Consider the following 72,089-nt stretch of genomic DNA (forward strand, 5'->3'; position numbering starts at 1 on the left):
TAGCTATTTTTCTTGAAACACTTGGTATGTAGAAATACATTTGATGCTAAAATCATTTAACATAAGATATATCTCGGTTTTGAGGGGTTTTATGGCTAGATCCAACATTATAGCATACAAAAGCATACATGTAAGCATGGAAATCATACAAGGCATACAAAACACATATAGATCTACACTTTCACTTGTATTCCCCCCCCCCCCCCACAAAACTCATGAAAACAGAAAATAGGGGTATGAAGCTCACCTTGGGTGTGGGGGCTCGGTTTTGCAAAGAAAATGGAAGGAAAATGAAGTGATTTTCGGCCTTAGCACCCTTCCTTGGTAGATCTCGAGTTTGGTGACTTCTAAGGTGTATGATCACAATTTGGAATAGATTTAGAAGAGGTTTTTGATGGAATGAAATAGCTAGATCATATATATAAGTAAAAACTTACCTAAGATGATGAGTAACTTGCAAGATCCTCTTGAAAGCTCCTAATTTTCGAGATTTTTGGAGTGGGGAGGAAGGAGTGTTCTTGAGTGATCTAGAGAGAATTTGTGAGAGATTTGTGAATGTGTGTGTGTGTGTGTTTCGGCCGAGAGTGAGAGGGAGGAGAGAAGAGAAGTGATTTTGAAGTGATGTGCATGGAGATATGTGAGATATTTTGCATGGAAGTCCTTTGGATAACAATGATGTGGCACAACAAGTCAACTCTTCCATCCTCTTGGGCTTGTGCATTTGGGCCGAGAATTTGGAAAGAAAAGGAAAAATTTGGGCCTTTGCCCCTAAGCCCAACGTTAGTGTTAATCTTGAGTATGTTTTAAGTCTAAAGAAATGTGGTAGGATTTTCATATTTTTATTGGACTAGTTTAGGTTATTCATGTATCAAGGCTTTTAATTCTTTTCATTCTAGGTCCAACATAGCCCAAAATGTTGAAACAAATAGATGTGGGTCCAATTAGAGCCCATTTAAGAGTTCTAAACCCAAGATAGTCAAATTGGAAGTTTATTGGTCCATTAGGTCCAATAAGGAAGTTCTAGTCCAAAATGGACCTAAGTAAGAACTTCTAGGGTTTCTAATTGTTTGATGACTATTTGTAGTACTTGTATGATGTATTTGATTGAAGTTTTTGATTCACATTAGCTTGAATGTATAGTTTACAAGACACAAAATTTCCAGTTGTGACATCATCCCCCCGTTAGAGGGAATTTCGTCCCGAAATTCTGTTTGAAAGCTAGATTTGAGACTGCTAGAATAGGTGAGGGTACTTTTGCTTCATTTGGTCTTCGCGTTCCCAAGTGAATTCTGGCCCACGCTTCGCGTTCCACCGTACCTTCACGATTGGGATGCGGCTCTGTTTAGTACGCTTCACCTCCCTGTCCATGATTTCGACTGGTTCTTCGACGAACAGGAGATTCTCATTGATTTCGATTTTGTCAAGCGGAATGACAAGGGTTTCGTCTGATAGGCACTTCTTTAGGTTTGAGACATGGAACACGGGGTGTACACCGTTTAGCTCCGCGGGTAGTCGTAGTCTGTAGGCTACCGGACCTATTCGGGCGACGATTTCGAAAGGTCCAACGTATCGCGGGTTCAACTTTCCCCGTTTTCCGAAACGTATAACCCCTTTCCAGGGTGAGACCTTCAACAATACTCGATCACCGACCTGGAATTCTAAGGGCTTTCGCCGTTTGTCAGCGTAGCTCTTTTGTCGGTCGCGCGATGCTTGTAATCGAGCTTTGATCTGGACAATCTTTTCTGTGGTTTCGCGAATGATTTCCGGTCCCGTTAGCACCCTGTTTGACGTATGCGTTTTTGCTAGCTGGGTGTCACCTACTTCCGCCCAACATAACGGTGATCTACATTTACGCCCGTACAGTGCTTCGAAAGGAGCCACCTTGATGCTCGAATGGTAACTATTGTTATATGAAAACTCGATCAACGGTAGGTGGGTATCCCAAGACTTTCCAAAGTCTATCACACATGCACGAAGCATGTCTTCAAGCGTTTGAATGGTTCGTTCACTTTGACCGTCCGTTTGTGGGTGATATGCGGTGCTCATATCGAGATGAGTACCCATTGCCTTGTGGAGTGACTGCCAAAAGCGCGACGTGAATCTACTGTCCCTATCCGAGATGATAGATTTTGGCACTCCATGGAGCCTTACGATTTTGTCGTAGGTACAAACGCGTCAGTCTCTCCATCTTTTAGGACTCTTTGATTGGTAGGAAATGGGCGGATTTCGTCAGTCTGTCGATTATTACCCATATGGTGTCCAGTCCATCCGACGTCTTGGGCAGCTTGGTCACGAAGTCCATAGAAATTCCCTCCCATTTCCACTCAGGGATTGCCGGTTGCTGTAACAATCCTGAAGGTTTCTGGTACTCCACCTTTACTTTGGCGCACGTAAGGCACTTACCAACATAGGTCGCGATTTCCGCCTTCATGTTAGGCCACCAATAGTGTTGTTTAATGTCCAAATACATCTTGTCCGATCCAGGATGAATGGAGTATCGTGTCTTGTGGGCTTCCTTCATAACGGTCTCCCTAAATCCTCCGATTTTTGGGACCCAAATACGGTTCATGAAGTAGTATACCCCATTCTCTCTTGCCTCTAGGTTCTTTTCCATCCCGCGCAATGCCTCGCTAATTCTATTTTCCGCTTTCATAGCCTCCGGCTGGACTGATGCAATTTGAGTGGCCAGATGAGATTGAATGGTTATCGAGTGCGTTTTCGTACGGCGATTAGTGTACTCCTTCCGACTTAATGCATCAGCTACCACGTTGGCCTTACCTGGATGGTACTTGATCTCGCATTCGTAGTCGTTTAGCAATTCCACCCATCTTCGCTGTCTCATGTTCAGCTCCTTCTGATTCAAGATGTGCTAGAGGCTCTTGTGGTCTGTGAAGATGGTGCACTTTGTACCGTACAGGTAGTGCCTCCAAATTTTTAGAGCAAAGACCACGGCTCCCAGTTCTAGGTCATGGGTCGTGTAATTTACCTCGTGCGTCTTTAGTTGGCGGGACGCATATGCTATCACTCTTCCACGTTGCATGAGAATGCAACCTAAGCCCTGATTCGACGCGTCACAGTAGACTACAAAATCTTCCGTTCCTTCAGGTAGTGATAGTACAGGAGCGCTACAAAGAGCTTGCTTCAAGGTTCGAAACGCAATCTCTTGTCGGTCTGTCCACTTGAATGGCACGCCCTTTTGTGTAAGCAAGGTAAGCGGCTTGGCGATCTTAGAGAAGTTTTGGATGAATCTCCTATAGTAGCCTGCTAGGCCTAAGAACTGACGAATTTCTGTGGGCGTAGTCGGAGTTGCCCATCCTTCCACAGCTTTGACCTTAGAGGGGTCCACATGAATTCCGTCTTGGCTAACCACGTGGCCTAGGAACTTCACACTCCGAATCCAGAACTCACACTTGGAGAGTTTGGCGTAAAGCTTTTCCGATCGCAGAGTGTCTAGAATTTGCCGTAGATGTTGGCCATGCTCCTCTTTGCTTCGAGAATAGACGAGGATGTCATCGATAAATACAATGACAAAGTTGTCAAGGAACGGTCGACAGATTCGATTCATTAGGTCCATAAATGCGGCAGGTGCATTTGTTAGACCGAAAGGCATTACGACAAATTCATAATGTCCATAGCGGGTTCGGAAAGCGGTTTTGGGAATATCCTCTTCTCGGACCTTGAGTTGGTGGTATCCAGACCGTAGATCTATTTTGGAGAAATAACTAGCTCCTTGGAGCTGGTCGAATAGATCATCGATTCGTGGGAGTGGGTAGCGGTTTTTAACAGTGAGTTTATTCAACTCTCTGTAATCGATGCACATTCTGAAAGATCCGTCCTTCTTTTTGACAAAGAGCACCGGGGCTCCCCACGGCGAGTAGCTAGGTCGGATAAATCCCTTGCCCAGAAGCTCACTGAGTTGGCTGGACAATTCCTGCATTTTAGCAGGAGCCAACCGATATGGTGATTTAGCGAGAGGAGTCGCTCCTGGAACAAGGTCGATTCGGAACTCAACCTATCTCTCTGGGGGTACTCCTGGAAGATCTTCAGGAAACACGTCCGGGAATTCACACGCTACCGGAATATCTTGGATGTTAGTTTCTTCTTTGGTCGTGTCCACTATGTGAGCCAAGAACGCCAAATTGTTCTTTCGCAGATGTTTTTGTGCTTTGATGCACGAGATGAGGCGAAGATTCGTACTGGGTTTGTCTCCGTAAATCACTAGGGTTTCGTGATTCGGGAGACGAAGGAGAACGGCCTTCTCGCGGCACAAAATCTCAGCATGGTGGGGGCTTAACCAATCCATGCCGATAATTACATCGAAACTCCTAATTGATACTGGCATTAGGTTTATTCGAAAAACGTGCTGGTTAAGGGTTAGGATACATCCGGTGTAGATCTCCTCAGTGGATTCGGTTTTCCCATTGGCCATTTCCACCGTATATGTTTCATTTAGCTTCTGGGGTTGTTGTTTTAATAAATGTTTAAACTTCTCACTCACGAAACTTCGCTCCGCTCCGGTATCAAATAAGATGCATGCATAAGTGTGGTTTAGGAGGAACGTACCGGTCACAACTGCGGGATCCTGGACTGCATCACTCTGACCCATAGTCAGCATTCTTCCTGCTCCTCTGTTTCCTGAGTTGTTGTTAGGGCAATCTTGGCGGAAATGCCCCGTCCTTCCACACCCGAAGCAGGTGTGGCTAGGCCCTGCATTATTGCCGCCGGCATTGGTGTTGTTGTTATTGCGGTAGTTGTTGTTGTTGTTGTTGTTGTTGTTCTGGTTGTTTCCCTGACTCTGGTTCCTAGGAGGGTACGTCCTGCAGAACCTTGCAGTGTGTCCCCTTCGGTTGCAACTGGTGCAATGGAGTTCCCTGCATTCTCCGTGATGGTGGAGGCCGCACTTATTGCAACTCGGAAGATTACCGGAGTAGGGTCTTGAAGCATTTGAAGCAGCTGAGGCTGGAGCATGTGGTGTGGCTGGAACCGGTGCGGTGACAGCGTTAACTGCCACTGTTTGCTGCCTTTTAGAGGTCTCGGGGCCCTGACGCCCCTTCCTCTTGGGGTTCTTCCCTCTCCTGCCATCACCCTCCTTTTTCTTCTCAGTCTCTACTGGCTTCTCACCCCTTTTGTTGTTATGATCGTACAACCTCTTGGCCAATCTCTTCGCACTGTCAAACGTTTCAGGGTTCGCAGCTATCACATTTCCTTGAATGGGGGATGTCAGTCCCCAGATGAATCGTTCAACCTTCTTTCCTTCCGACGTGATCATACCCGGGCACAATAAAGATAATTCGCTGAATCTCGAGATGTAGGCGTCGATGTTCGCATTCTGCACCGTGAGGTTCCATAGTTCCTGCTCCATCCTTTGTATTTCGCCTCGAGGGCAGTACTCAGCCATTAACATTTCTTTCATTTCTGCCCAGGGGATAGAGTTGGCGACAGGGAGCGTCATAGCTTCCACGTGTCCGTTCCACCAAGTGAGTGCTTGGTCCACGAAAGTGCAGGCCGCGAACTTCACTTTCATCTGCTCGGGGCAATCGCATATCTCGAATACCGACTCTACCTTCTCGATCCATCGCTTCAGAGTGATCACTCCTCCAGTGCCGTTGAAAGTTCGTGGTTTGGCGTTTGTGAAGTCCTTGTAGGTACATGTTTTGGTAGGTCCTTGATTCATCCCGTTGTTCGAACTTCCTGCCCCTTGCCCGTTGCCTCCTCCATTATTCCCCTGATGGAGTTGTGCCATAGCTGCGGTGACCGCAGCAGACACGGCTGCCTGGAATGCTGTGGAGTCAACTTCGAGTGGAGTTGGTCCTGGGTTTCCGCGAGTAGGTCGGAGAGGCATCTTTCTGTCACGAAACGGAAAGATGTTGAGTGTACGTGGTCTCTGTGAGGTCGTGATCCTACTAACTAGATGTATGGTACGAACCTAAACATTACTACCATCGGGCATACAATCATAACGTCTCAACACATAACAACTGGTAGTATCATAGCAAGACACACAAAAGTTCATTAATATTATTCACATTTAATACAAGAAAATTTGCTCGTAAGAGCATACATAAGTGACACTAATCCGACAACATAACGGCTCCATGAGTAGTGTAGTCACTTAAACATAGAGCCGAAGTACATGATATAGTTCCTAATGTCCTACCATGATAAGTCCATCCCTAATCGCGATGTGCTGCGTCTGGAGGTGGTGCCGAAGTCATATGTCGAAATGTTGCGCCAGTAGCTGCGCCATCTCTGCCATGTCTCCAATAACCTCATCCCTCTCATGCTCGGCTCGCACTGCCCGAGCTTCCATAGCGTACAGCTGTTGTCGCAGTGCGGCGATCTCAGCTTCGAGGGAACGGTTCTCTCTTGGGGGGTTCACTGGTGGAGCGGGGTGATCTGGTTGTGTCTCGTTCTCGCATGACAGGACGGGGTCCTGGTCCCCGACTTGACCTTCCTCGTCGTCGTCGTCGATCTCTCCAAATTCGTAGTCAGTGTCTACATATTCGTCGGGTCCGACGTGGTGTGCTTCCTCCGGATTCTCTCCCGGTTCGTCCTCAAGCATCCCGTGAGCTGCTAGAGCCTGATGAAACTGGATACCCTGCTGCTCTTCCTCAGGCTCCTCCTCCTCCTCTAGCCACCCGTTGTTTCCCTGATTAGGGAAATAGGGGTCTCCAGGGTGATGAAAACCAGCCATGCTGTCTGCGCGAGTATGTAAATATGCTAACATTATTCCTAGGATGCTATGACTATTGTACAGACCAAGCAAACGTTCTCTTTTTGGTGATAAAGGGTTTAGTTTTAGGTTCCCTAGCTATCCCAATCTCATCAAGACGTGTGTTAGTTTTACTTTGGAGAGAATGTAGTTGATCAGGCTACATTCACTCCTTGGTATCACTAAGAACAGTCCCAAATTAACCGAGATACCAACATTATTGTGTTTGATTCGGCGTTAGGTTCTTATCCCTAATGCAAGCAAGCGTGTTTTATTTACTTGTTTTGTTCAGAGTTCTGTTAGTTCCTCTTTTTGGTTTATAGTTGCATATCAATGTGTGGCTCGACATGCTAGTTCACTATAAACAAAGCTCTGATACCAACCTGTCACACCCCCAAACCAGGCGGCGGAAACGTTTGGGGGCTGTCGTGACTCAATTGAATACCATAACATTGAATATATATGAAACGTAACAACATTCGTCACCATGCATTAATATAGTACAACCAGTAGAGTTTACATGAAGTACATTGTTTAAACATTACATTCCCAAAATAGATTGTTCGATTCGTACATAAATAAACTGCAAGCCATCACTGAATATGATTTCCTTTGATTCACTGGTTCCCTGAGAATACAAGTATTTTGAAAAACGTCAACATATGAAATGTTGGTGAGTTCATAAGTTGTATTTGAAAACAATGTTTCGTATCGTTTGAAAACCACCAGAAAATCCGATATTTTCTGAAAAGAGAAGTTTTTGAAAACGTTTGTGAAGATCCATAAGTATGCTTGTTTGTTTCTATACTTGTAAAAATTGTGCATTGAAGTTGTATGTATTTCGAATCTGTATGTATTGAAAAACCCTAGGAAAACCCGATGTTTTCCTAATTCTTTGAATTCCATGAATTTACATTGAAACCATTGCAACGCATGAAGTTATCATTACCAGACGACATTGGATTATGATTATCTGCTACAAACACGCGTTACACAAACGACTCGTCTATAGCAATACTAACGATCCCGTAGGCGTCGTCCGTACTAATCATGTTATCCAACCGCCCTGACTACGTGTAGTCCCACATCCGAAGAGAAAGAGGACACGAAGGCCTCGATGACTCCATTAGCCGGTTGGGGATAAAAAGGTACGAGGGGTCCCAGACCCGCCTCGCATAAAAGGCAGACTCTACTAGCGACACTAAAGGACCCTTGGGGACCAGTAGTCTACAAGCCATTGAAAGTCCGGTTACGTCGTGTCGGATCGGTAAAACCCAACACTTCGTAAGATTGAAGTCTTTGGGCCTTAAGATCAGGTCGTCGGGCTAGCTAGGCTCAACGAACAAGATTTTACACTTGTGGGGCCCAAAGATAGTGCGTAGACGTCTGTGCACATTCGCATGTATAATGAATTCCAAATCGTTAGTTGTATGAATCGTAGTGTTGTAGTATCGTAGTGTCGTCGTGTTAGTAGTTTCGGATTTTTATTGGTTCGAGACCGAACCAATTCGTTTAACAACGACTTTTGGTGTTGTAATGTATTGTATTTTGTCGATAGTCGTGGTACCATTATTTGGTCAAATTGCATGTATTGAATTAGTCTTGAAAATTTTCTGTTTTCAGCCCCTCCTTGTTTGTAAAATTTACTTTTTCAACCCTTTATTCAAATACTTTCCGGTTTGGTCCTTAAATCAATTTTCTTGACATTTTAACACCAAAAATTTTTGAAATAAATATTTTCCAGCATATTTTTCATAGAAAACAGCTTAAGTCCCTGAAATTTCAGTTTTCTCGGTTATAACCCTTCTTTTTCGCAAGTTTGACAATTTTGGCCGAAATTGTAAAATTTTTGCAACTTTGGTCCTTTTTAATTTAAAAAGCATTTTAAACCTTTGAAAAGGACTTGGATCACTTATGGTCCACTGTTTTACAGAAAATCACAGTTTTGGCCCTCCAAAACAGAAAAATTCGCATAATGGGCCTCATTGGGCCGAAATTGTCATTTTTAGCCCATTAAGCTTGAAATTTATATTTTTAATCCTCTAAATGAGTATATTTCCAGAAATTGTTTTATTGAAACTGTTTTGACACACTTCATCCCTCAGAATTCGTGATATGTCAATTTGGGCCCTTAATTTTGTATTTTTCACATTTTAGGCCCAAAATTTGTGTTTTTAGCCCAAAGAAAATTGTTACTAAACCACTTAGCTATTTTTCTTGAAACACTTGGTATGTAGAAATACATTTGATGCTAAAATCATTTAACATAAGATATATCTCGGTTTTGAGGGGTTTTATGGCTAGATCCAACATTATAGCATACAAAAGCATACATGTAAGCATGGAAATCATACAAGGCATACAAAACACATATAGATCTACACTTTCACTTGTATTCCCCCCCCCCCACAAAACTCATGAAAACAGAAAATAGGGGTATGAAGCTCACCTTGGGTGTGGGGGCTCGGTTTTGCAAAGAAAATGGAAGGAAAATGAAGTGATTTTCGGCCTTAGCACCCTTCCTTGGTAGATCTCGAGTTTGGTGACTTCTAAGGTGTATGATCACAATTTGGAATAGATTTAGAAGAGGTTTTTGATGGAATGAAATAGCTAGATCATATATATAAGTAAAAACTTACCTAAGATGATGAGTAACTTGCAAGATCCTCTTGAAAGCTCCTAATTTTCGAGATTTTTGGAGTGGGGAGGAAGGAGTGTTCTTGAGTGATCTAGAGAGAATTTGTGAGAGATTTGTGAATGTGTGTGTGTGTGTGTGTTTCGGCCGAGAGTGAGAGGGAGGAGAGAAGAGAAGTGATTTTGAAGTGATGTGCATGGAGATATGTGAGATATTTTGCATGGAAGTCCTTTGGATAACAATGATGTGGCACAACAAGTCAACTCTTCCATCCTCTTGGGCTTGTGCATTTGGGCCGAGAATTTGGAAAGAAAAGGAAAAATTTGGGCCTTTGCCCCTAAGCCCAACGTTAGTGTTAATCTTGAGTATGTTTTAAGTCTAAAGAAATGTGGTAGGATTTTCATATTTTTATTGGACTAGTTTAGGTTATTCATGTATCAAGGCTTTTAATTCTTTTCATTCTAGGTCCAACATAGCCCAAAATGTTGAAACAAATAGATGTGGGTCCAATTAGAGCCCATTTAAGAGTTCTAAACCCAAGATAGTCAAATTGGAAGTTTATTGGTCCATTAGGTCCAATAAGGAAGTTCTAGTCCAAAATGGACCTAAGTAAGAACTTCTAGGGTTTCTAATTGTTTGATGACTATTTGTAGTACTTGTATGATGTATTTGATTGAAGTTTTTGATTCACATTAGCTTGAATGTATAGTTTACAAGACACAAAATTTCCAGTTGTGACATCATCCCCCCGTTAGAGGGAATTTCGTCCCGAAATTCTGTTTGAAAGCTAGATTTGAGACTGCTAGAATAGGTGAGGGTACTTTTGCTTCATTTGGTCTTCGCGTTCCCAAGTGAATTCTGGCCCACGCTTCGCGTTCCACCGTACCTTCACGATTGGGATGCGGCTCTGTTTAGTACGCTTCACCTCCCTGTCCATGATTTCGACTGGTTCTTCGACGAACAGGAGATTCTCATTGATTTCGATTTTGTCAAGCGGAATGACAAGGGTTTCGTCTGATAGGCACTTCTTTAGGTTTGAGACATGGAACACGGGGTGTACACCGTTTAGCTCCGCGGGTAGTCGTAGTCTGTAGGCTACCGGACCTATTCGGGCGACGATTTCGAAAGGTCCAACGTATCGCGGGTTCAACTTTCCCCGTTTTCCGAAACGTATAACCCCTTTCCAGGGTGAGACCTTCAACAATACTCGATCACCGACCTGGAATTCTAAGGTTCTTTGGCTGTGACTACTCATTTTCAATACCGATAATTGTGCTCTACAATGATCACACAAATGGAATTATAAATAGAAGATATTGTATCTCTACTGATCAAAATTCATAGTTTAACCTTTTAAATTCGTAGTTGAACATTTTGAATTCATAGTCAAACAAGTTCATTTCATAGTCAAATTTCACTGACCGACATAACAATACTACAGAATGTACTTGTCTGCATTTCATAGTTGACCTTTTTGAATTCATAGTCAAACCAGTTCATTTCATAGTCAAATTTCACTGACCGACATGACAATACTACAGAATGTACTTGTCTGCATTTCATAGTTGACCTTTTTGAATTCATAGTCAAACCAGTTCATTTCATAGTCAAATTTCACTGACCGACATGACAATACTACAAAATGTACTTGTCTGCATTCCATAGTTGAACTTTTTGAATTCATAGTCAAACCAGTTTATTTCATAGTCAAAAAGAATTGTCCGTAATATGATTTATTCTATAAATGGGTGTCACTCATTATGAAAAAATTTAACTGAGAAAGTAACTCCGATTTAAAAGAATAAGAAGGCTAATGGCATACTGCAATTGTGGAGGAGAACGTATCGTTAGGATTTCGGGTACATCTAAAAACCTAGGAAGATTGTTCTACGCTTGCCCGTATTTGGTATCATGTTCTTACCGTCATTCAAATTTAAACCCTCGTGTTTACATCACACAAATTTATTTTCTTACTGTGGATATTAAATTTAACAGGGACCAAAATGCGGGTTTATCAGTTGGGTTGATGAAGAGAAGGACCAATCTTCTATGGTAATAGCTAAAGTAGCTAACTCTAATAAGCTCTTTCAATCAGAAAATAAGAAGTTAAAGATAGCGTTGGTTTGTAGTTGGGTGTTGTTCTTGGCAGTTCTTGTTTACAAGTTGTAAGCTTTTCAATATTGTTTTTATGGTTTTGAAGTTGTTAGGTCAATAAATTGTTGTATTTGTAACGTTAAAACAGATGTTGTGGTCGTTCTTATGTTGAATTTATTGATAAGTAATTAGTAGGTCATTAAATTGTTGTAATTGTCGTAACGTTATATTTTTTGTAAACTCTAAAGATAAACTAATAATGATAAACTAATAATGAAATCCAACATTAATTTGTATATACATTTATATAATCCAACTACAGAGGAGCAAGACTAGACCCCCAAATAATTTTTGCCATCCGGAGACGGAACTCTAAAGCTGCGTTCTTTGGGTCAATAAGAACACGTATTGGTTGACCTGAAACCAATTGCTCCATAAACATACAAAGAAAAACACCGCAATCTCCCAAATGACTACTTTGTTGGGGAACGTTTTCTTCATAAATGAATTGCATATTCAATGGAATCCTTGGGATGTTCCTCCGCGCCCAATACTTAATCTTGTCCAAATAATTTGCCACCCGACGTTCAAATTTGGAAAAGATTCCTTCGGATTGGAATTTTTCATAAGCACCTCTACCAAGACTGTCATAAATATGCACTTCCATTGACGCTAATCGTAGTTCCCCAAATAGCCAATGATTAGGGGATGAATGAATCGGCAATAAGACCTGTATAAGGATCAGAAAATAAAATTATGTTTATTTACATCACAATACAAAAACATAACAAAAAAACGATATTATTTTCAATATAAACTATTAAGTTTACCGTATCAACATCCCACCAAGCAACCATGAAGTTGGGGTATGTAGCAATACTAGCCATAAACGCCCTCCAGTCCTGTCCTTCTTCCAAAGCATGAGAAACAAAAAAATTTGGAGGCATTATTGTATGCCGGTCGCTCTCAAACCGTCTCTCCATCAAAAGTCGGTACCAAATGGTTATATGCTGCACACATGATACTTTTGTTATTGACTAAAAAACAATTAACTTTTAAAAGAATTAATTAATAATTTATTTACCGCTGACTCCAACCATCCGTCGTGTGTATGCCCAAACAATGAGCTCCAAAAATCTCTATCTAACACGAAATTAAACAAACGATGTTGCACATCGTATGAATGCAATACATAATTTTGGATGACATCCTCACCGCCTGCTACGTAAGGTTGCAGGCGCAACATGGAGAAGTCATGAGCAACACCAAAAACTGGAGGAGGAACGGGGCTTGTTGATTTCATACCAACCTTCTTTTTTGTTCTTCTTTTTTGTTTCGGTGTCGTGTGCAACTAAAAACAATATTCAAATGTTTAAATGTATATCTTTCAGATAATTCACATAAACATAAAATCATCAGTTTATAAATAAAACGAATACCTCGGTGTAAGGAGTGCATAAAAATTGTGATGGTTTTCGACTCCTAGGTTTATCGGGTGTAACTTCTTTGTCATCATCATCATCATGAAAATAATCTACATTTCCCATTATTATAAGTTCGTCTTCATCCGGCACATCATCATCAAATTTGTTCCCTGCATTGTCATTCCTCTCCTCCCACTCCTACATTAAAGATAATACTTTATACTTAATAACGAAATACACATAATTTAATAAGCAATAATATCTAAATAAACAAAATATTAATATTAATGTAACTATATAATAACCTCTTTAACTTCACTATAATCGTTTACATCACACACATCATCATCAAATTTGTTCCCCGCATACTGAGTACTCTCCTCCAACACCTACATTAAAAATATAATTTTTTACTTAATAACAAAATACACTTTATTAAAAAGTAATTATTAAAATCGTAAAGGTAACATCTATAACAACCTTGTCGTCTTGAGTATCACCAAAAACATTTTGAGTTGTATTGTTTTTATTCATCACTTCATCTTGCACAACCTATATTTTCAAATATAAAATATGAACACAGGTATTCATATATGTTAATAAAATTTAATAAATAATGTAGCGTGTAACTAACCTGTTCATCATAATTTCTTTGTGACACTGTCGGTTCCTCAAAAATAATGTCGTTCCAAAATTGTTCATTATTCACTTCTTCAAAAAAAACCTCTGTAGGTTGTCGGTTCATAAACACATGCTGCTCCAGTGCATGTAGCCGTTTCAACACCTCGTCTAGCTTGTGTTTCCCACTGCCCCGACCTCTACCATGAGAGCGACCACTGGACGACATACTAGACGAAGATTCGTCTTGTCTCCTAAAATGGTCCCGTACTGGGGATGGAACTGCTTTCCCTTCACCATATACATACTCTTGAAATGACATATAATAAAAAGATGTCATCTCACCATCACCCGGTAACATGTTTTGTCTTGGTGGTAGCCCCTCCTAAAAAATTAAACATATTAAAAATGCATATAAAACTATAATAATCAACTTTATTAATAATAAACGAAATATTTTTAAACCTGCATCTTTGACCAAATCTTGTCCACGTCAACCCATTTCAATTTTTTTGTTCCGCTCCATCTTTTCATCCGAGGCAAGTCTTTATTTTTTCTCAATGCAAATCCACATGCACGAACAGCCGGAATCATCTCATATATCCATATCTACAATTTTGTACAATTACAGTAATAAAAGTTAAAATTAAAATAAAAAAATATAACAATAAAACAATTTAAATATAAGAAAATTTTTATACCCTAATTGGAGCCATAAATTCTGAGACGGAATACTTTAAAGTTTGACCACGATCAGGAAGTGATAAATAATGATGTATCTTATTCCACGTATCCTCAAGGTCAACATAAGTAAAATCCCATAGATAGCTACCCCAAGCGAAGCTAACAAAACAAAAAAAAAAAAAATTGATTATTATATAAATTATAACTTTAATAAAATAGAACTTTTAACGTAAAGAAAATATACCTATTCTAGAGATCCAAATTCTCAGCCAAATAAAACCAATCTTGTGGCACCGGATCGTTAACTTCTTTGCCCAAAAAACCTTCACACAAAATGTATATCAAACATACTCTAACTGCATCAAGGTCGTCAAGTGCTAGGAATGTTTGATTTAAAATTAAACTTTTCAGGTCGCCGATTTTCACCGAACTATTAGTATGGTCCGGAAATAGCCGTTCACGCAGTAAACATCTTTTTTTACTGCTTATTAATTTTTCCGACCCTTTTCTCCCAATGTTTTTTGGATACTCCCCAAAATTGAAGCCAGTAATCAAACAAAACTCTTCCGGCCCATAAACCATTTTGGTATTGCCTACTCGAAAATATAAACGTTTTATTCCATCTGGAGATAAAACAGGGTCCGGCCGGATCTGATGAAGGAACATTTTATGAAACAATAAAGCGTCCCCTTGTAAACGAGGGACATCAATAAAATAGCCAAAGACGGTATTTCTGAAAATAGCACGTCGGGCATCATCTAAAACTTCAAAGACTTCCCATATGTTACCGCCAGAGCCTTTTAGGTTCGCAAAGGCTTTCGTATTCATTAAACTAAAATCATGCTGCAAAAAAAAAAACACAAAAACAAATTAGATAACTAAAAAATATATTTTTTTTTTTAAATATATGATTACGAACTGCAAATACTTTCTTAATTACTAATATATATTTCCGATAAAAAAACAATAACATACACATATAAAAACAATTTTCCAAGTTATACAACAAATATATTTACGATAGAAAACAATATCATACATAATTATATAAATATTTTCAACTTAAACATTTTTTCAACTTAAACAAATTTTCAACTTAAACAACAAATATATAAACAATTTTTATCTTTCTAATTAAAACTAACATTATATAACCATATAAACAAAAAAATTTAAAAATAAAACGACAACCAAACTAACAATTTTGCAAGTTATACGACTACTTTATACAAAATTTTCAACTTATACGACAAATAAAAACAATTTCTAACAATATATATACGACAAATTTTCAACTTATACAAATGTTATACTTATACGACAAATATATATACAAACGACTATTTTGCAGTTTATATAAACAATTATAGGATAAAAATTTACAAGATTTCAGGTTATACAACAACTAAAAAAACTACAAAAATAACAAATTGTAAACATTATCTACGCAGTCTCTACTTGTCTTTACTTGCATTTAAACTTCAAGTATACTAAAACTATCAAACACATCAAAATTACCCTTTTTTAACACAAAATAATACAACAATTGATAAAAAAAAAAAAAAAAAAAAAAAAAAAAAAAAAAAAACCTTTAAACATTAAAAGAGTTAAAATCTAACCATATTTGCGGAATTATTGACATAATCCTCCATTTTCTTCAAAAACTAGCCAAAATTCCGAGAGAAGCCCAAAGTTAAAGAGAGTTTTTGTGTAGAAAATGGTGAAAAATGAAAAAAAAAAAAACGTTTTTATACCTAAAAATCACCCATTTCGCAGATGGGACCTTCTCATCTGCGAAATGGGTGGCTATATATGTAATCTCGATTTTTTTTGGCTATTTTTGTAATGCAATTAGTGTAATTGGCTATTTTTGTCATTTTCTCTAAAACTTTTACACATAAAGAGGATGCTTATTGCTTACTGTTTATTCCCATCACAATAAGCTAAGTTTAAGTATTTTGATTGGAATCTTTTAAGTATTTTGATTGAAATCTTTAAAAATCAGCTTATTGTGGTGGGGATAAGTTAAATAAGCTAATTTTAATAAACATTCCTCCGTTTCTTAAAGCTTATTGCTTATTCTCACCACAAACACTTTTGCAAAGCACTCAAGTATCAACTTCATTAACATCAAACCCAAACCCAATTTAAATTAGTTTTTGTAAGTTTATCTTAACTCTTAAGCCCCGATGCAAGGAAAAGGCACCAAAGTTTTTCACAATACATCTTGCACTTTCACACAACCACTTGGCAAAAAACATTGCGTTATCTGCATAGGAAAAGAATAAGAGATAGTCAATTCATTTCTTCCAACCTTGGCTCCATGAAAAACATCTTTAGAAATTGACCCATCCAAAACTACATGAATCCCTTTCATAGAAATGATAAATAAAAATAGAGATGATAGATCAGCTTGTTCAACGCCCTCTTTATTTGGAATTAGGAAATCAGGGATCAAATCCACTAATGTTATTCATCACGAAAATAACTTTTAAAGAACTTTATCCAAATAATCTCAACGAGGGGAATCAAAAACCTTCTCAAAATCAACTTGGAAGACCATATGATTCTTTTTATGCTCTTTGTGCCATTCGATAACTACATTTGAAATTAATGGGCCATAAACTTTGATAGCCTTTAATAAAGGCATTGTTATATGCATATTACATCACCAATAATCTCACATAAGCCGTAAACCAAAAGTTTGCCAATAAATGCGTTTTGACAACTAATGAGGCTTGTAGGTTGATCGTCTTTGAGAAAATTAAATCTTCAACTTTTAGGGCAAGTGCTACAAAATAAAGATTTCTCCCGTTCAAAATAATACTCGACTCTTAGAATAATTTCATCACCAAATAACTACATTCTCTAAAGAAAACAAGAAAAGGTTAATAGGAAGAATTGGGTTCCTGACGTTTTATTATGATTGAAGAACCATTGAAAATATATACATGAATATTGCTTGAATAGCAAGTAAAAATAAAATAAGGAAACTAGATTAGTAGACAAAATAGAATAAGGAAACCAAATCAAAATCAATATTCTTTACTCCCTCAAGATGGATCGTGAAGATCTTGAACACCCATCTTCTCAAGTAAGGATCGAAAACGAGTTGTTCCACGAGGTTTGGTAAGAATGTCTGCTACTTAATTGGCGGAGCACTACAAGAAAACAACCTTTTAGCCTAAGAACTCACTTTTAGAGAGGACATATTGTCGCTAATAAAATTTTGAAAATCTCTTTTTTTTTTTCCCGACGACAATTTGCATATAAAAGATAAGTGGAAATTTTTTGCAGGTAACCGTGTTTTTTATATACTTTTTGAGACAACATCTTGCAGCTGAAATTTAGGCGTCATTTTAAATATTTTAGTATATTTGTAGCAACATTATATTTTTTAGTTAGAGACAAATTTTTATCGCTAAATATAGAATTTATATTATATTTTTTTAATGATCTAAATGGGATATGTTGGGCTTTAGTCGACATCCAAGTTCCATCCTTCGTTCTCAAAAAAACCCTTATACCCTTTGTTTGTGCCTCACGTGCACCTATGACCTCTTTTCCGGCGTCCGCTCACCTATACGGCGTCTTCCCCCCTTCAGCGTCTCTTTCACTTTCGATAAGCTCTCTCACCCTTCTTTTTTATATGTATTTTAAATACGCTGCTACATCTGGATTTTTGAAACAATGCTTTCTGCTTCTAGTTCTCTATTATATTTTCCAAGTATCCATAACCTTTAAATGCCAAATCAATCCCACATGTCCCAAATTTCTTCCCGTCTCCATCATCCCTTAATTTTATGTGATATTCCCACACAATGGTTGATTCTGAAATTAGGGTTGTTGTAAAATTTTATAAACATAATCTTAAGCTTGAGGAATTGTCTATGAGGTTTTGAATCATTGTTGGCCATTGGTTTTGGGTTTTGAAGCAAAATTTGAAGTTTGACTAAAATTTGAAAAAACACTAGAAATTAGTAAGTACTCACCAATGATTGTTGTTGATTGTCTTATTGTTCAAAAGTGAAAAACTACAGCAACAAAGGAGAAATAGAACTGGAAGTTAATTCTTTTTCTTTTTCAAGAGTATGTATGCATGTATTCGTGAGTTTTTTCTTTTATTTTTAAAAAAGTCAAAACCAATTTTATTTGAATATAGGCACAATCAGACCATCGTCTTTGTTAAGAAAGTCAAAAAATAACTCACATAATATTATCATAAAAAGCTTCAAAGCAGGAGGTTAATGTCACATTAAAAAGATAGTTAAATCAAATTATACAACACTTAAATTTGTTGAGTAATTGATGCATACTTATCAAAATTTTGGTTTAAAGCAGGTGGTTAATGTTATATTAAAAAGATAATTAAATCAAATTACCCGACTCTTAATTTGATTAAGTAATTGATGCACACTTGTCAAAACTTTTGGTTTTAAACATTCTGATGTATAGTTTATATTTGATGAGGGTACACTACTAGAAAATTGGATGAATTCCTACGGAAATTAGTGACGGAATTTTTCCATCGGAAATTAGTGACGAAATTCCGACGGAATTGTGACAAATATAAAAACCCTAATTTTAGTGACGGAATATTGACAAAATAGCGACGAAAATAAATTCCGTCGGTGACTACCGACGGCATACATCAATTACTAATAATGACTAGGCCTAACAATTGGGTTGGGTTCGGGTTGGCGAGTTGGCGGGTCAGAAAACATAAACTCAACCCAACTCATATAATATATGGGTTGACGGGTTGGCGGGTCACGGGTTGGTGGGTTGGAAACCTCAACCCAACCCAACCCATATACCCGTTTAAGTATATGGGTTCGTTGGTTTACAAGTTAATGGGTCAAACCCAACCCATATAACTCGTTTAATAAACAAGCAACACATTTAAAAAAAAATGAGGTTTTTTCAACTTAAATTCATAAAATGATTAATGTAATTAACATAAAAAAAAGGTTTTAAACATAAATTCATAAAGTCAATAACATCCAAATAAAAATGAAAAATGAAAACATTCATTGAAAATGGATGTGTTCTTTGTTCGTGACTCGTGAAAATAACGACATGTATTTTTTTTTCTTTTTCTGATTAACGAACCGCAAATGCAGATTAGTCACATACGAATACTGAAGGAATACAATTATACATAATATTACGAATATGGATGGAAATCAAATTTCATTAATAATTAAGTATATCATTTTTTTAAATGTAATATATATATATATATATATATATATATATATATATATATATATATATATATATATATATATATATATATATTGGTGGGTTGACCCGCGAACCCAAACAGATAACCCAACCCAACCCATAAAACAAACGGGTTGGTGGGTTGGCGGGTCAAAAATCTAAACCCAAACCCGTCTATTTTCGGGTTGGGTCAATGTCGGGTTACGGGTTGGGTCAAGAGTTGCCGCCCCAAATATGGACGTCACTATCCGTCGAAAATTCATAACAAATTCCGTCGGTAAGATTTACCTACGGGCTTTTTACGACAAACCTAATTTCGTCGGTATTCCGTCGGAAATAGGCTTTAGCGACGGATTTTTGACGAATATGGTCGTCGGAAATTGCCCAGTTTTCTAATAGTGGTAGTAGATTTTATTGTTCGTTTTTAATATATTTTTCTGCCTAATTATAATATTTACAAACAACATTGTTCTAAATTTATTATGCTTATGGTTGTTACATACATTATCTAACTTATAATAATAGAACAGTATGGATATTGATAAAAGTTGCATTACATTGGAATCGCAACTCTAATGAATTCTGGATGGTCTTAATAACTTCATTGATATTGCCAAGGAACATGTCGACAGTAATAGAACAATATGTCGTTTCACACGTTGGATAGAATACATGCCCATATATAGGAAAGGAAAGGGTTTCAACAGTCATATCAACACATAGATTTTTCATGGTGAAGTAGACGCTCCGGTTTTAGATGAGGTAGGTCCAATGATGAATGAGATTGTTGATGCCCTCAATGACATTGTAGGGGCGCAAAATACAAATGAAGGAAATTCTGATGCAAAAAGAGGTGGTGTAGACAATGAATTTGTAGAAGTGTTTGAGGAGACTGAAACAAAGTTGTACCTTGGTTGTACGTCATTTTCCACTACAAGGATCGAGCCCTATGGAGACGACACTTATCCAGAGGACAGGTCGTCGGTAAAACGTTTTCCAACTTTGACCATAAACGTTATCCCGACAAGAAGTCGTAAGTATAGACCGGTCGGGAAGGGGCAAAAAACTGGCGGTATGTCCAATACCTATGCAGACGAGATGTCGTCTTTATAAGATATTAAAAGAATATTTTCGATTTATTTATATTCTTTGTGACAGAAAATAAAAACGTCGTCGTTTTCGTCCACCTATGCCGACAACATGTTGTCGGTATAGGTTGTTAAAAAAATATTTTTGATATATTTTTAATCTGTGTCGTGGAAAAGTAAAACGATGTCGTTTCCTACTCCTATACCGACCGACGACTTATCATCCGCAAAATGTAGGACCGATCCATGTGAATATCTGTCCAGAGAATATGTTGTCGGGAAAACTATTTCTTTTATTTATTTATTTTTTTAATGATGTAAAATGGGACGACGTCGTTTCTCCTTTACCTATACCGACAACTTATCGTCGGTATAGGGTTTCCCGGTAACAAAACTCGTATCAACGTTCATTTTGCAGTCACACCTGCACCTCGTTTTTCCTCTCAACCTTCTACAACGCAGGGCGATTTCCGGCCACTCCGCATCATCGGCAACCTAAAGGTAAGTTTCTTGGTCCTTGATTTCTTCTTAATTTGTTGTAGCTTGAGTTTTTTTTCCGATTTTGGGGTATTTGTTTCCGGTTGTTGGAGCTCTAAATCACAGCCGGCCGACAACAAGCTTCACCACCGCCGGAGAAAACGATTTCCGGTTATTGTGCTATCTTCACCACGGATTTTGAGGTAATTTTTTTGTTTTTTTCCAGCTTAACACAGTGTGTACATGAGTGAATGAAGTTTATGATTTTCTTTTCTTTCAATACACCATGATATATAATTTTTCTGATATTTTGTTTGGTTGATTGTTTATATATATATATATATATATATATATATATATATATATATATATATATATATATATGCATTTTGAGGTATGAAAATGTGTTTTGACATGAAAATGAAAATGAAGTTAGGCATGATTTGTTTATGCTCATTGTGATGTATTGCCATGAAAATGAAATTAAGAATGATGTTTGATTTTGTATTTAGATGTATACATTTGTATGAAAGTGAAATTTGATGTCTAAAATATAAGGTGCTATAAGGTATGATTGTATGGAATTTGATGAAAATTGGAATTGTATGTTTGATTTTGATTTTCTATGATGTTTGATTTTGTCTTTAGATGTATACATTTGTATTGTGTGTCTAAAATGAAATGAAAATTAGAACTGAAAGAATGATTACATGATATTTATGTTTAATAGTTTGAGTGTATATGAGATGAAGTGATAAAGTTCTTAATTGATAAGTTATAGTTTTTGTAATTAGATGCTATTGTTTATATTGTAAAGTGTTTAATTTGGTTAGTGACTTAATGTTGGTCATTACGACTTTAGCTTAATTAGGTTATTAATAGCAACGTACTTTTAGTAATATTAAATTAATTATAAAGTAAAGTTGAATTAATTTAAAAAAAACAGTAAAAATAAAATATTAAATTAATTGTAAAATCAAATTAAATTAGCTTTCTTCACACGTATATAATAATAATAATAATAATAATAATAATAATAATAATAATAATTGAAATATTTTTAGAGTATTATTATAAAAAAAAGTTGATTTATTTTATAAAAAAACAATTTCAGCAGAAATCTGTCGGTTGATTACTGACGGAATGTAAACGAAATACTAGACTTTCGCCATCCGTCGGTATTACGGCAGTAATCACCAACGGATTTCCGACGGAATTGTTTTTTTAAAAAATAAATCAACCTTTTTTATAATAATATTTAAAAAATGTTTCAATTATTTTTATTATTAGCATTATTAATTGTGTAATTCTTTCTTTTTAAAATTATATATATATATATATATATATATATATATATAAAATTCAATTTACTAATTACTATACTATAAGTAATTTTGTTATTACTTATAATTATGGAATTATAAATTATCAACGTAAATGTTGTTTTAGGAAATAAGTAAACCTTTTTTATTAATATTATTATAAAAATAACTCAATTATTATTAATAATAGTAATTAACTATTAACTTTTATAATTAAAATATTATTATTATCAACCAAATAAATCCACATTTTTATTAGTATTAGTATTTAAAAATAGTTTAATTACTATTAAAAATATTAGTAATTAAAATAATTATTTACTTATTTAATTAAAATAATATTATAATTATTATTAATTACTATTTTTCATAACTATTAGTATTAGTAAATAAATAATCATTTACTTTTTTAACGAAAAAATGTAATTATTATTATTAACTACTATTTATCTAGTTATTGGTCGGCTCGGTTTTAAGGCAGGGCAAGACGTACAGTCGCACAGGGCTCCGAAAAAAAATAGGGCCCGAATTTTAATTAAATTATATATTTAATAACTAAACATTTATGAATTTATTCAAGGTTTTACATAAAGTGTAGGTAGCCCAATTGGCATAAGCGCATTCTATATTTTGAATCAAGTGTAGGTTGTTCAATTCTTGTGCACAACATTTTGATGTTTGAAATTCAAGTTACAATTTTTGCCATTACTTTATGCTATATATTTTATACTCAACTCCTCCTTACAATATGTTTAACAAATCAATTTTCAGGCGTTACATAATTAACCCTTGAACTTTTTATAAAATTTCATATGTTCCTTTTTAGTTAATTTATTTAGGTCCCTATTTTTTCTTCTTAGCACAGGACCCTTAAAATCTTCGAGCTGGCCTTGGTTATTGGTAGTAATAATAATAATAATAATAATAATAATAATAAAATATAGTATTGATGTATAATAATGGTGTGAGGAAGATAAAGCCATAAAAACCATGTTTAGTCATCAAAAACTTGAAAATAAGATTTAAAATGTTGGTCCCGAAGGTGTACATGAAAGTACGTATGTGTATATCAGCTATAATTTATAAAATGTGTACTTATTGATGTATTATATGTGTGTGAGAAAAAGAAATCAGAAAAATCGACGTATGATGCTCGAAAAGTGAAAAATTAAACAGGTCCGTCGAAAATCCGTCGGTAGTTACTAACGGATTAGCGATGGCTAATGATATTCTGTTGGTAATTACCGACAGAATTCCGACGGACCTGTCTTATCTTTTGACATTTCGAGCACCATACATCATTTTTTCTGCTTTGTTTTTCTCACACATATATTATACATCAATTACTATATGTGATAACTAGAAAATTTTGGGTAAAACTATCACAACCCCGAACCAGACGGCGGAAACGTCCGAGAGCTCGCGTGACTCAAATTGAATATCATCACAATGAATATACATGAAACATAACATAAACTTCACCATGCATTAATACATTACAACTGACATTGTTCACATCAAGTACATTGTCTAAATATTACATATTCATATCATAAATAGTTTGAAAGTTTTCAAAAGCATAACACCCTAACATACTTGGTACTACTCCTCAGCTTACCTGTTACCTGAGAATACAAGTTATTTTGAAAAACGTCAACATATGGAATGTTGGTGAGTTCATAAGCAGGGTTGTTTTGAAAATGTTTGTATAGTTTATAAAACCCAGAAAATCTGATATTTTCTGAAAAGACAATTGTTTATACCAAAGTGTGAAGATCCATAGTTTTGTACATGAGTGATTTCAAAGCGTGTATAAATGAAAAGTTTTGCATGATAATTATTGAAAAGTACGAGTGGATGGTGTTGATCTCCTCGGAAAACCCGATGTTTTCCGATAACATAATATAATATAATTGTTTCGAATTGTTATGCCATTACAACGAATGATTATAATTTTCCTTGTTACTCGGATAATGTTGGATTTATTTATGTGAGTCGTTATAACCATGCATGATAATGACTAGTTCGTATGTCTTGGCTTTCTAACGAACGCCAGAATTGATCTTAAGATTTTGTCACCCTAGACTGGGCGAGTTTAACTGTAGCGAACAGCTGAGGTGTGGGGGAGTCACCCCTATATAGATCTATATACAAACTCTCGCTCTCCCTCCAGGTGACTTTGATTATAACTACAGACTACAAACAACCCATAAAGGTGCCGCTCGTTATTACTCACTGAATCCAAATTGAATTTGATTACCATTTATTAACGACCTGTATTTGTTTACTTAATTGAATGTAAGCCTAACAAACGAGGAGAAGAGGATTACAAGGTCCTGCTAATTCTGTGTATTATTTAAGGCTGTTCGGTATACGAAGGACACGTTGGCCCATTTCGCATTTGATTTATTTGGACCTTACTAGCAATGCTAATGGGCCACTGAGGCCCAATAGCACTTGAAAGTCATTAAGGGTCCCTTAAGCATATAATTGGGTCAAAAGAGGCCCAATAAACATTTATTTTTATCGTTGGGCTCAAAAGTTATGTTAATGGGTCACGAAGAATCAATAAGCATGATTTGAGACTTTCCAGCCCAAAGATTTGAATATTTACTTGTTTTAGGTATAGTATAATTTTCGGAAAGTTTGATTGAACAATTGTTAATTTTGTATCGGCACAAGGTCGGTCGGTTGTTTATAACGATATTTGGAATTATACGTATATTCATCTTTCTATTTTCATGAGTTGTAGTTTGGTATTTTTGACTCAAATATCTTAATAATACAATAAGTTGTTCAAAATACTGGTTTGACCTTTTCATCCCTTCTTTAATAAAAATGACAATTTTAGTCCCTTATTTTATTTTTATTTTTTTTAAAAAAAAAAGACATTTTAGGCCCTTAAACCATTTTTTTGACCCATAGACTTGTTTAAGTGATGTTTTTAGTTCAAAATTTATTCTTTGGCAGTTTCAGCCCCTCCAGTAAACAGTTTTTCAGTTAAATCCCAAACTTTTCGAAACTTTTACAATTTTGGCCAAAAATCCAAAAAGTTTACATTTTTTTATCCTTGTTTGGAAAAGAAATCCTTTTAACCCCTAAATTAGTTTTGTTTACCGTTTAACCCCCTGTTTTTATAAGTTTACCATTTCAATCCCTTGAAAATCATATTTTTCGCAATTTTTTTGACTCTATGCGTCGAAAAGCCCAAAAATTGGTCCATTAAGCTACAAATTACATTTCTAGCCCTTTAAAGAGTATGATATTCATAAAAACATTTATTTTTACTATTTTGACTGTTTTAGTCCTTAGGAAAACCGTGAATGACAACTTTCAACTCAACTTTTGTTTATTTGACAAATTAAGCCCAAAAATGAGTTTTATGTTGCAATATGTTTATTATCACCTCAGAGGGTAATTTTTCTTGACTTGTTTAGTGTAATATATCTTAGATCATGTTTATCTTCCTCCTAGAGCTATAGATCTCGAGATTTCTTTCATTTTTGTTACATATTTACCACATAAATACATGAAATCACACATAACATACACATACACATAGATCTACACATTTTACTTGTATTCTCCCCCATAAAACTTAGGAAAACCGAAAAGAGAGGGGTATGAACTCACCTTTGCTTGTTGTTTTCGATTTGAAGAAGAAAAGGGAAGAGTTTGTTGCTATTTTTCGACCATAGCAAGCTTTCTTGGGTTGATTTCAATCTTAAGAAGCTTCTAAGGAGTAGATCATGAAGATTGTATAAGTTAGGAAGAAGTTTTGATGAAATAAAGAGACTAGGTTATGGATCTACACAATAACTTACCAATGATGATGATCCTTATGGAATAACCTCCTTGTATTGCCCTAAATCTCGAAATTTTTTGATGAAGAAGAGGAGATATGTTGGTGTTCTTGAGAGAAAACTTAAGTGATTTGTGTGTGGGTGTTCTTTCTTTTGGGCCGAGAATTAGGACGAAGAAAGGAGAAGAGAGAGGTGAAGGGATGGTGCATGGAGACATGTGATGTTTTGCATGGAAATCCCATAGGTAATAAGGAGGTGGCTAATCCTCCTTAATCCTCTAATTTCCTTTTTTTCTACTTGGGCCGAGAGATAAGAAGAAGATAAAAGGATTTGGGCCTTTAGTGCTTAAGTCTCCTAATGTGAAGCCCAAGTTAATGGTTTTCGGCCCAATGGGCCCTTAAGAGGTTTTATGGCCCAATTAGGTTAATTAGATTTGTTATGGCCCAATAAGGGTTTTTTATTTCATGCTAGGCCCATTATGTCCCAAAATGTTAAAATAAATGAAAGTGGGTCCAATTAGAGCCCATTTAAGAGTTCAAAGCCCAAAATAGTCAAATTGGAAGCTTATTGGTCCATTAGGCCCAATAAGGCAATAAGAAAATCCTAGTCCAAAATGGACTTAAACCGGGATTTTTTGGGTTTCCATCTTTTGTTGCCTATTTGAATGTTTATATAAGGTATTTGATGGAATTTTGTTGTCATTGAATAAACACCATACATGTTTTCTAGTTTTAGCTACCATGTCTTTCTTTGTTAAGTGTTTACAACGTATCAGAATTCCTAGTTGTGACATCATCCCCCTATTAGAGGGAATTTCGTCCCGAAATTCTTTTTAAAGCTAGATTCGAGAATTCGAGAATAAGTGAGGATACTTCTGCTTCATCTGGTCTTCGCGTTCCCATGTGAATTCTGGTCCATGTTTTGCGATCCACCGAACTTTGACAATCGGAATGCGACTTTGCTTAGTACGCTTCACTTCCCTGTCCATGATTTCAACTGGTTCTTCGATGAACAGGAGATTCTCATTGATTTTGATTTCTTCTAATGGAATGACGAAAGTTTCGTCGGATAAGCACTTCTTTAAATTGGAAACATGGAACAGGGGGTGTATAATGTTGAGCTTAGCGGGTAGTTGCAGTCTATAAGCCATTGGACTGACTCGGGCAAGAATCTCGAAGGGTCCAATGTATCGTGAGTTTAGTTTTCCCCGTTTCCCAAAACGAATCACCCATTTCCAGGGGGACACTTTTAACAACACTCGATCCCCCGACTTGAAATTCCAAGGGCTTTTGATGTTTATCAGCATAGCTTTTCTGTCTATCTCGTGATGCTTGTAGTCGGGCTCTGATCTGAATTATCTTCTCGGTCGTTTCGCGTATGATTTCTGGTCTCGTTAATGCATTGCCTGGTGTCTGTCCTCTTGCTAGCTGAGTCTCACCTGTGATACTTGAGTGATAATTGTTGTTGTACGAGAATTCGATCAAAGGTAAGTGGTTATCCCACGACCTTCCAAAGTCTATCACACAGGCGCGAGCATATCTTCAAGCGTTTGAATGGTTCGCTCGCTTTGACCATCCGTTTGTGGGTGGTAGGCAGTGCTCATGTCCAGTTGTGTTCCCATAGCTTTCTGAAGCGATTGCCAAAAGCGTGAAGTAAACCTACTATCTCTATCTGAGATGATAGATAGTGGCACTCCGTGGAGTCTCACGATTTCCTTGATATAGGTCCTTGTCAATCGTTCCATCTTGTATGACTCTTTTTTTGGCAGGAAAGAGCGGATTTTGTCAACCTCTCAACTATTACCCATATGGTATCCAAACCATCAGCTGTATTGGGTAGTTTGGTCACAAAGTCCATAATAATCCTTTCCCATTTCCACTCGGGAATTACTGGTTGTTGTAGTAATCCTGATGGCTTCTGATATTCCACATTTACTTTAGCACACGTGAGGCACTTGCTAACATAAGTGGCAATTTCTACCTTCATGTTGGGCCACCAATAATGTTGCTTGATATCCAAGTACATTTTATCTGAACCCGGATGGATGGAGTATCGTGTCTTGTGGGCTTCATTCATGACTACTTCTCTAAATCCCCCAAGTTTAGGGATCCAAATGCGGTTCATGAAATAATATGTTTCGTCCTCCTTCACTTCGAAATTCTTATCCATTCCACATAACGCTTCTCTTGTTTTGTTTTCTGCCTTCATGGCATCGAACTGGGTTGCTCTCATTTGCGAGGTCAGGTGGGATTGAATGGTTATGGAGAGAGTCTTCACACAACGATTCGAGTATTCTTTCTGACTCAAGGCATCAGCTACCATGTTAGCCTTACCTGGGTGGTACTTCATTTCACACTCATAGTCATTTAGCAGTTCAACCCATCTTCGTTGCCTCATGTTCAACTCTTTTTGATTTAAAATGTGTTGGTGACTCTTGTGGTCCGTGAAAATGGTGCACTTGGTACCATAAAGGTAGTTCCTCCAAATTTTCAAGGCGAAAACCATAGCTCCCAATTCGAGATCATGGGTTGTATAATTCACCTCATGTGTCTTTAATTGTCTGGACACATAAGCTATCACCTTCCCACGCTGCATAAGCACACAGCCTAAACCTTGATTTGATGCATCATAGTAGACTACGAAGTCCTCTATTCCCTCTGGTAGTGATAGTACCGGTGCACTGCAAAGTGCTTGCTTCAGAGTTTGGAATGCAGCTTATTGCTTATCCTTCCATTCAAAGGGTACACCCTTTTGCGTAAGCAAGGTAAGTGGCTTGGCTGTTTTGGAGAAGTTCTGAATGAACCTCCTGTAATAGCCTTCGAGACCTAAATATTGACGAATTTATGTGGGTGTCGTTGGGATCGCCCATCCTTAAATGGCTTTGACCTTAGAAGGATCCACATGTATCCCTTCCTGACTAACAACATGACCCAAAAAGTTCACACTACGGAGCCAGAACTCACACTTAGAGAGTTTTGCGTATAGCTTTTCCGTTCTTAGGGTTTCTAAGATTTTTCGGAGATGTCGGCCATGCTTCTCTTCGCTTCGAGAATAGACTAGAATATCGTTGATAAAAACGATGACAAAATTGTCGAGGAATGGTTAGCAGAGTCGATTCATTAGGTCCATGAATGCGGCAGGGGCATTCGTTAGACCAAAGGGAATTACGACAAATTCATAATGTCCATAACAAGTTCGGAAAGCGGTTTTGGGGATATCCTCTTCCCGGACTTTGAGTTGATGGTATCCGGATCGCAGATCTATCTTAGAGAAGTAACTTGCTCCTTGGAGTTGGTCAAATAGATTGTCGATTCACGGAAATGGATAGCGATTTTTGATAGTGAGGTTATTTAGTTCTCTGTAGTCAATACACATCCTAAAGGAACCGTCTTTCTTTTTAACGTAGAGAACCGGAGCTCCCTAGGGTGAGAAACTGGGTCGGATGAATCCTTTGTCCAAAAGTTCGCTGAGTTGGCTGGACAGCTCTTGCATCTCTGCAGGAGCCAATCTATAGGACGATTTGGCGATGAGTGTAGCTCTTGGCATGAGATCAATTCGGAACTTGACTTGTCTTTCTGGGGGTATCGCCGGAAGATCTTCGGGAAAGACATCCGGAAACTCGCAAGCCACTGGGATGTCTCGAATATTGACCTCTTCTTTGGACTTATCCATAATATGAGCCAGAAATGTGAAGTCCTTCTTTCGTAGATACTTATGTGCCTTAATGCACGAGATAAGGCGAATGTTCGTGCTGGGTTTGTCTCCATATATAATTAGGGTTTCGAGATTTGGGAGGTGAAGGCGAACGGCCTTCTTGTGACACATAATTTCAGCATGGTGGGGGCTTAACCAGTCCATGCCGATAATCACATCAAAACTCCTAATGGAAACAAGCATTAAGTTTATTTGAAAGACGTGTTGGTTTAAGGTTAGGGTACATCCGATGTAGATTTCCCCAGTGGATTCTGTTTTCCCATTAGCCATTTCCACCGTAAAGGTTTCATTGAGCTTCTAGGGTTGCTATTTTAACATGTGTTTGAATCTATTACTCACAAAGCTTCGTTCTGTCCCGGTATCAAAGAGGATGCATGCATAAGTGTGGTTTAGGAGAAATGTACCGGTGACAACAGCGGGATCCTGAACCACTTCTCCCTGACCCATGGTCAGCACTCTTCCTGTTCCTCCATTCCCAGGGTTGTTGTTGTTGGGGCAGTTTCGACGGAAATGCCCAGTCTTTCCACATCCATAATAGGTGTGGCTTGGTCCTACATTGTTGCCGCTGTTGTTGGTGTTGTTGTTGTTGTTGCGGTTGTTGTTGTTGTTGTTTCCTTGCTGCTGGTTCTGGGGAGGATAGGTCCTGCAATATTTTGTCGTGTGACCCTTTCGATTGCAACCAGTACAATAAATCTCCATGCATTCTCCATTATGATGGATACTGCACTTGTTTCACTTTGGGAGATTCCCGGAATACTGCCTAGGGGCACTAGGAGTAGCTGAGACTGGAGCATGTGGTGTGGAGGGAACTTGGGTGGTTGCAGCATTGACTGTCACTGTTTGTTGCTTCTTTGACGACTCTGAGCCTTGTCGTCCCTTTCTCTTGTTACTCTTTCCTTTCTTGTTGTCACTCTCTTTCTTGCCTTCAGTTTCCCGTGGCTTCTCGCCCTTCTTGTTGTTGTGGTCGTACAGTTTCTTTTCCAACCTCTTGGCACCGTCGAAGGTTTCAGGATTTGCAGCTATCTCATTTCCTTGAATTGGGGAGGTTAATCCCCATATGAATCGTTTGATTTTCTTTCCCTCTGGAGTAATCATGCCAGGGCACAACAGTGACAGTTCGCTAAACCTTGATATGTATGCATCAATGTCAGAGTTTCGGACTGTGAGATTCCATAACTCTTGCTCCATTTTCTGGATTTCGTCTTGCAGGCAGTACTCGGCCATCAGCATTTCTTTCAACTCCGCCCATGGCATGGCGTTGGCTACGGGAAGAGTCATGGCTTCTACGTGTCCATTCCACTAGGTGAGAGCTTGGTCAACGAATTTGCATGCGGTAAATTTCACTTTCATCTCCTTGGGGAATTCGCATATTTTAAATACCGATTCCACCTTCTCGATCCATCTTTTAAGGGTTATCATTCCGCTTGTGCCATTAAAGGTTCGTGGCTTGGCTTTGGTGAAATCTTTGTAAGAGCATGTCTTGGTAGGTCCTTGATTTATCCCGTTGTTCGAACTTCCAACCCCTTGTCCATTGCCTCCACCATTGTTCCCTTGGTGGATTTGCGCCGTGGCTGCGGTGACCGCAGCAGATACAGCTGCTTGAAATGCAGCTGATTTGATTTCTGGTGGGGTTGGCTCGGGGTTTCTGTGGGTTGGTCGTTGAGGCATCTTTCTGTCATGGAACGGAAAGATGTTGAGTGCCTAAGATTTTTGTGAGGTTGTGGTCCTATAAACTAGGTGTAGGGCATGTACTTAAGTAGTTTCACATATTAACATACAATCATGGATACATAACACATAACAGATAACAACATCACCATAGAACACATATATTTTTCACTAATAATATCCGTACTTTGACACATGAAAATTTGCTCAAAAGAGCATACATAAGTGGTGCAAGTTTGACAGCGTAACGACTCTATGAGTAGTGTAATCACTTGATCATGGAGTCGACGGTACCTAGCACGGATCATATAACATAATACTGACGAAAGATACGGCTAGGTCCTCGTACGGTAAGACCTATATAGCAAGTAGTAGAGCAAGTCCTATCAGTAGAGATGACGACGATACTCAATCGTCGAGCTGATGTATCAGGACTTCAGCCAGTTCATCCGCCTCTTGGGTGATTACCTCTACCCTTTGCTCGGCTCGTACAGCCCTTGTCTCGGCCGTAATAAGTTGAAGCTTGAGACCAATAATTGCCTCCTCGAGAGAGCGTAGATAGTTTGTATCAACCCTTTGAACCGTGCGGGGATCTGACGGGGCTTTCGACAGGTGGGGTTCACTACGTGCCTCCTCTACGCCCTTCTCTTCGTCTAACTCATGGTCAGACTCGTCATATTCGAAATCAATTATCACATATTCGTCCTGTTCCACTTCAGGTCCAACGTCGTGTGCTCCCCCCTGATCTCCCTCGGGCTCGTCCTTGATCATCCCGTGGGCCACTAAGACCTGATGAAACTGAATGCCTCGGTGCTCCCCTTCCGTGGTGACTGAGAGGAGGTATATGAATAAACTATTATTACTCCTAAGATGTTTTAATTATTGAATAAATTGAGTTGATGTTCTCTTCTTAGTAATAAAGGGGTATTTTTTAAGTTTACCGACCATCACGATTTCCTCGGGGCATGTGATAGTTGTACTTCGAATGAAATGTAGTTGATCAGGATACATTCACCCCTTAATACAACTTTGAACAGTCCCGACTTAACCGAGATGCCAGTATCATCTTATTTGATTTGGTATTATGTTCTTTTTCCTATATCGTACAAGTAGAGGTGTTTTATCGTTGTGTTTTATTTGTTTTGTTCAGAGTTGTTTTAGTCCCTCTTTGGTTTATAGTTGCATATCAATGTCCGGTTAGATATGCCAGTTCACTATAAACCTGGCTCTGATACCAACCTCTCACACCCCCAAACCAGACGGCGGAAACGTCTGAGGGCTCGCGTGACTCAAATTGAATATCATCACAATGAATATACATGAAACATAACATAAACTTCACCATGCATTAATACATTACAACTGACATTGTTCACATCAAGTACATTGTCTAAATATTACATATTCATATCATAAATGTTTGAAAGTTTTCAAAAGCATAACACCCTAACATACTTGGTACTACTTCTCAGCTTACCTGTTACCTGAGAATACAAGTTATTTTGAAAAATGTCAACATATGGAATGTTGGTGAGTTCATAAGCAGGGTTGTTTTGAAAATGTTTGTATAGTTTATAAAACCCAGAAAATCTGATATTTTCTGAAAAGGCAATTGTTTATACCAAAGTGTGAAGATCCATAGTTTTGTACGTGAGTGATTTCAAAGCGTGTATAAATGAGAAGTTTTGCATGATAATTATTGAAAAGTATGAGTGAATGGTGTTGATCTCCTCATAAAACCCGATGCTTTCCGATAACATAATATAGTATAATTGTTTCGAATTGTTATGCCATTACAACGAATGATTATAATTTTCCTTGTTACTCAGATAGTATTGGATTTATTTATGTGAGTCCAGTGGCGGAGCCAGGATCAAAGTAAAGGGGTATCCCAAATATTTTCCTGGGGTACTTGGGTTTCCCCGGTTCGGTTTCGGTTTTAAACCCAAATCTTAATCGAATCATTGGCTAACCTCAAGTTTTGTTATATAAACATGAAGCTGAAGTATATTTTGATACTTGAATCGATGTGGGACTCAAAGTAGATATCAAATAAAGGATGAGGATAACAGGTTTATATAATAGAAAAAAATGGTTGAGTTTACATGTGTTGAACGATGTGGGATAGAATAGCTGGGAAAATAAAACAAAAGTAAACAAAGAATATGTAAGAAGCAAGAATTGATCTTGAGACCTTTGCTTCAATAAGCCAATGCCTTAACCAGCAGCCTAAGTGTTTGTTTGTGTTTATAAATGGAGGGATGCATATACATATACACCATACCGAATTTTTTTGAGGGATACGTAAACAAAAATTACACTACCGAAAAAAATTTGAGGGGTATCCCAGGATCCCCTTGGATCCGCCCCTATGTGAGTCGTTATAACCATGCATGATGATGACTAGTTCGTATGTATTGGATTTCTAACGAACGCCGGAATTGATCTTAAAATTTTGTCACCCTAGACTGGGCGAGTTTAACTGTAGCGAACAGCTGAGGTGTGGGGGAGTCACCCCCATATAGATCTATATACAAACTCTCGATCTCCCTCCAGGAGACTTTGATTATAACTACAGACTACAAACAACCCATAAAGGTGCCGCTCGTTATTACTCATTCAATCCAAATTGAATTTGATTACCATTGATTAACGACCTGTATTTGTTTACTGAATTGAATGTAAGCCTAACAAACGAGGAGAAGAGGATTACAAGGTCCTGCTAATTCTGTGTATTATTTAAGGCTGTTCGGTATACGAAGGACACGTTGGCCCATTTCGCATTTGATTTATTTGGACCTTACTAGCAATGCTAATGGGCCACTGAGGCCCAATAGCACTTGAAAGTCATTAAAGGTCCCTTAAGCATATAATTGGGTCAAAAGAGGCCCAATAAACATTTATTTTTATCGTTGGGCTCAAAAGTTATGTTAATGGGTCACGAAGAATCAATAAGCATGATTTGAGACTTTACAGCCCAAAGATTTGAATATTTACTTGTTTTAGGTATAGTATAATTGTTGGAAAGTTTGATTGAACGATTGTAATTTTGTATCGGTACGAGGCCGGTCGGTTGTTTATAACGATATTTGGAATTATACGTATATTCATCTTTCTATTTTTATGAGTTGTAGTTAGGTATTTTTGACTCAAATATCTTAATAATAAAATAATTTGTTCAAAATATTGGTTTGACCTTTTTATCCCTTCTTTAATAAAAATGACAATTTTAGTCCCTTATTTTTTTTTAAAAAAAAAAAGACATTTTAGGCCCTTAAACCATTTTCTTGACATTTTTGACCCATAGACTTGTTTAAGTGACGTTTTTAGTTCAAAATTTACTCTTTGGCAGTTTCAGCCCCTCCAGTAAAGAGTTTTTCAGTTAAATCCCAAACTTTTCGAAACTTTTACAATTTTGGCCAAAAATCCAAAAAGTTTACATTTTTTTTATCCTTGTTTGGAAAAGAAATCATTTTAACCCCTAAATTAGTTTTGTTTACCGTTTAACCCCCTGTTTTTATAAGTTTACCATTTCAATCCCTTGAAAATCATATTTTTCGCAATTTTTTTGACTCTATGGGTCGAAAAGCCCAAAAATTGGTCCATTAAGCTACAAATTACATTTCTAGCCCTTTAAAGAGTATGATGTTCATAAAAAACATTTATTTTTACTGTTTTCACTCTTTTAATCCTTAGGAAAACCGTGAATGACAACTTTCAACTCAACTTTTGTTTATTTGACAAATTAAGCCCAAAAATGAGTTTTATGTTGCAATATGTTTATTATCACCTCAGAGGGTAATTTTTCTTGACTTGTTTAGTGTAATATATCTTAGATCATGTTTATCTTCCTCTTAGAGCCATAGATCTCAAGATTTCTTTCATTTTTGTTACATATTTACCACATAAATACATGAAATCACACATAACATACATATACACATAGATCTACACATTTTACTTGTATTCTCCCCCATAAAACTTAGGAAAACCGAAAAGAGAGGGGTATGAACTCACCTTTGCTTGTTGTTTTCGATTTGAAGAAGAAAAGGGAAGAGTTTGTTGCTATTTTTCGACCATAGCAAGCTTTCTTGGGTTGATTTCAAACTTAAGAAGCTTCTAAGGAGTAGATCACGAAGATTGTATAAGTTAGGAAGAAGTTTTGATGAAATAAAGAGACTAGGTTATGGATCTACACAATAACTTACCAATGATGATGATCCTTATGGAATAACCTCCTTGTATTGCCCTAAATCACGAAATTTTTTTGATGAAGAAGAGGAGATATGTTGGTGTTCTTGAGAGAAAACTTAAGTGATTTGTGTGTGGGTGTTCTTTCTTTTGGGCCGAGAATTAAGACGAAGAAAGGAGAAGAGAGAGGTGAAGGGATGGTGCATGGAGACATGTGATGTTTTGCATGGAAATCCCATAGGTAATAAGGAGGTGGCTAATCCTCCTTAATCCTCTAATTTCCTTTTTTTCTACTTGGGCCGAGAGATAAGAAGAAGATAAAAGGATTTGGGCCTTTAGTGCTTAAGTCTCCTAATGTGAAGCCCAAGTTAATGGTTTTCGGCCCAATGGGCCCTTAAGAGGTTTTATGGCCCAATTTGGTTAATTAGATTGGTTATGGCCCAATAAGGGTGTTTTATTTCATGCTAGGCCCATTATGTCCCAAAATATTAAAATAAATGAAAGTGGGTCCAATTAGAGCCCATTTAAGAGTTCTAAGCCCAAAATAGTCAAATTGGAAGCTTATTGGTCCATTAGGCCCAATAAGGCAATAAGAAAATCCTAGTCCAAAAATGGACTTAAACCGGGATTTTTTTGGGTTTCCATCTTTTGTTGCCTATTTGAATGTTTGTATAAGGTATTTGATGGAATTTTGTTGTCATTGAATAAACACCATACATTTTTTCTAGTTTTACCTACCATGTCTTTCTTTGTTAAGTGTTTACAACGTATCAGAATTCCTAGTTGTGACATCATCCCCCTGTTAGAGGGAATTTCGTCCCGAAATTCTTTTTAAAGCTAGATTCGAGAATTCGAGAATAAGTGAGGATACTTCTGCTTCATCTGGTCTTCGCGTTCCCATGTGAATTCTGGTCCATGTTTTGCGATCCACCGAACTTTGACAATCGGAATGCGACTTTGCTTAGTACGCTTCACTTCCCTGTCCATGATTTCAACTGGTTCTTCGATGAACAGGAGATTCTCATTGATTTTGATTTCTTCTAATGGAATGACGAAAGTTTCGTCGGATAAGCACTTCTTTAAATTGGAAACATGGAACAGGGGGTGTACAATGTTGAGCTTAGCGGGTAGTTGCAGTCTATAAGCCATTGGACTGACTCGGGCAAGAATCTCGAAGGGTCCAATGTATCGTGGGTTTAGTTTTCCCCGTTTCGCAAAACGAATCACCCATTTCCAGGGGGACACTTTTAACAACACTCGATCCCCCGACTTGAAATTCCAAGGGCTTTTGCTGTTTATCAGCATAGCTTTTCTGTCTATCTCGTGATGCTTGTAGTCGGGCTCTGATCTGAATTATCTTCTCGGTTGTTTCGCGTATGATTTCTGGTCTCGTTAATGCATTGCCTGGTGTCTGTCCTCTTGCTAGCTGAGTCTCACCTTTGATACTTGAGTGATAATTGTTGTTGTACGAGAATTCGATCAAAGGTAAGTGGGTATCCCACGACCTTCCAAAGTCTATCACACAGGCGCGAGCATATCTTCAAGCGTTTGAATGGTTCGCTCGCTTTGACCATCCGTTTGTGGGTGGTAGGCAGTGCTCATATCCAGTTATGTTCCCATAGCTTTCTGAAGCGATTGCCAAAAGCGTGAAGTAAACCTACTATCTCTATCTGAGATGATAGATAGTGGCACTCCGTGGAGTCTCACGATTTCCTTGATATAGGTCCTTGTCAATCGTTCCATCTTGTATGACTCTTTTTTTGGCAGGAAAGAGCGGATTTTGTCAACCTGTCAACTATTACCCATATGGTATCCAAACCATCAGCTGTATTGGGTAGTTTGGTCACAAAGTCCATAATAATCCTTTCCCATTTCCACTCGGGAATTACTGGTTGTTGTAGTAATCCTGATGGCTTCTGATATTCCACATTTACTTTAGCACACGTGAGGCACTTGCTAACATAAGTGGCAATTTCTACCTTCATGTTGGGCCACCAATAATGTTGCTTGATATCCAAGTACATTTTATCTGAACCCGGATGGATGGAGTATCGTGTCTTGTGGGCTTCATTCATGACTACTTCTCTAAATCCCCCAAGTTTAGGGATCCAAATGCGGTTCATGAAATAATATGTTTCGTCCTCCTTCACTTCGAAATTCTTTTCCATTCCACATAACGCTTCTCTTGTTTTGTTTTCTGCCTTCATGGCATCGAACTGGGTTGCTCTGATTTGCGAGGTCAGGTGGGATTGAATGGTTATGGAGAGAGTCTTCACACAACGATTCGAGTATTCTTTCTGACTCAAGGCATCAGCTACCATGTTAGCCTTACCTGGGTGGTACTTCATTTCACACTCATAGTCATTTAGCAGTTCAACCCATCTTCGTTGCCTCATGTTCAACTCTTTTTGATTTAAAATGTGTTGGTGACTCTTGTGGTCCGTGAAAATGGTGCACTTGGTACCATAAAGGTAGTTCCTCCAAATTTTCAAGGCGAAAACCATAGCTCCCAATTCGAGATCATGGGTTGTATAATTCACCTCATGTGTCTTTAATTGTCTGGACACATAAGCTATCACCTTCCCACGCTGCATAAGCACACAGCCTAAACCTTGATTTGATGCATCATAGTAGACTACGAAGTCCTCTATTCCCTCTGGTAGTGATAGTACCGGTGCACTGCAGAGTGCTTGCTTCAGAGTTTGGAATGCAGCTTATTGCTTATCCTTCCATTCAAAGGGTACACCCTTTTGCGTAAGCAAGGTAAGTGGCTTGGCTGTTTTGGAGAAGTTCTGAATGAACCTCCTGTAATAGCCTTCGAGACCTAAATATTGACGAATTTATGTGGGTGTCGTTGGGATCGCCCATCCTTAAATGGCTTTGACCTTAGAAGGATCCACATGTATCCCTTCCTGACTAACAACATGACCCAAAAAGTTCACACTACGGAGCCAGAACTCACACTTAGAGAGTTTTGCGTATAGCTTTTCCGTTCTTAGGGTTTCTAAGATTTTTCGGAGATGTCGGCCATGCTTCTCTTCGCTTCGAGAATAGACTAGAATATCGTTGATAAAAACGATGACAAAATTGTCGAGGAATGGTTAGCAGAGTCGATTCATTAGGTCCATGAATGCGGCAGGGGCATTCGTTAGACCAAAGGGAATTACGACAAATTCATAATGTCCATAACAAGTTCGGAAAGCGGTTTTGGGGATATCCTCTTCCCGGACTTTGAGTTGATGGTATCCGGATCGCAGATCTATCTTAGAGAAGTAACTTGCTCCTTGGAGTTGGTCAAATAGATTGTCGATTCACGGAAATGGATAGCGATTTTTGATAGTGAGGTTATTTAGTTCTCTGTAGTCAATACACATCCTAAAGGAACCGTCTTTCTTTTTAACGTAGAGAACCGGAGCTCCCTAGGGTGAGAAACTGGGTCGGATGAATCCTTTGTCCAAAAGTTCGCTGAGTTGGCTGGACAGCTCTTGCATCTCTGCAGGAGCCAATCTATAGGACGATTTGGCGATGAGTGTAGCTCTTGGCATGAGATCAATTCGGAACTTGACTTGTCTTTCTGGGGGTATCGCCGGAAGATCTTCGGGAAAGACATCCGGAAACTCGCAAGCCACTGGGATGTCTCGAATATTGACCTCTTCTTTGGACTTATCCATAATATGAGCCAGAAATGTGAAGTCCTTCTTTCGTAGATACTTATGTGCCTTAATGCACGAGATAAGGCGAAGGTTCGTGCTGGGTTTGTCTCCATATATAATTAGGGTTTCGAGATTTGGGAGGTGAAGGCGAACGGCCTTCTTGTGAAACATAATTTCAGCATGGTGGGGGCTTAACCAGTCCATGCCGATAATCACATCAAAACTCCTAATGGAAACAAGCATTAAGTTTATTTGAAAGACGTGTTGGTTTAAGGTTAGGGTACATCCGATGTAGATTTCCCCAGTGGATTCTGTTTTCCCATTAGCCATTTCCACCGTAAAGGTTTCATTGAGCTTCTAGGGTTGCTATTTTAACATGTGTTTGAATCTATTACTCACAAAGCTTCGTTCTGTCCCGGTATCAAATAGGATGCATGCATAAGTGTGGTTTAGGAGAAATGTACCGGTGACAACAGCGGGATCCTGAACCACTTCTCCCTGACCCATGGTCAGCACTCTTCCTGTTCCTCCATTCCCAGGGTTGTTGTTGTTGGGGCAGTTTCGACGGAAATGCCCAGTCTTTCCACATCCATAATAGGTGTGGCTTGGTCCTACATTGTTGCCGCTGTTGTTGGTGTTGTTGTTGTTGTTGCGGTTGTTGTTGTTGTTGTTTCCTTGCTGCTGGTTCTGGGGAGGATAGGTCCTGCAATATTTTGTCGTGTGACCCTTTCGATTGCAACCAGTACAATAAATCTCCATGCATTCTCCATTATGATGGATACTGCACTTGTTTCACTTTGGGAGATTCCCGGAATACTGCCTAGGGGCACTAGGAGTAGCTGAGACTGGAGCATGTGGTGTGGAGGGAACTTGGGTGGTTGCAGCATTGACTGTCACTGTTTGTTGCTTCTTTGACGACTCTGAGCCTTGTCGTCCCTTTCTCTTGTTACTCTTTCCTTTCTTGTTGTCACTCTCTTTCTTGCCTTCAGTTTCCCGTGGCTTCTCGCCCTTCTTGTTGTTGTGGTCGTACAGTTTCTTTTCCAACCTCTTGGCACCGTCGAAGGTTTCAGGATTTGCAGCTATCTCATTTCCTTGAATTGGGGAGGTTAATCCCCATATGAATCGTTTGATTTTCTTTCCCTCTGGAGTAATCATGCCAGGGCACAACAGTGACAGTTCGCTAAACCTTGATATGTATGCATCAATGTCAGAGTTTCGGACTGTGAGATTCCATAACTCTTGCTCCATTTTCTGGATTTCGTCTTGCAGGCAGTACTCGGCCATCAGCATTTCTTTCAACTCCGCCCATGGCATGGCGTTGGCTACGGGAAGAGTCATGGCTTCTACGTGTCCATTCCACTAGGTGAGAGCTTGGTCAACGAATTTGCATGCGGTAAATTTCACTTTCATCTCCTTGGGGAATTCGCATATTTTAAATACCGATTCCACCTTCTCGATCCATCTTTTAAGGGTTATCATTCCGCTTGTGCCATTAAAGGTTCGTGGCTTGGCTTTGGTGAAATCTTTGTAAGAGCATGTCTTGGTAGGTCCTTGATTTATCCCGTTGTTCGAACTTCCAACCCCTTGTCCATTGCCTCCACCATTGTTCCCTTGGTGGATTTGCGCCGTGGCTGCGGTGACCGCAGCAGATACAGCTGCTTGAAATGCAGCTGATTTGATTTCTGGTGGGGTTGGCTCGGGGTTTCTGTGGGTTGGTCGTTGAGGCATCTTTCTGTCATGGAACGGAAAGATGTTGAGTGCCTAAGATTTTTGTGAGGTTGTGGTCCTATAAACTAGGTGTAGGGCATGTACTTAAGTAGTTTCACATATTAACATACAATCATGGATACATAACACATAACAGATAACAACATCACCATAGAACACATATATTTTTCACTAATAATATCCGTACTTTGACACATGAAAATTTGCTCAAAAGAGCATACATAAGTGGTGCAAGTTTGACAGCGTAACGACTCTATGAGTAGTGTAATCACTTGATCATGGAGTCGACGGTACCTAGCATGGATCATATAACATAATACTGACGAAAGATACGGCTAGGTCCTCGTACGGTAAGACCTATATAGCAAGTAGTAGAGCAAGTCCTATCAGTAGAGATGACGACGATACTCAATCGTCGAGCTGATGTATCAGGACTTCAGCCAGTTCATCCGCCTCTTGGGTGATTACCTCTACCCTTTGCTCGGCTCGTACAGCCCTTGTCTCGGCCGTAATAAGTTGAAGCTTGAGACCAATAATTGCCTCCTCGAGAGAGCGTAGATAGTTTGTATCAACCCTTTGAACCGTGCGGGGATCTGACGGGGCTTTCGACAGGTGGGGTTCACTACGTGCCTCCTCTACGCCCTTCTCTTCGTCTAACTCATGGTCAGACTCGTCATATTCGAAATCAATTATCACATATTCGTCCTGTTCCACTTCAGGTCCAACGTCGTGTGCTCCCCCCTGATCTCCCTCGGGCTCGTCCTTGATCATCCCGTGGGCCACTAAGACCTGATGAAACTGAATGCCTCGGTGCTCCCCTTCCGTGGTGACTGAGAGGAGGTATATGAATAAACTATTATTACTCCTAAGATGTTTTAATTATTGAATAAATTGAGTTGATGTTCTCTTCTTAGTAATAAAGGGGTATTTTTTAAGTTTACCGACCATCACGATTTCCTCGGGGCATGTGATAGTTGTACTTCGAATGAAATGTAGTTGATCAGGATACATTCACCCCTTAATACAACTTTGAACAGTCCCGACTTAACCGAGATGCCAGTATCATCTTATTTGATTTGGTATTATGTTCTTTTTCCTATATCGTACAAGTAGAGGTGTTTTATCGTTGTGTTTTATTTGTTTTGTTCAGAGTTGTTTTAGTCCCTCTTTGGTTTATAGTTGCATATCAATGTCCGGTTAGATATGCCAGTTCACTATAAACCTGGCTCTGATACCAACCTCTCATACCCCCGAACCAGACGGCGGAAACGTCTGAGGGCTCGCGTGACTCAAATTGAATATCATCACAATGAATATACATGAAACATAACATAAACTTCACCATGCATTAATACATTACAACTGACATTGTTCACATCAAGTACATTGTCTAAATATTACATATTCATATCATAAATGTTTGAAAGTTTTCAAAAGCATAACACCCTAACATACTTGGTACTACTTCTCAGCTTACCTGTTACCTGAGAATACAAGTTATTTTGAAAAATGTCAACATATGGAATGTTGGTGAGTTCATAACCAGGGTTGTTTTGAAAATGTTTGTATAGTTTATAAAACCCAGAAAATCTGATATTTTCTGAAAAGGCAATTGTTTATACCAAAGTGTGAAGATCCATAGTTTTATACGTGAGTGATTTCAAAGCGTGTATAAATGAGAAGTTTTGCATGATAATTATTGAAAAGTATGAGTGAATGGTGTTGATCTCCTCATAAAACCCGATGCTTTCCGATAACATAATATAGTATAATTGTTTCGAATTGTTATGCCATTACAACGAATGATTATAATTTTCCTTGTTACTCAGATAGTATTGGATTTATTTATGTGAGTCCAGTGGCGGAGCCAGGATCAAAGTAAAGGGGTATCCTAAATATTTTCCTGGGGTACTTGGGTTTCCCCGGTTCGGTTTCGGTTTTAAACCCAAATCTTAATCGAATCATTGGCTAACCTCAAGTTTTGTTATATAAACATGAAGCTGAAGTATATTTTGATACTTGAATCGATGTGGGACTCAAAGTAGATATCAAATAAAGGATGAGGATAACAGGTTTATATAATAGAAAAAAATGGTTGAGTTTACATGTGTTGAACGATGTGGGATAGAATAGCTGGGAAAATAAAACAAAAGTAAACAAAGAATATGTAAGAAGCAAGAATTGATCTTGAGACCTTTGCTTCAATAAGCCAATGCCTTAACCAGCAGCCTAAGTGTTTGTTTGTGTTTATAAATGGAGGGATGCATATACATATACACCATACCGAATTTTTTTGAGGGATACGTAAACAAAAATTACACTACCGAAAAAAATTTGAGGGGTATCCCAGGATCCCCTTGGATCCGCCCCTATGTGAGTCGTTATAACCATGCATGATGATGACTAGTTCGTATGTATTGGATTTCTAACGAACGCCGGAATTGATCTTAAAATTTTGTCACCCTAGACTGGGCGAGTTTAACTGTAGCGAACAGCTGAGGTGTGGGGGAGTCACCCCCATATAGATCTATATACAAACTCTCGATCTCCCTCCAGGAGACTTTGATTATAACTACAGACTACAAACAACCCATAAAGGTGCCGCTCGTTATTACTCATTCAATCCAAATTGAATTTGATTACCATTGATTAACGACCTGTATTTGTTTACTGAATTGAATGTAAGCCTAACAAACGAGGAGAAGAGGATTACAAGGTCCTGCTAATTCTGTGTATTATTTAAGGCTGTTCGGTATACGAAGGACACGTTGGCCCATTTCGCATTTGATTTATTTGGACCTTACTAGCAATGCTAATGGGCCACTGAGGCCCAATAGCACTTGAAAGTCATTAAAGGTCCCTTAAGCATATAATTGGGTCACAAGAGGCCCAATAAACATTTATTTTTATCGTTGGGCTCAAAAGTTATGTTAATGGGTCACGAAGAATCAATAAGCATGATTTGAGACTTTCCAGCCCAAAGATTTGAATATTTACTTGTTTTAGGTATAGTATAATTGTTGGAAAGTTTGATTGAACGATTGTAATTTTGTATCGGTACGAGGCCGGTCGGTTGTTTATAACGATATTTGGAATTATACGTATATTCATCTTTCTATTTTTATGAGTTGTAGTTTGGTATTTTTGACTCAAATATCTTAATAATAAAATAATTTGTTCAAAATATTGGTTTGACCTTTTTATCCCTTCTTTAATAAAAATGACAATTTTAGTCCCTTATTTTTTTTAAAAAAAAAAAAGACATTTTAGGCCCTTAAACCATTTTCTTGACATTTTTGACCCATAGACTTGTTTAAGTGACGTTTTTAGTTCAAAATTTACTCTTTGGCAGTTTCAGCCCCTCCAGTAAAGAGTTTTTCAGTTAAATCCCAAACTTTTCGAAACTTTTACAATTTTGGCCAAAAATCCAAAAAGTTTACATTTTTTTTATCCTTGTTTGGAAAAGAAATCATTTTAACCCCTAAATTAGTTTTGTTTACCGTTTAACCCCATGTTTTTATAAGTTTACCATTTCAATCCCTTGAAAATCATATTTTTCGCAATTTTTTTGACTCTATGGGTCGAAAAGCCCAAAAATTGGTCCATTAAGCTACAAATTACATTTCTAGCCCTTTAAAGAGTATGATGTTCATAAAAAACATTTATTTTTACTGTTTTCACTCTTTTAATCCTTAGGAAAACCGTGAATGACAACTTTCAACTCAACTTTTGTTTATTTGACAAATTAAGCCCAAAAATGAGTTTTATGTTGCAATATGTTTATTATCACCTCAGAGGGTAATTTTTCTTGACTTGTTTAGTGTAATATATCTTAGATCATGTTTATCTTCCTCTTAGAGCCATAGATCTCAAGATTTCTTTCATTTTTGTTACATATTTACCACATAAATACATGAAATCACACATAACATACATATACACATAGATCTACACATTTTACTTGTATTCTCCCCCATAAAACTTAGGAAAACCGAAAAGAGAGGGGTATGAACTCACCTTTGCTTGTTGTTTTCGATTTGAAGAAGAAAAGGGAAGAGTTTGTTGCTATTTTTCGACCATAGCAAGCTTTCTTGGGTTGATTTCAAACTTAAGAAGCTTCTAAGGAGTAGATCACGAAGATTGTATAAGTTAGGAAGAAGTTTTGATGAAATAAAGAGACTAGGTTATGGATCTACACAATAACTTACCAATGATGATGATCCTTATGGAATAACCTCCTTGTATTGCCCTAAATCTCGAAAATTTTTTGATGAAGAAGAGGAGATATGTTGGTGTTCTTGAGAGAAAACTTAAGTGATTTGTGTGTGGGTGTTCTTTCTTTTGGGCCGAGAATTAAGACGAAGAAAGGAGAAGAGAGAGGTGAAGGGATGGTGCATGGAGACATGTGATGTTTTGCATGGAAATCCCATAGGTAATAAGGAGGTGGCTAATCCTCCTTAATCCTCTAATTTCCTTTTTTTCTACTTGGGCCAAGAGATAAGAAGAAGATAAAAGGATTTGGGCCTTTAGTGCTTAAGTCTCCTAATGTGAAGCCCAAGTTAATGGTTTTCGGCCCAATGGGCCCTTAAGAGGTTTTATGGCCCAATTTGGTTAATTAGATTGGTTATGGCCCAATAAGGGTGTTTTATTTCATGCTAGGCCCATTATGTCCCAAAATGTTAAAATAAATGAAAGTGGGTCCAATTAGAGCCCATTTAAGAGTTCTAAGCCCAAAATAGTCAAATTGGAAGCTTATTGGTCCATTAGGCCCAATAAGGCAATAAGAAAATCCTAGTCCAAAATGGACTTAAACCGGGATTTTTTTGGGTTTCCATCTTTTGTTGTCTATTTGAATGTTTGTATAAGGTATTTGATGGAATTTTGTTGTCATTGAATAAACACCATACATTTTTTCTAGTTTTAGCTACCATGTCTTTCTTTGTTAAGTGTTTACAACGTATCAGAATTCCTAGTTGTGACATCATCCCCCTGTTAGAGGGAATTTCGTCCCGAAATTCTTTTTAAAGCTAGATTCGAGAATTCGAGAATAAGTGAGGATACTTCTGCTTCATCTGGTCTTCGCGTTCCCATGTGAATTCTGGTCCATGTTTTGCGATCCACCGAACTTTGACGATCGGAATGCGACTTTGCTTAGTACGCTTCACTTCCCTGTCCATGATTTCAACTGGTTCTTCGATGAACAGGAGATTCTCATTGATTTTGATTTCTTCTAATGGAATGACGAAAGTTTCGTCGGATAAGCACTTCTTTAAATTGGAAACATGGAACAGGGGGTGTACAATGTTGAGCTTAGCGGGTAGTTGCAGTCTATAAGCCATTGGACTGACTCGGGCAAGAATCTCGAAGGGTCCAATGTATCGTGGGTTTAGTTTTCCCCGTTTCGCAAAACGAATCACCCATTTCCAGGGGGACACTTTTAACAACACTCGATCCCCCGACTTGAAATTCCAAGGGCTTTTGCTGTTTACCAGCATAGCTTTTCTGTCTATCTCGTGATGCTTGTAGTCGGGCTCTGATCTGAATTATCTTCTCGGTCGTTTCGCGTATGATTTCTGGTCTCGTTAATGCATTGCCTGGTGTCTGTCCTCTTGCTAGCTGAGTCTCACCTTTGATACTTGAGTGATAATTGTTGTTGTACGAGAATTCGATCAAAGGTAAGTGGGTATCCCACGACCTTCCAAAGTCTATCACACAGGCGCGAGCATATCTTCAAGCGTTTGAATGGTTCGCTCGCTTTGACCATCCGTTTGTGGGTGGTAGGCAGTGCTCATGTCCAGTTGTGTTCCCATAGCTTTCTGAAGCGATTGCCAAAAGCGTGAAGTAAACCTACTATCTCTATCTGAGATGATAGATAGTGGCACTCCGTGGAGTCTCACGATTTCCTTGATATAGGTCCTTGTCAATCGTTCCATCTTGTATGACTCTTTTATTGGCAGGAAATGAGCGGATTTTGTCAACCTGTCAACTATTACCCATATGGTATCCAAACCATCAGCTGTATTGGTAGTTTGGTCACAAAGTCCATAATAATCCTTTCCCATTTCCACTCGGGAATTACTGGTTGTTGTAGTAATCATGATGGCTTCTGATATTCCACATTTACTTTAGCACACGTGAGGCACTTGCTAACATAAGTGGCAATTTCTACCTTCATGTTGGGCCACCAATAATGTTGCTTGATATCCAAGTACATTTTATCTGAACCCGGATGGATGGAGTATCGTGTCTTGTGGGCTTCATTCATGACTACTTCTCTAAATCCCCCAAGTTTAGGGATCCAAATGCGGTTCATGAAATAATATGTTTCGTCCTCCTTCACTTCGAAATTCTTATCCATTCCACATAACGCTTCTCTTGTTTTGTTTTCTGCCTTCATGGCATCGAACTGGGTTGCTCTCATTTGCGAGGTCAGGTGGGATTGAATGGTTATGGAGAGAGTCTTCACACAACGATTCGAGTATTCTTTCTGACTCAAGGCATCAGCTACCATGTTAGCCTTACCTGGGTGGTACTTCATTTCACACTCATAGTCATTTAGCAGTTCAACCCATCTTCGTTGCCTCATGTTCAACTCTTTTTGATTTAAAATGTGTTGGTGACTCTTGTGGTCCGTGAAAATGGTGCACTTGGTACCATAAAGGTAGTGCCTCCAAATTTTCAAGGCGAAAACCACAGCTCCCAATTCGAGATCATGGGTTGTATAATTCACCTCATGTGTCTTTAATTGTCTGGACACATAAGCTATCACCTTCCCACGCTGCATAAGCACACAGCCTAAACCTTGATTTGATGCATCATAGTAGACTACGAAGTCCTCTATTCCCTCTGGTAGTGATAGTACCGGTGCACTGCAGAGTGCTTGCTTCAGAGTTTGGAATGCAGCTTATTGCTTATCCTTCCATTCAAAGGGTACACCCTTTTGCGTAAGCAAGGTAAGTGGCTTGGCTGTTTTGGAGAAGTTCTGAATGAACCTCCTGTAATAGCCTTCGAGACCTAAAAATTGACGAATTTATGTGGGTGTCGTTGGGATCGCCCATCCTTCAATGGCTTTGACCTTAGAAGGATCCACATGTATCCCTTCTTGACTAACAACATGACCCAAAAAGTTCACACTACGGAGCCAGAACTCACACTTAGAGAGTTTTGCGTATAGCTTTTCCATTCTTATGGTTTCTAAGATTTTTCGGAGATGTCGGCCATGCTTCTCTTCGCTTCGAGGATAGACTAGAATATCGTCGATAAAAACGATGACAAAATTGTCGAGGAATGGTTGGCAGAGTCGATTCATTAGGTCCATGAATGCGGCAGGGGCATTCGTTAGACCAAAGGGAATTACGACAAATTCATAATGTCCATAACAAGTTCGGAAAGCGGTTTTGGGGATATCCTCTTCCCGGACTTTGAGTTGATGATATCCGGATCGCAGATCTATCTTAGAGAAGTAACTTGCTCCTTGGAGTTGGTCAAATAGATTGTCGATTCACGGAAGTGGATAGCGATTTTTGATAGTGAGGTTATTTAGTTCTCTGTAGTCAATACACATCCTAAAGGAACCGTCTTTCTTTTTAACGTAGAGAACCGGAGCTCCCTAGGGTGAGAAACTGGGTTGGATGAATCCTTTGTCCAAAAGTTCGCTGAGTTGGCTGGACAGCTCTTGCATCTCTGCAGGAGCCAATCTATAGGACGATTTGGCGATGAGTGTAGCTCTTGGCATGAGATCAATTCGGAACTTGACTTGTCTTTCTGGGGGTATCGCCGGAAGATCTTCGGGAAAGACATCCGGAAACTCGCAAGCCACTGGGATGTCTCGAATATTGACCTCTTCTTTGGACTTATCCATAATATGAGCCAGAAATGTGAAGTCCTTCTTTCGTAGATACTTATGTGCCTTAATGCACGAGATAAGGCGAAGGTTCGTGCTGGGTTTGTCACCATATATAATTAGGGTTTCGAGATTTGGGAGGTGAAGGCGAACGGCCTTCTTGTGACACATAATTTCAGCATGGTGGGGGCTTAACCAGTCCATGCCGATAATCACATCAAAACTCCTAATGGAAACAAGCATTAAGTTTATTTGAAAGACGTGTTGGTTTAAGGTTAGGGTACATCTGATGTAGATTTCCCCAGTGGATTCTGTTTTCCCATTAGCCATTTCCATCGTAAAGGTTTCATTGAGCTTCTAGGGTTGCTATTTTAACAAGTGTTTGAATCTATTACTCACAAAGCTTCGTTCTGTCCTGGTATCAAATAGGATGCATGCATAAGTGTGGTTTAGGAGAAATGTACCGGTGACAACAGCGGGATCCTGAACCACTTCTCCCTGACCCATGGTCAGCACTCTTCCTGTTCCTCCATTCCCAGGGTTGTTGTTGTTGGGGAAGTTTCGACGGAAATGCCCAGTCTTTCCACATCCATAATAGGTGTGGCTTGGTCCTACATTGTTGCCGCTATTGTTGGTGTTGTTGTTGTTGTTGCGGTTGTTGTTGTTGTTGTTTCCTTGCTGCTGGTTCTGGGGAGGATAGGTCCTGCAGTATTTTGTCGTGTGACCCTTTCGATTGCAACTAGTACAATAAATCTCCATGAATTCTCCATTATGATGGATACTGCACTTGTTTCACTTTGGGAGATTCCCGGAATACTGCCTAGGGGCACTAGGAGTAGCTGAGACTGGAGCATGTGGTGTGGAGGGAACTTGGGTGGTTGCAGCATTGACTGTCACTGTTTGTTGCTTCTTTGACGACTCTGAGCCTTGTCGTCCCTTTCTCTTGTTACTCTTTTCTTTCTTGTTGTCACTCTCCTTCTTGCCTTCAGTTTCCCGTGGCTTCTCGCCCTTCTTGTTGTTGTGGTCGTACAGTTTCTTTTCCAACCTCTTGGCACCGTTGAAGGTTTCAGGATTTGCAGCTATCTCATTTCCTTGAATTGGGGAGGTTAATCCCCATATGAATCGTTTGATTTTCTTTCCCTCTAGAGTAATCGTGCCAGGGCACAACAGTGACAGTTCGCTAAACCTTGATATGTATGCATCAATGTCAGAGTTTCGGACTGTGAGATTCCATAACTCTTGCTCCATTTTCTGGATTTCGTCTCGCAGGTAGTACTCGGCCATCAGCATTTCTTTCAACTCCGCCCATGGCATGGCGTTGGCTACGGGAAGAGTCATGGCTTCTACATGTCCATTCCACTAGGTGAGAGCTTGGTCAATGAATTTGCATGCGGTAAATTTCACTTTCATCTCCTTGGGGAATTTGCATATTTTAAATACTGATTCCACCTTCTCGATCCATATTTTTAGGGTTATCATTCCGCTTGTGCCATTAAAGGTTCGTGGCTTGGCTTTGGTGAAATCTTTGTAAGAGCATGTCTTGGTAGGTCCTTGATTTATCCCGTTGTTCGAACTTCCAACCCCTTGTCCATTGCCTCCACCATTGTTCCCTTGGTGGATTTGCGCCATGGCTGCGGTGACCGCAGCAGATATAGCTGCTTGAAATGCAGCTGATTTGATTTCTGGTGGGGTTGGCTCGGGGTTTCTGTGGGTTAGTCGTTGAGGCATCTTTCTGTCATGGAACGGAAAGATGTTGAGTGCCGAATATTTTTGTGAGGTTGTGGTCCTATAAACTAGGTGTAGGGCATGTACTTAAGTAGTTTCACATATTAACATACAATCATGGATACATAACACATAACAGATAACAACATCACCATAGAACACATATATTTTTCACTAATAATATCCGTACTTTGATACATGAAAATTTGCTCAAAAGAGCATACATAAGTGGTGCAAGTTCGACAGCGTAACGACTCTATGAGTAGTGTACTCACTTGATCATGGAGTCGACGGTACATAGCACGGATCATATAACATAATACTGACGAAAGATACGGCTAGTTCCTCGTACGGTAAGACCTATATAGCAAGTAGTAGAGCAAGTCCTATCAGTAGAGATGACGACGATACTCAATCATCGAGCTGATGTATCAGGACTTCAGCCAGTTCATCTGCCTCTTGGGTGATTACCTCTACCCTTTGCTCGGCTCGTACAACCCTTGTCTCGGCCGTAATAAGTTGAAGCTTGAGACCAATAATTGCCTCCTCGAGAGAGCGTAGATAGTTTGTATCAACCCTTTGAACCGTGCGGTGATCTGACGGGGCTTTCGATAGGTGGGGTTCACTACGTGCCTCCTCTACGCCCTTCTCTTCGTCTAACTCATGGTCAGACTCGTCATATTCGAAATCAATTATCACATATTCGTCCTGTTCCACTTCAGGTCCAACGTCGTGTGCTCCCCCCTGATCTCCCTCGGGCTCGTCCTTGATCATCCCGTGGGCCATTAAGACCTGATGAAACTGAATGCCTCGGTGCTCCCCTTCCGTGGTGACTGAGAGGAGGTATATGAATAAACTATTATTACTCCTAAGATGTTTTAATTATTGAATAAATTGAGTTGATGTTCTCTTCTTAGTAATAAAGGGGTATTTTTTAAGTTTACCGACCATCACGATTTCCTCGGGGCATGTGATAGTTGTACTTCGAATGAAATGTAGTTGATCAGGATACATTCACCCCTTAATACAACTATGAACAGTCCCGACTTAACCGAGATGCCAGTATCATCTTATTTGATTTGGTATTATGTTCTTTTTCCTATATCGTACAAGTAGAGGTGTTTTATCGTTGTGTTTTATTTGTTTTGTTCAGAGTTGTTTTAGTCCCTCTTTGGTTTATAGTTGCATATCAATGTCCGGTTAGATATGCCAGTTCACTATAAACCTGGCTCTGATACCAACCTCTCACACCCCCGAACCAAACGGCGGAAACGTCTGAGGGCTCGCGTGACTCAAATTGAATATCATCACAATGAATATACATGAAACATAACATAAACTTCACCATGCATTAATACATTACAACTGACATTGTTCACATCAAGTACATTGTCTAAATATTACATATTCATATCATAAATGTTTGAAAGTTTTCAAAAGCATAACACCCTAACATACTTGGTACTACTTCTCAGCTTACCTGTTACCTGAGAATACAAGTTATTTTGAAAAATGTCAACATATGGAATGTTGGTGAGTTCATAAGCAGGGTTGTTTTGAAAATGTTTGTATAGTTTATAAAACCCAGAAAATCTGATATTTTCTGAAAAGGCAATTGTTTATACCAAAGTGTGAAGATCCATAGTTTTGTACGTGAGTGATTTCAAAGCGTGTATAAATGAGAAGTTTTGCATGATAATTATTGAAAAGTATGAGTGAATGGTGTTGATCTCCTCATAAAACCCGATGCTTTCCGATAAAATAATATAGTATAATTGTTTCGAATTGTTATGCCATTACAACGAATGATTATAATTTTCCTTGTTACTCAGATAGTATTGGATTTATTTATGTGAGTCCAGTGGCGGAGCCAGGATCAAAGTAAAGGGGTATCCCAAATATTTTCCTGGGGTACTTGGGTTTCCCCGGTTCGGTTTCGGTTTTAAACCCAAATCTTAATCGAATCATTGGCTAACCTCAAGTTTTGTTATATAAACATGAAGCTGAAGTATATTTTGATACTTGAATCGATGTGGGACTCAAAGTAGATATCAATAAAGGATGAGGATAACATGTTTATATAATAGAAAAAAATGGTTGAGTTTACATGTGTTGAACGATGTGGGATAGAATAGCTGGGAAAATAAAACAAAAGTAAACAAAGAATATGTAAGAAGCAAGAATTGATCTTGAGACCTTTGCTTCAATAAGCCAATGCCTTAACCAGCAGCCTAAGTGTTTGTTTGTGTTTATAAATGGAGGGATGCATATACATATACACCATACCGAATTTTTTTGAGGGATACGTAAACAAAAATTACACTACCGAAAAAAATTTGAGGGGTATCCCAGGATCCCCTTGGATCCGCCCCTATGTGAGTCGTTATAACCATGCATGATGATGACTAGTTCGTATGTATTGGATTTCTAACGAACGCCGGAATTGATCTTAAAATTTTGTCACCCTAGACTGGGCGAGTTTAACTGTAGCGAACAGCTGAGGTGTGGGGGAGTCACCCCCATATAGATCTATATACAAACTCTCGATCTCCCTCCAGGAGACTTTGATTATAACTACAGACTACAAACAACCCATAAAGGTGCCGCTCGTTATTACTCATTCAATCCAAATTGAATTTGATTACCATTGATTAACGACCTGTATTTGTTTACTGAATTGAATGTAAGCCTAACAAACGAGGAGAAGAGGATTACAAGGTCCTGCTAATTCTGTGTATTATTTAAGGCTGTTCGGTATACGAAGGACACGTTGGCCCATTTCGCATTTGATTTATTTGGACCTTACTAGCAATGCTAATGGGCCACTGAGGCCCAATAGCACTTGAAAGTCATTAAAGGTCCCTTAAGCATATAATTGGGTCACAAGAGGCCCAATAAACATTTATTTTTATCGTTGGGCTCAAAAGGTATGTTAATGGGTCACGAAGAATCAATAAGCATGATTTGAGACTTTCCAGCCCAAAGATTTGAATATTTACTTGTTTTAGGTATAGTATAATTGTTGGAAAGTTTGATTGAACGATTGTAATTTTGTATCGGTACGAGGCCGGTCGGTTGTTTATAACGATATTTGGAATTATAGGTATATTCATCTTTCTATTTTTATGAGTTGTAGTTTGGTATTTTTGACTCAAATATCTTAATAATAAAATAATTTGTTCAAAATATTGGTTTGACCTTTTTATCCCTTCTTTAATAAAAATGACAATTTTAGTCCCTTATTTTTTTTAAAAAAAAAAAAGACATTTTAGGCCCTTAAACCATTTTCTTGACATTTTTGACCCATAGACTTGTTTAAGTGACGTTTTTAGTTCAAAATTTACTCTTTGGCAGTTTCAGCCCCTCCAGTAAAGAGTTTTTCAGTTAAATCCCAAACTTTTCGAAACTTTTACAATTTTGGCCAAAAATCCAAAAAGTTTACATTTTTTTTATCCTTGTTTGGAAAAGAAATCATTTTAACCCCTAAATTAGTTTTGTCTACCGTTTAACCCCCTGTTTTTATAAGTTTACCATTTCAATCCCTTGAAAATCATATTTTTCGCAATTTTTTTGACTCTATGGGTCGAAAAGCCCAAAAATTGGTCCATTAAGCTACAAATTACATTTCTAGCCCTTTAAAGAGTATGATGTTCATAAAAAACATTTATTTTTACTGTTTTCACTCTTTTAATCCTTAGGAAAACCGTGAATGACAACTTTCAACTCAACTTTTGTTTATTTGACAAATTAAGCCCAAAAATGAGTTTTATGTTGCAATATGTTTATTATCACCTCAGAGGGTAATTTTTCTTGACTTGTTTAGTGTAATATATCTTAGATCATGTTTATCTTCCTCCTAGAGCCATAGATCTCAAGATTTCTTTCATTTTTGTTACATATTTACCACATAAATACATGAAATCACACATAACATACATATACACATAGATCTACACATTTTACTTGTATTCTCCCCCATAAAACTTAGGAAAACCGAAAAGAGAGGGGTATGAACTCACCTTTGCTTGTTGTTTTCGATTTGAAGAAGAAAAGGGAAGAGTTTGATGCTATTTTTCGGCCCTAGCAAGCTTTCTTGGGTTGATTTCAAACTTAAGAAGCTTCTAAGGAGTAGATCACGAAGATTGTATAAGTTAGGAAGAAGTTTTTATGAAATAAAGAGACTAGGTTATGGATCTACACAATAACTTACCAATGATGATTATCCTTATGGAATAACCTCCTTGTATTGCCCTAAATCTCGAAATTTTTTGATGAAGAAGAGGAGATATGTTGGTGTTCTTGAGAGAAAACGTAAGTGATTTGTGTGTGGGTGTTCTTTCTTTTGGGCTGAGAATTAAGAAGAAGAAAAGAGAAGAAAAAGGTGAAGGGATGGTGCATGGAGATATGTGATGTTTTGCATGGAAATCCCATAGGTAATAAGGAGGTGGCTAATCCTCCTTAATCCTCTAATTTCCTTTTTTTCTACTTGGGCCGAGAGAGAAGAAGAAGAGAAAAGGATTTGGGCCTTTAGTGCTTAAGTCTCCTAATGTGAAGCCCAAGTTAATGGTTTTCGGCCCAATGGGCCCTTAAGCGGTTTTACGGCCTAATTAGGTTAATTAGATTTGTTATGGCCCAATAAGGGTATTTTATTTCATGTTAGGCCCATTATGGCCCAAAATGTTAAAATAAATGAAAGTGGGTCCAATTAGAGCCCATTTAAGAGTTCTAAGCCCAAAATAGTCAAATTGGAAGCTTATTGGTCCATAAGGACCAATAAGGCAATAAGAAAATCCTAGTCCAAAATGGACTTAAACCGGGATTTTTTTTGGGTTTCCAACTTTTGTTGCCTATTTGAATGTTTGTATAAGGTATTTGATGGAATTTTGTTGTCATTGAATAAACACCATACATGTTTTCTAGTTTTAGCTACCATGTCTTTCTTTGTTAAGTGTTTACAACGTATCAGAATTCCTAGTTGTGACATCATCCCCCTGTTAGAGGAAATTTCGTACCGAAATTCTTTTTAAAGATAGATTCGAGAATTCGAGAATACGTGAGGGTACTTCTGCTTCATCTGGTCTTCGCGTTCCCATGTGAATTCTGGTCCACGTTTCGCGTTCCACCGAACTTTCACAATTGGAATGCGACTTTGCTTAGTACGCTTCACTTCCATGTCCATGATTTCAACTGGTTCTTCGATGAACAGGAGAATCTCGCTGATTTCGATTTCTTCTAATGAAACGACGAAAGTTACATCGGATAAGCATCTCTTTAAATTGGAAATATGGAACACGGGGTGTACACTGCTGAGCTCAGCGGGTAGCTGCAGTCTATAAGCCACTGGACCGACTCGGGCAAGAATCTCGAAGGGTCCAATGTATCGTGGGTTTAGTTTTCCCCGTTTCCCAAAACGAATCACCCCTTTCCAGAGGGAAACTTTTAACAACACTCGATCCCCGACTTGAAATTCCAAGGGCTTTCGCCGTTTATCAGCGTAGCTTTTCTGTCTATCTCGTGATGCTTGTAGTCGGGCTCTGATCTGAATTATCTTCTCGGTTGTTTCGCGTATGATTTATTGTCCCGTTAATGCATTGCCTGGTGTCTGTCCTCTTGCTAGCTGAGTGTCACCTACCTCAGCCCAACACAACGGCGATCTACATTTACGCCCATACAATGCCTCGAATGGGCCAACTTTGATGCTTGAGTGATAACTGTTGGTGTACGAGAATTTGATCAAAGCCAAGTGGGTATCCCACGACCTTCCAAAGTCTATCACACAGGCGCGAAGCGTATCTTAAAGCGTTTAAATGGTTCGCTAGCTTTGGCCATCCGTTTGTAAAATTTATTAGAAATTCATCACAAACGTCGTCGGTAAAATTTACCCACGGGGCTTTTTACGACAGTAGTCCTAATTCCGTCGAAAATCAGCTTTAGCGAGGGATTTGCGATGGAGATGGCCATCGGAAATTGCCCACTTTTCTAGTAGTGTTGGTAGATTTTATTGTTCATTTTTAATATATCTTTTGCCTAATTATAATATTTACAACCAACATTGTTCTAAATTTCTTATGCTTATGGTTGGTACATACATCATCTAACTTATAATAATATAACAGTATGGATATTGATAAAAGTTGGATTACATTGGAAAATCGCAACTCTAATGAATTCTAGATGGTCTTAATAACTTCATTGAGATTGCCAAGGAACATGCCGACTGTAAAGGGTTAGTGAGATGTCCGTGTACAGACTGTTTGAATATGTCGTTTCACACGTTGGATAGAATACATGCCCATATATATAGGAAAGGAAAGGGTTTCAACAATCATATCAACACATAGATTTTTCATGGTGAAGTAGACACTCCGGTTTTAGATGAGGTAGGTCCAACGACAAATGAGATGGTTGATGACCTCAATGACCTTGTTGGGGCACAAAATACAACTAAAGGAAATTCTGATGCAAAGTTAGGTGGTGTAGACAATGAATTTGTAGAGCTGTTTGAGGAGATTGAAACAAAGTTGTACCTTGGTTGTACGTGGTTTTCCACTACAAGGATCGAGCCCTATGGAGACGACACTTATCCAGACGACATATGTCGTCGGCAAAAGCCAAGCTATACCGACGACATGTCATGGGTAAAACGTTTTCCAACTTTGACTATATCTCTTTGACCAGAAACGCTATCCCGACGATAAGTCGTAAGTATTGACCGGTCGGGAAGGGGCAAAAAACTGACTATATGTCCAATACCTATGCAGATGAGATGTCGTCTTTATAAGATATTAAAAAAATATTTTCGATTTATTTATATTCCTTGTGGCAGAAAATAAAAATGTCGTTGTTTTCGTCCACCTATGCCGACAACATGTTGTCGGTATAGGGCGTTAAAAAAATATTTTTGATATATTTTTAATCGGTGTCGTAGAAAAGTAAAACGATGTCGTTTCCTACTTCTATACCGACCGACGACCTGTCATCCGGAAAAAGTGGGACCGATCCGTGTGAAATATCTGTCCAGACAATATGTTGTTAGGAAAACCATTTCTTTTATTTATTTACTTTTTTAATGACGTAAAATGGGACAACGTCGTTTTTCCTTTACCTATACCGACTTCTTGTCGACGGTATAGGGTTTCCATGTAACAAAATTCGTATCAACGTTCATTTTGCAGTCACACCTGCACCTCGTTTTTCCTCTCTACTTTCGGCGACGCAGGGCGATTTCTGGCTACTCCGCTTCATCGGCAACCTAAAGGTAAGTTTCTTGGTCCTTTATTTCTTCTTAATTTTTTGTAGCTTGAGTTTTATTCCGATTTTGGGGTATTTATTTCCGGTTGTTGGAGCTCTAAATCACAGCCTTCATCACCGCTGGCCGACAGTGAGCTTCACCACTGCCGGAGAAAACGATTTTCGGTTATTGTGCTATCTTCACCACGGATTTTGAGGTAATTTTTTTTATTTCCTTCTTATCATATTGTGTACGTGAGTGAATGAAGTTTATGATTTTTTTTCTTTCAATACACCATGATATATAATTTTTCTAATATTTTGTTTGGTTGATTGTTTATATATATATATATATATATATATATATATATATATATATATATATATTGAGGTATGAAAATGAGTTTTGGCATGAAAATGAAAATGAAGTTAGGCATGATTTGTTTATACTCATTGTGGTGTATTGACATGAAAATGAAGTTAAGAATGATGTTTGATTTTGTATTTAGAAGTATACATTTGTATGAAATTGAAACTTGTTGTCTAAAATGTAAGGTGCTATAAGATATGATTGTATGAAATTGGATGAAAATTGGAATTTTATGTTTGATTTGAATTTATATGATGTTTGATTTTGGTATATATATGTATACATTTGTATTGTGTGTCTAAAATGAAATGAAAATTTCATGCCTAAATCACAGCCTTCATCGCCGCCAGCCGACAAAAAGCTTCACCACCGATGGAGAAAACGATTTCCGGTTATTGTTGTATCTTCACCATTGATTTTGAGGTAATTTTTGTGTTTTTTTCCTACTAAACACAATGTGTACGTGAGTGAATGCAGTTTATGATTTTTTTTCTTTCAATACACCATGATATATAATTTTTCTCATATTTTGTTTGGTTGATTATATATATATATATATATATATATAAATATATATATATATATATATATAAATATATATATATATATATATATATATATGCATTTTGAGGTATGAAAATGTGTTTTGGCATGAAAATGAATATGAAGTTAGGCATGATTTGTTTATCCTCATTGTGGTGTATTGGAATGAAAATGAAATTAAGAATGATGTTTGATTTTGTATTTAGATGTATACATTTGTATGAAATTGAAATTTGATGTGTAAAATGTAAGGTGTTATAAGGTATGTGTAAGTCCCTTATCTGCTTGTGTATCAATCAGATCCAATTGATGGTGCGGAATCTCAATCAATTGGATGATGTCAGATCAAACATAAGAGAAGAAAAAGAAGAATTAAGATGAATCTAATGAAGTATTCAATAATATGGATGATGCTCCTTACAATTGATTCTCTCACACACACTGTTCTTCTCTCTAACTTTATCTCTCTACAATATGCTCTACTCTCTCTTACTCTCTCTCTCTCTATCTCTCTTCTAGCCATACACTCACATGACTCATCACCCTATATATATGAGACACCAGCCATACACGTGTGTATAGCCGCACACCCTGTGTACGGTCGTACACAGGGTGTGCGGCCGTACACACGTGTACGGTCATACACAGCCACAAAATTACATATTACATTATAGAAAAATACATTTTCCTAGAAAAGCAAAGTATAAACCATATTTTTGACCCAAAAATCTCCCCTTGGTTTATAGCTTTCTTTTCTAATTGGCCCAACAAACTCCCCCTAAAAATTAGCTGGCTTTTCTTGTTAATCTTCATTGGGAGCTTGGCTTCAATATTAATCTTCAAATTTCTTCACAGCATCAAGATGAACATATGAATCTTCAATAAATGACTTCATCTTGAGGAATTGGGATATCTGCAGAATTTGACATTGAATGCACATTGGGTGAGGAGGCTTCTTGTAGAGAATTATGAAAGATGGCGCTTTCAGCATGAGAATCTTCAGAGAGAACAGAGAGAACGAATCTTCTGGATCACTTCAGCAGGTTCATAGATAGCAACAGACTGATTGAGGAGGCTTCAATGCAATCTGTCATATAATCTTCAATTGCAGCTTCACCTTGCTTTTGGGGTTGAAGGATTGAATGTTTAAAGAATAATCTTCATTTCTTTCTCCTTCGAATGAAAATTCTTCGATGCTCACGGATGAAGCCTTGGCTCAGAAAATCTTCAATACAGTCTCTATGAGTCTTATCTATACCTGAAATCAATTTTCAAGACAAAACAAAACTAAAAGAAAACTTAGCACACAATATTTTTGGAATTTTGATTTTCTGATTTTTATTTGATTTTTGAATTTTCTGATTTTTGTTTGATTTTTTTTTGAATTTTCTTATTCTCCCCTAAATTTGTGCATAGAGGAAAACTATGAACAAATTTAACAAAAAACAAAAAAAATCGGGATTAAAGTTGTGAGACAGCCTGAACTTGTTTATCAGTACCTTCACCTTCATGAATAGATCTGGTCAATTGCCAGTATTGTGGTCCACTTAAACACGAAGAATATTGACAAAATTTTCTAAATAAACCATTTAGCTGACGACGACCACGGGTATTGTTGTCCACTTAAATTAAGCAGTGAGATCTACAGACAACTTCTAAATGGTTCAATTTTAGTTGCACTAGAACATGTTCCCCACTTCCCGATATACCCTGGTTATCAAGAACTTCCTAAGGACTCGTTACTTTAGGTGAATAGACAATTATTAAGGAGGAAGTCAGATTTAGAAATAGATGCATATGTTGTGTCCCAGGTCAGATCTCTTTCAATCACGTAGAGGCGACAACATATGACTAACAGAGATAGAGGGATTGAGAGGTAGAATGTTGCATATGTTGTGTTCCATGTCGGATCATTTCAATCACGCAGAGGAGACAACATATGGCTAACAGATAGAAAGAATTTCATAGATAAGGAGGTGCGTAGAAATAGAGTTGCATATGTTGCATTCCAAGTCGGATCTCTTCCAATCACGCAGAGGAAGCAACATATGACTGACAGATAGAAAGCAATAAAATAATTTTCTACATACCTACTTTATCAGAACCCCCAGTCGCCCTATCAGAACCAGAATTAAGGACATATCTCTTTGACCAGAAACGTTATCCCGACGACAAGTCATAAGTATAGACCGGTCGGGAAGGGGCAAAAGACTGGCGGTATGTCCAAATACCTATGCAGACGAGATGTCCTCTTTATAAGATATTAAAAAAATATTTTCGATTTATTTATGTTCCTTGTTGCAAAAAATAAAAACGTCTTTGTTTTCGTCCACCTATGCCGACGACATGTTGTCGATATAGGGTGTTAAAAAAATAATTTCGATTTATTATTATTTTGTGTCGTAGAAAAGTAAAACGATGTCGTTTCCTACTCCTATACCGACAACTTGTCATCGGGAAAAAGTGGGACCAATCCGCGTGAATGGGCCGACGTCGTTTTTCCTTTACCTATATCGATGACTTGTCGTTGGTATAATGTTTTCCTTCAACAAAACTTGTATCAGTGTTCATTTTGTAGTTGCGCCTGCACCTCGTTTTTCCTCATAACCTTCGGCGATGCAGGGCGATTTCCAGCCACTCCGCTTCATCGGCAACCTAAAGGTAAGTTTCTTGGTCCTTGATTTCTTCTTAATTTGTTGTAGCTTGAGTTTTATTCCGATTTTGGGGTATTTATTTCCGGTTTTTGGAGCTCTAAATCATAGCCTTCATTATCGTCGGCCGGCAACAAGCTTCGCCACCGCTGAAGAAAATGATTTTCGGTTATTGTGCTATCTTCACCACCGATTTTGAGGTAATTTTTTCTTTTTTTCCTGCTTAACACAGTGTGTACGTGAGTGAATAAAGTTTATGATTTTTTTTCTTTCAATACACCATGATATATAATTTTTCTCATATTTTGTTCGGTTATATTTTGTTTGGTTGATTGCTTTTATTTATATATATATATATATATATATATATATATATATATATATATATATATATATATATATATATATATATATATATGCATTATGAGGTAAAAAAAAAATGTGTTTTTGCATGAAAATGAAAATAAAGTTAGGCATGATTTGTTTATGCTCATTGTGGTGTATTGACATGAAAATGAAATTAAGAATGATGTTTGATTTTGTATATAGATGTATACATTTGTATGAAAATGAAATTTGATGTCTAAAATATAAGGTGCTATAAGGTATGATTGTATGAAATTGGATGAAAATTGGAATTGTATGTTTTATTATGATTTTGTATGATGTTTGATTTTGTATTTAGATGTATACATTTTGTATGTTGTGTCTAAAATGAAATGAAAATTGGAATGGAATGTATTGTATACATGTATGATTATGTTATATTTATGTTTAATAGTTTGAGTGTATATCAGATGAAGTGATAAAGTTCTTAATTGATAAGTTATAGTTTTGTATTTTGATGCTATTGTTTTTATTGTAAAGTGCTTAATATGGTTTCAAAGTGCTTAATTTTTTTAGTGACTTAATGTTGGTCATTACGACTTTAGCTTAATTAGGTTATTAATAGCAACGTACTGTTAGGAATTTTAAATTAGTTATAAAGTAACGTTTAATTAATTAAAAAATAGTAAAAATAAAATATTAAATAAATTTTAAAATCAAATTAAATTAGTTTTTCTCACACATATATTATACTAATAATAATAATAATTGAAAAAATTTTAGAATATTTTTATAAAAAAAAAAAGTTGATTTATTTTCGAAAAAAACAATTATGTCAGAAATCCGTTGGTGATTACCGACGGAATGTAAACGAAATACCAGACTTTCGCAATCCGTCGGTAATTACCGTCAGATTTCCAACAGAATTGTTTTTTTAGAAAATAAATCAAATTTTTTTAGTAAAATTCTAAAAGTATTTCAATTATTTTTATTATTAATTGTGTAATTCTTTCTTTTTACAATAATATATATATATATATATATATATATATATATATATATATATATATAATAATAATAATAATAATAATAATAATAATAATAATAATAATAATAATAATTCAATTTACTAATTGTATACTATAAGTATAAGTAATTTTGTTATTACTTATAATTAAGAAATTATAAATTATGAATGTAAATGTTGTTTAGGAAATAAGTAAACTGTTTTATTCATATTATTATAAAAATAACTTAATTATTATTAATAATAGTAATTAACTATTAACTTTTATAATTAAAATATTATTATTATCAACCAAATAAATCCACATTTTTATTAGTATTAGTATATAAAAATAATTTAATTACTATTAATAATATTAGTACTGAAATAATTATTTACTTATTTAATTAAAATAACATTATAACTATTATTAATTACTATTTTTCATAACTATTAGTATTAATAAATAATAATTACTTATTTTTTTAACGAAAAGAGGTAATTATTATTATTAATTACTATTTATCTAGTTATTGGCAGCCTCGGTTTTAAGGGAGGTAAGAGGGGCAGCCGCACAGAGCCCGAGTTTTACTTAAATTATATATTTAATAACTAAATATATATGAATTTATTAAAGGTTACATAAAGTCTAGGTAGCCCAATTGACATAAGCGCATTCTCTATTTTGAATCAAGTGTCAGTGATTCTTGTGCACAACATTTTGATGTTTCAAATTCAAGTTACACTTTTGGCCATTACTTTATGCTATATAATTTATAATCAAGCCCTCCTTCAAATATGTTTAACAACTCAGTTTTCAGACGTTACATAATTAACCCTTGAACATTTTATAAAATTTCATATGTTCCCTTTTAGTTAATTTATTTAGGCCCTATTTTTCTTCTTAGCATAGGGCTCTTAAAATCTTCAAGTCGACCCATGTTATTGGTATTAATAAATAATAATAATAATAATAATAATATAATAATAATAATAATAATAATAGTAATAATAATAATAGTAATAATAACATAATAATGATGTATAATAAAGGAGTGAGGAAGATAAAGCCATAAAAACCATGTTTAGTCATCGAAAACTTGAAAATTCGATTTAAAATGTTGGTCCCGAAGGTGTACACAAATGTACATATGTGTATATCAACTATAATTTATAAAATGTGTAGTTATTGATGTATTATATGTGCGTGAGTAAAAGAAATCAGAAAAATAGACGTATGCTGCTCGAAAAGTGCGAAATTAGACAGGTCCGTCGAAAATCCATGATATTCCGTTGGTAATTACCGACGGACCTGTCTTAACTTTTGACACTTGGAAATTCATGTTGAAATTAACCTTGAAAGGTCAATGCGAATCAAACAAAAATCAAATGGTTTTAACACAAAAACATGTATTTATGCTATAACCTTGAATTCTCTATTTCTAAGGCCACCATCTTTGTAATTTCTATTACTCAAAACCGAAAACACATCCATAGGAACACTACAAGACCGATATCACGAGCTTATGACCCATTAAGGACGAAAACCCTTCAATATAAGACCGAAATCATTGGTTTATAACACTTTAGGACCGAAATCATCAATTAGGAATGTGTACCAAGGGATTTTGGTCATGCCTAGACCGAAATCACCTTCTTTATGACCGAAAACTCAAGGGTGATTCATCCTAGAGTGATTCCAGTCGGGTACAAAGGATAGGGTTTGACTTTAAGATGTGATATCCCACCCTATTTCCCATGCAAACTCGGCAGTATCCCAAGCAATTAACCACCAAATATCTATGTATTACCCAACAGACTACCAAGTAAACTTCATATCATTTCCATTCCCATCTTAAAGCTAAAACATTTGTCACGAAAAATAAAGAGCATATGTCGGTAATTCATCACCAAAAGAGTCCGTCGGTAATCCGTCACCAAAAGAGTCTGTCGGTAATCCGTCACTGAAAGTGACTGTCGGTAATTCGTCACTAACTGTGTCCATTGGTAATCCGTCACTAAATATGTCCGTCGGTGCTCCGTCACTATTCCGTCATTTTTTGATCAAAGATGTCCAACAAATGGACGTCAGTATCTGTTGGAAATTCGTCACAAATTTCGTAGGTATTCTGTCAGTACAATATACCCACAAGGCTTTTAACAATAGACCTAATTTCGTCGGTATTCCGTCGGAAATCGGCTTTTGTAAGGGATTTCCGATGGATATGGCCGTCAGAAATTGCCCAGTTTTCTAGTAGTGGTAGTAGTTTTTATTGTTCATTTTTAATATATTTTCTGCCTAATTATAATATTTACAACCAACATTGTTCTAAATTAATTTTGCTTATGGTTGGTACATACATGATCTAACTTCTAATAATAGAACAACATGGATATTGATATATATTGGATTACATTGGAAAATCGCAACTCTATTGAATTTTGGGTGGTCTTAATAACTTCATTGAGATTGGCAAGGAATATGCCGACAGTAATGGGTTAGTGAGATGTTCGTATACAGACTTTTTGAATATGTCATTTCACATGTTGGATAGAATACATGCTCATATATATACGAAAAGGAAAGGGTTTCAACAGTCATATCAACCCATAGATTTTTCATGGTGAAGTAGACACTACGTTTTTAGATGGGGTAGGTCCAACGACGAATGAGATGGTTGATGCCCTCAATGACCTTGTAGGGGCGGAAAATACAAATGAAGTTGTTACAGATGAAGGAAATTCTGATGCACAGATGTTGGATTAGTGTCTAAGTCTGTAACTATATTTGGTATGTACTTGACCCGGTTGTGCATGGTCCTTTTGGGTTGCCTTCACCAAAGAAACTTGACAAGGTAATTTGAGGAGAGAGAGAGAGAGATGATATTATGGTTTATTAATATATTATAAGAATAATATATTAAAGGAGAAATCATATTTATTTAATTAGTATTGGTCATAACTTAATTAGGAATTAATTTAGTGACTAAAAGAGATTAATTAAATAAAGGGGCATAAACTGTCAAATGTGTGATAGTTGAGTTTTAGGCTGGGAAACCTAATGGACTAAGGGGGAACGAAATTATGATGAACGATCATCATATTTTCGTCAAAGGGCCCTATTCCAGAAGGTTCATTTGGCTGCTTGGTGGTTAAGTTATCCATTAGGGTTTAGACTGAAACCCTAGCAGCATGCACTATAAATAAGACCCCACGGCTCCAATTTTCGACCACTTGCTTCCAAGAGAAACCCTAGGGCTGAAAATTAGCATCCTCCCTCCTCTCCAAAAGTTTCCTTCTTGCTTGTGGTGTTTGTGACTCATTAGAGGAGTTACAATTGTGACTCTAAGCTCAAGAGAAGAAGATTCAAAGGCACTATTTGAAGAGGTAAACATCTAGATCTGATGTAATTAGCTAATTTTGAAATTATGTATGCTAGATTAGGGTTTGCAAGTGTTGGATTCATTGCATGTACAATAAAGAAACCTAGATCCAAGTATTAGGGTTTGTATGAGCACATAAGATTGTTCTTATGCATAAAACCCATCAGTCGTATCAGATCCTTGATTGGTTTCTATTGTATGTGATGCTATGATTGATTATCTATTGAAAAATGTTTCCTGGCCTTCTGTTCGAACTGACTCGGCGAGTCACTTCATGGACTCGGCGAGTCAACCCAACTCGGCGAGTCCAGTGAGTGAGTCGGCGAGTCGGAGCGTTAGACAGAGGGATTTTCGGATTTTCTTGCTATTTTGCTGAAGGATAACTGCCTTATATGTTTTTAACTGATAAGATTCGATTTTTATTGTTATTGAAAGATTATCCTTGCCAAAACACAAGATAATTACCAATTGATTAGATAATAAATTCCTTATATGATTAAAATTAATTATTTGAATTAATTGGGTAATTTATCTTGCAAGAAATTGAATTAGGTCAAATATAGATAATCACTAAATTAATTGTTTGATTTATATTATTTGTTATTTGATCCCTTGTGTTTTGAAAAGTTCAAAACTTGCCCTCAAGTTTTGAAATTTAAATTCCATGATTAAAAGTTTAATTATTGAAAAGTTTTTTTTTTTTTTTTTTTTTTAATTTCAACCCTTAGATTTTTACAAGTTTAAAAGTCAACCTTATACTTTATTTATTATAAGATTAATATATATATATATATATATATATATATATATATATATATATATATATATGTATGTATAAGAATAAGCTAGTCTTATCGCTAGTAGGCCTCATTCACGAAGCCAGTCTATAAGGTGAATATAAGGTTGATGCCTATAAAATGGCGCTTAATGGGTGTACACTCACACCCACCGCTTGCTTGATTGGTGGAGGGTTGTTAGCCGAACGGATAGGATAGGGCACTTAATACCTCATTATAAGTATAATGAATATTGCAAAGTAACTAACATGTTTGTCCAAATTCCCAATCTTAGTTACTTGAGGGTAAAAATGTGAAAATGATGCTATTCCATGGAATTACACTTTGTACCCTTGTCAAACGTTAGTGGAGCGTGTGTGGTTAACCGACACACTAATTTGGGATTGACATTCGTGACAAAGGGTTGATCGATGTTTGTCATAGATCAATGGAGCGTGCGTGGCTAACCGGCACATTGATTAGGTGATAGAGACATTGAGTGCACCATGTTAATTCGCATGGTTATTCATAACTTGTTTGCGATCCTCAGCATCCTAGTCGCAAATTTGAAGTGCATATCGAGATTTAAACATGCCATTGAAAAGTTCAATGAATCTCAAAGATCTAGGAGTTGTCAAACTTAATCTCCTTTTCATTTTCCATGATGAAAATTAGTGAATCGTCATTTACTTACCTTCAAATTATTTACTTTTAGAGTACGGCATCCCTTTTTAAGTTGTAAATAATGTTGTTGGATCCTAGCCCTAATTTCTCATTTGGGTGTTTAATTGTGGATTTAATTCTAATAAAACTTTATTGCTCGTTACGAGGACAAAGAAAACAACACTGCTCCTGGTTCATTCTCACTAATGAGCCTATGTCAAAAAGTGACATTTGATGGATCGAATTTCAACGAATGGATGAGATACATTCTCATGATTGCTCGTTACGAGGACAAAGAATATGTCCTCGATGAGAAGCTTGAAAAGATGAATCCAGAAGTCGCTACTCCTGAAGAATTGGTCGTCTTTGAGGCCCACGAGCATGATGCAACGAAAGTTCATTGCATTATGCTGGCCACCATGAATCTTGAACTCCAAAAGTCCTATGAGGACATGTATCCATATGAAATGCATCAAGATTTTCTTGAGAGGTACCACCAAAGCGCAAGGCAAGAGCGCTATGAGATCATCACCAACATGATCACCGCTAAGATGGGGAGTGGAGAGTCCCTAACCTCGCATTTGCAGAAGATGCAGAGGTATGTTGATCATCTTCGCAAGTTAAATATTAACTTTGGGGAAGATTTGGCTATCGGCATCATTCTCCACTCCTTGCCCTCATGCTACAACCAATTCAGGATGACCTACCATATGAATAAAGAAGAGGTCACCTTGAGCAAACTCCAAGGGCTCCTAAGGACTGCTGAGAGCAACCTCAAGGACAATTCTGTTGCATCATCCTCTACTATGGCTACTCCCGTGTTGGCAATAAGTCATGGAAAGGGTAAGAAGAGGAAGGCTCCTTGTAAGAGCCACCAAAAGGGTAAGCCCCATGATGGTTCCTCTTCTAGTGGGACCAAAGTTGGTTCAGTTAAACCCTCTTCTGACCCCAAAGAAACAGAATGCTACTACTGGCACGAGAAGGGCCACTGGAAACGAAGCCACCCTAAGTATCTGCAAGACATAAAGGATGGGAAGATAAAGCCCAACTTTGTAGGTATGTATTCTATTAAATTTAACAACTCATCACGTGCTACTTCATGGGTTCTTGACACAGGATGTGGTTACCACATTTGTTCTGATATGCGCAGGGCCTAAGAAGAAGTAGGGAGGTGGAACATGGGAAAATAAACTTGATTATGGGAAACAGAAGATCGTCGCCTGTGACCAAATTCGGAGTTTACTCTTTAGTGTTGAGTAATGGGTTAGGGTTGGATTTAAATAATTGTTGCTATTCGTCAGATATGGCAAGAAACATCATTTCATTTCATGGATTGTTTACACAAGGTTTCAGATACTCATTTGATAATAGTAATGGTTCTATTAATGTTTATTTGAATGGTGTCTTTTATTTCAATGCATTACCTTGTAATGGGATTTATGAATCTGTGTTGGTTGTTGACAATTTAAGAAATAATGTGTTAAATATTGATTCGTCTAATAGTCTAGACAAAGCATGCTTGTGGTATTTTCGCCTTGGCTATGTCAACAAGAAACACATAGCCAAACTCCAAAAGCATGGAGTGTTGGACTCATTCGACCTTAGGGACGATGACGTGTGTGAATCTTGTTTACTTGGGAGGATGACCAAGTCACCCTTTACTGACACTTGTGAAAGGGGTAAGGGTCTATTAGATCTCATACACACCGATGTGTGTGGGCCCTTTAGATCCACCACAAGGGATGTTTTCCGCTTCTACGTGACTTTTACGGATGATTATAGCAGATATGGATATATCTACTTAATAAAACATAAGTCAGAAACCTTTGAAAAGTTCAAAGAGTTTAAGAATGAAGTGGAGAATCAGCTGGGCAGGAAAATCAAGACGCCTCGGTCAGACCGAGGAGGAGAGTACCTAAGTCTTGAGTTTCACGACTATCTAAAGGAATGTGGAATTGTTTCGCAATTGACGCCTCCGCGAACGCCGCAATTGAATGGTGTGGCTAAGAGAAGTAATCGGACCTTGTTATACATGGTTCATTCTATGATGAGTCGGGCTTCGTTGCCAATAGCTTTCTGGGGGTATGCCTTAGAGACTGCTGCCCATATCCTTAACTTAGCTCCCACCAAGAAGGTTACCAAGACACCTCACGAGATGTGGACAAGGAAAGCTCCCTCATTGGCACATATCAAGGTTTGGGGTTGCGAGGCTTTCGTAAGACGAGAGACTCACGACAATCTCGAACCACGTAGTGAGAAGTGTTATTTCATCGGCTATCCATATAATTCTTTTGGCTATCTCTTCTATAGACCGAGTGACAATGTTGTCTTCATTGCTAGAAGAGGAGTTTTCCGAGAAAGGGAACTGATAAGTCTAGAGGACAGTGGGAGGCAAATTGATCTTGAAGAGATTCAAGAACAAAGCGGTGAAGGAACCTCTAACACTGGCACTCAACCCAAGGAGGAAACTCCTGTTGAGCCCATTGACGAGTCCTTACCTCTTAGACGTTCCAGTAGGGTTAGTGTTCAACCCCAATTTTATGGTTTTCATATTACTGCTGAAGGGGATACGTTTATTAGTGATGAAACACTGATAAATTTGGACGAACCTAGCAGCTACAAGGAAGCCATGGCAGGCCCGAAGTCTGCTAAATGGAAAGAGACGATGGACAGCGAGATTCAGTCCATGTACGACAACCAAGTTTGGAATTTGGTTGAAAATGTATCGGGTCGTAAGACAGTCGGGTGCAAGTGGATCTTCAAGAAGAAGATGGACATGGATGGGAAAGTGCACACTTATAAAGCATGATTGGTTGCGAAGGGCTTTACTCAAACTCTTGGAGTTGACTATGATGAGACCTTCTCACCAGTTGCTAAAATAAAGTCTATTAGGGTAATGCTTGTAATAGCTGCGTTTCATGATTATGAAATATGGCAGATGGAAGTGAAAACCACTTTTCTTAATGGAAAGTTAGCTGAGGATGTGTACATGAATCAGCCAGAGGGTTTTGTCGATGCGAGGCATCCCAATAGAGTGTGCAAGCTTGAGAAATCCATTTATGGATTGAAACAAGCGTCTCGCAGGTGGAATCTTTGTTTTGATGAGAAGGTCAAAGAGTTTGGTTTTCTGCGAAGTGAAGATGAGTCATGTGTATATGTAAAAGCCAGTGGGAGTATAGTAAGCTTCCTCGTATTGTATGTCGATGACATACTACTCATAGGAAATGACGTTCCAACCTTGCAGGAGGTCAAGTCCTGGCTTGGGAAATGTTTCACTATGAAGGACCTCAGAGAGGCTACTTATATTCTGGGAATAAGGATAGTGAGAAACAGGGAAAAGAGACTGATAGGACTCAGTTAGGATACATACTTGGATAAGGTACTAAAGCTTTTTAGTATGGAAAATTCAAAGAAAGGGGAGTTGCCAATTGTTAGGTCCAGTTAGTGTTGCGTCTTTGGGCTCGTTAGCTAGTCCAGGTTTGTCTCCGGTATGGGCCTGTCCATCCGTGAGTTCTTTGTAGGGCTTATTATTTATAGATGCTTGCATGCATTCTAGAAGGTAAGATTTGATAGAGATTTTAATAGTGTTTACGTTCTTATCTTTTGTAACCCTAGAATCCTCTACAACGGAAGTTCTTCATCGAGCTCTGCTGAGGATTGAGTTAATAGAATCATTCGAATCATTCATATTCATTCTTGTGTTTTTGTCTAACTGTTTTTACTTTCTTGATTCGCATGTTATAAGATCTAATCGATCAAGAGTTTTATAAACTCATCAATTGGTATCAGAGCAGGAGGCTGTGTAATTCATACACATCTCTTCTGTGAAAGAAGTGATTAGGGTTATTCCGCATTAACTGATATTTATTGAGCCGTCACTCCATTATTGGCGTATCTCATTATTTATTCGTTTTTCCCTAATATTACATATTACAAGTCTGATCTTGCAACAGGTTAAACGATCAAGCATGGATGATTCTCAATCTAATCCTATCAACATCTCAAACAGTATTGGATCAAGAACAAAGATTCTAATTCTTTACACTCAAGATTACGAGGTATATGCGCATCATTTTGAAGACTATGTCATCGGATCTGAAGATAATGGGTATCTTATATGGGAAGCTATTGTGTCTGGACCATTTGCTCATTCAGGAACATCCAGAATCATTAAAACTCAGAAAGAGTATAATGATCTGTTAAAAGATATGAAAGACGTTGCTCAAGACGAAAATGAGAAGTTTTAGTGCAACATCAAAGCATTGAGAGTGATCCGATTCACTCTTCAGTCTGATACATTTAGGTTGGTGAGTTCCTGCAGTACAGCTAAAGAAATCTGGGATCGGCTGCGAGAGCTGTATTCTACAGATGAAGATTTGGAACACTCAATTCAGACCTTGCTTTTGTCTGAGTTTGGTGAGTTCAAGCAAAATTCCGATGAGTCTGTTACACAGACGTTTGATCGCTTTAATCATCTTCTCAGCAAGATGATCAAACATGATATCGAAAGGAAGCTGATTGAACAAAAGGTCGCC

The 72,089-nt window shown here is 37.6% G+C and overlaps 1 protein-coding gene across 1 annotated transcript; it reads right to left on the minus strand.

Moving 5' to 3' along the window:
* Positions 1 to 12,471: 12,471 nt before the first annotated feature.
* Positions 12,472 to 50,218, minus strand: LOC145095979 (uncharacterized). Its single transcript, XM_079033779.1, has 9 exons — positions 49,911 to 50,218; positions 40,884 to 41,041; positions 40,207 to 40,451; positions 14,894 to 15,010; positions 13,500 to 13,868; positions 13,171 to 13,254; positions 12,881 to 13,063; positions 12,533 to 12,792; positions 12,472 to 12,478 (listed from the first exon to the last, which is right to left on the minus strand). Exons 1-9 carry the CDS (start codon positions 50,216 to 50,218, stop codon positions 12,472 to 12,474), a joined length of 1,731 nt encoding a protein of 576 aa, XP_078889905.1.
* Positions 50,219 to 72,089: the final 21,871 nt, after the last annotated feature.

Source organism: Lactuca serriola, chromosome 3 (assembly GCF_051521515.1).
Source record: "Lactuca serriola cultivar US96UC23 chromosome 3, Lser_US96UC23_V15, whole genome shotgun sequence".
In the NCBI taxonomy this organism is placed as follows: domain Eukaryota; kingdom Viridiplantae; phylum Streptophyta; class Magnoliopsida; order Asterales; family Asteraceae; genus Lactuca; species Lactuca serriola.

Excerpts from the sequence above, each read along its gene's own strand:
- LOC145095979 (XM_079033779.1), bottom strand. The coding sequence starts at position 50,218 with ATGACTCTTCCCGTAGCCAACGCCATGCCATGGGCGGAGTTGAAAGAA. Across the intron at positions 13,255-13,499 it reads AAAGAAATTATGATGAACAG|GTGTTGGAGGAGAGTACTCA; the intron begins GTTAGTTACACG and ends TTTTTAATGTAG. Across the intron at positions 12,793-12,880 it reads TATGCACTCCTTACACCGAG|TTGCACACGACACCGAAACA; the intron begins GTATTCGTTTTA and ends TATTGTTTTTAG.